The sequence below is a fragment of the Argopecten irradians genome, chromosome 15, assembly GCF_041381155.1.
Source record: "Argopecten irradians isolate NY chromosome 15, Ai_NY, whole genome shotgun sequence".
NCBI lineage: Eukaryota > Metazoa > Mollusca > Bivalvia > Pectinida > Pectinidae > Argopecten > Argopecten irradians.
The window spans coordinates 1,855,722-1,927,810 of NC_091148.1; the positions used below are offsets into that span (position 1 = coordinate 1,855,722).

The 72,089-nt window shown below is 36.2% G+C and overlaps 1 protein-coding gene and 1 pseudogene across 1 annotated transcript; one reads left to right on the forward strand and one right to left on the reverse strand.

The window, feature by feature from the left end:
- Window positions 1-17,239: 17,239 nt before the first annotated feature.
- LOC138309606 (ras-related protein Rab-38-like) lies at window positions 17,240-43,133 on the forward strand. Its single transcript, XM_069250830.1, has 8 exons — window positions 17,240-17,252; window positions 19,998-20,137; window positions 34,867-34,998; window positions 36,527-36,578; window positions 36,796-36,825; window positions 37,630-37,811; window positions 38,566-38,709; window positions 39,486-43,133. Exons 1-8 carry the CDS (start codon window positions 17,240-17,242, stop codon window positions 39,603-39,605), a joined length of 813 nt encoding a protein of 270 aa, XP_069106931.1. The 3' UTR covers window positions 39,606-43,133.
- Window positions 43,134-44,956: 1,823 nt separating this feature from the next.
- On the reverse strand, window positions 44,957-55,249 carry LOC138309187 (uncharacterized; annotated as a pseudogene).
- Between the last annotated feature and the right edge of the window lie 16,840 nt (window positions 55,250-72,089).

Here is a 72,089-nt window from a genome sequence, read left to right on the forward strand (position 1 = left end):
GTGTGTAATCAAAGCTCCCCATAAACACAGGTACACAATGTACACCAACGTGTATTTCAAAGCTTCCCCTAAACACGAGGTACACAATGTACAAACGTGTAGTAATCAAAAGCTCCCCCTAAACACAGGTTACAAAGTGTACCAAACGTGTAATCAAAGCTCCCCTAAACACAGGTACACAAATGTACCAACGAGTGTAATCAAAGACCTCCCCTAATCACAGGTACACAATGTACACAACGTGTAATCAAAGCTCCATCTAAACACCAGGTACACAATGTACCAACGTGTAATCAAAGCACCAACCCTAAACACAGGTACACAATGTACATGTTACCAAGTGTAATCAAAGCTCCCTAAAACAATGGTACACAATGTACCAACGACCATGTAATCAAAGCTATCCCTAAACACAGGTACACAATGTACAACGTGTAATCAAAGCTCCCCCTAAACACAGGTACACAATGTACCATACGTGTAATCAAAGCTCCTCCCCTAAACTAAGTACACAATGTACACAGACGTGTAATCAAAGATGCTCCCCTAAACACAGGTCACAGTCACAATGTACCAACGTGTAATCAAAGCTCCCCTAAACATAAGGTACACAATGTACCAACGTGTAATCTAAGCTCCCTATAAACAACAGGTACACAATGTTACCATGTGCGTGTAATCAAACCAGCTCTCCTAAACTAACAGGTACACTAATTGTACCAGTCGTGTAATCAAAAGCTCCCCTCTAAACACAGGTACACAATGTACCAACGTGTAATCAAAGCTCCCCTAAACACAAGGTTACACAATGTACAACGTGTAATCAAAGCTCCCCCTAAACACAGGTACACAATGTACCAAACGTGTAATCAAAGCTCACCATAAACACTCAGTTACACAACTGTACCAACGTTGTAATCAAAGCCCACAACCTCCCTAAACACAGGTACACAATGTACCAACGGTGTAACCTCAAAGCTCCCCTAAACACAGGTACACACATGTACTCTATAACGTGTAATCAAAAGCTCCCCATAAACACAGGTACCACAATTGTACCAACGTGTAATCAAGCTCCCCAGCCTAAACACAGATCTTTACACAATGTACCCAACGCTGTAATCAAGATCCCCTAAACACAGGTAGTCAACATGTATGCTACCAAGTGTAATCTCAATTGCTCCGCCTATGCAACACAGGTATCACAATTGTACCAACGTGTAAATTGCTAAAGTCTCCCCTAAAAACACAAGGTAGCACAATGTTACCTTCGTGTAAATCAAAGCCTCCCTAAACACAGGTACACAATGTACCAAACGTGTAATCAAAGCTCCCTAAACAGAGGTACACAAATGTAACAAACGGGTAATGCATAAAAGCTCCCCCTAAAACACAGGTACACAATGTATCCAATCGTGTAATCAAAGCTCCCCTAAACAAAGGTACACAATGTACAACAGTAGTAAGTCCAAAGCTCCCGCTAAACAACACAGGTACACAATGTAGCACAACGTGTAATCAGAGAAAGTACGAGCCCCTAAACACAGGTACACAATTGTACCAACGTGTAATCAAAGCACCCCTAAACACAGGTACATCACAAAGTACCAACGTGTAATGCAAAGCTCCCCCTCAACATCACAGGTACACAATGTTACAACGTGTAATCAAAGCTCCCATCTAAACACAGATTTGGGTTAACCCTATACAAAGGTAATCCAAAGCTTGTAACACAGCCAACGTGTAATCATAATGGACTAATCAAGCTCCCCTAAACACAGGGTACACAATGTAATAAGCGAACGTGTAATCAAAATCGCTCCCCTAACATCTCAGGTCACATAGACAATGTATACCAACGTGTAAACAAAGCTCCCCTAAACCACTACAGGTTACACATATGTCACCAACGTGTAATCAAAGCGTCCCCTAAACACAGGGTACACAATGTACCAACGTTGTATCAAACAAAGGTCGACCCATACAAACGTAACAGGTACACAATGTACCGGAAACGTGTAATCTCAAAGCTCTCCCTAAACACAGGTACACAATGTATCAACGTGTAATCTAAGCTCCCTACAAACACAGAGGTACAACAAAAAAATGTACAGAACGTGTAATCAAAAGCTCCCCTAAACACAGGTACATCCAATGTACACCAACGTGATGAATCAAAGCTCCCCTAATAACACACAGTGGTACAAACAATGTACAGCCAGACGAGGTAGATCAAAGCTCACCCTAAACACATGGTACATCACAATGGTACCAACCGTGTAATCAAAGCTTCCCCTAAACACTACACAGGTAACACACAATGGTACCAAACAAGTGCGATCAAATCAAAGCTCCGGCCCTAAACACAGGTACACAAGTGTACCAACGTGTAATCAAAGCCGTCCCCCTAAAACACAGGTACACACAATGTACAAACGTGTAATCCAAAGCTCCCCCTAAACACAGGTACGACAATGTAATACCTAGTTGCGTGTAAATCAAAGCTCCCCAAACACAGGTACACAATGTAACCAACGTGTAATCAACAGCTCCCCTACAAATTAAACACAGGTACATCAATTGTACCAACGTGTAATCAAGAGCGTCCCCCTAAACAAAGGTCACACAATGTACCAAATCGTGTACAGATCAAAGCTCCCCTAAAAACACAGAACACAATTTATAAGTCGAGAGTAATCGAGTAAGAACCCTCCCCTAAACACCAGTACATATATAACCAGATGTACCAACGTGTAATCAAAGCTCGCCATCCCTAAACATCAGGTACACAATGTACCAACGTGTAATCAAAGCTCCCCTAAAACACACAGGTTCACATTGGACAACGTGTAATACAAAGCTCCACCTTAAACACAGGTACATGACAATGTACAAACGTGTTATCGATAGCTCTTCCCTAAACACCATGTACACGAATTAACAAACGTGTATATCAAAGATCCACCCCCTAAACACAGGAACACAATGTACCAACGTCAAGCGAGTAAATCAAAAGCTCTTCCCTAAACCACAGGTACACAATGTACCAACGTGTAATCAAAGCGTCCCCTAACAGTCAAGGTGACATAATGTACCAACGTCGATATAATCAAAGTAGCTCCTCCAAAACACAGGTACACTAATGTACCAAACGTGTCAAGTCAAAGCTCCCCTAAAAACACAAGGTACAACACAATGTACACATACGTGTAATCAAAGCTCCCCTAAACACAGGTACACAATGTACCAACGTGTAATCAAAGCTCCCCTAAACAACAGGTACACAATGTACACAACGTGTAATCAAAGCTCCCCTAAACACAGGTACCCAATGTAACCAAAGTGTAATCAAAAGCCCCCCTAAACACAGGTACACAAATGTACCAACGTGTAATCAAAGCATCCACCCCTAAACAAAGGTACACAAATGTACCAACGTGTAATCAAAGCTCCCCTAAACAACAGAGGTAACACAATGTACCAAACGTGTAATCAAAGCTCCCCTAAACACAATGCGGTACACAATGTACCAACGTGTAATCACAAAGCTCCCCTAAACACAGGTACACAATGTACCTAACGTGTAATCAAAGCTCCCCTAACTAACAACACAGGTACACAATGTCCTAACGTTCTGTAAATCAAAGCTCCCCTAAACTCAGGTACACAAATGTACCAAAACGGTGTAAATCAATGGCTCCCCCTAAACACTAGGTACACAATTGTACTCAACGTCTGTAATCAAAGCTCCCTAAACCTCTGGTACCACAATGTACAAACGTGTAATCAAAAGCTCCCCTAAACAGAGGTACACAATGTACAAACGTGTAATCAAAGCTCCTAAAAACACCAGGCACACAGCTGCTACCAACGTGTAATCAATGCTCTAACCTAAACATGGGTACACAAATGTACGCATGTGTATTCAAGATGCTCCTAGACAAGGTACACAATGTACCAACGTGTCAAACAGAGCATCCCCACTTAAAAACACAGCGGTACACAATGTACAACGTGTAATCAAAGCTCCCCTAAGCATGGATTTATTTTGTGGAAGGATTCGATATACGTCCCTTCCCCTAAACACAGGTACACACAATGAACCCTAACTGTGTATAATCTAAAGCTCCCCTAAATCAAAAAGCGTAAACAATGTACAAAAGTGTAATCAAAGGCTCCCTAAACACAGGTACACTATATACATACGTGTAATCAAAGCTAACCCTAAACACCATGTACAAAATGTACAAAACTGTAATCAAAAGCTCCCTAAACACAGAGGCACAATGTAATCAAACAGCACTCCCTAAGCTCCCTACACAGGAACAACAAATGTACGCGAACCGTGTGAATCAAAAAAACAGCCCTAATCAAAAATCCTCTGGATCAATACAGTATACAATGAAGCATCTAGAACGCCAATATGCTCTCTGAAGCTATGGACGGAAACTCCGCGGTGGGTTTAGCCCAACTAGGCTGATCAGCGCAGGTACTAATTTCCGCAATTTCCGAAAGATTACACCGGAAATATCTCCCGATGGGATCGTAATTGCGCGCTTTGTTGCACCTCTGCGCACTGGAAACAAACCCGATTGGGTCTAGGGATTTAGGACCCGCCGGATTTTATATATGATTCCGTAAATAAATTAAATCAATTTATTTTTCTATTTTTATTGACGAATTTTTATTTCATATGTAGATTGTAAAAAAGCGAAAGTTTCTTCTACAATTCAGCTGCCAATCTTAGCTTCAATGGACTTGTGGTATCGAGATTGGTATAGTCAGATGTATTTACGACATTGACTAAATAAAGTTACATCTACTTTGCGTATTTTATTTATAGAAACATCAACCAGTAGTGCAAGCACTATTGTGACAGTCAAAAAAATCACACTGATAAATACAACAGAGGCATGATAGCAGGGAACCGAGGAAACCATGTTACGTTCCAATGTATAGGTTAAGATTTGACATTTAACGTCTCCCATATAACTAATTTTGATAGCGTGTGGCATGTGTTGATCAGGTGACCGGGTAAGACGGACGGGGCAATCTGTTCTTATAATCAAGACAGAGAACGTATACAACTGTAATAGGACCCGGTAGCACGGGTAAACTTCTGATCGAATTTGTTAGGTGTTCGTTGTCACATGATTGTCAGATAAAATGTCTTGTGCTAATTGTAGTCGACATGTGATATTGAGTGTCAACTTTAAATGTGACACATTTTCTTGAAAATCACGAATTTATTAGAAACTATCAACTTGAAGCAATTCGCTGACTCCATATCTATAACATCTCTGATCCCTGTCCCTTCCTGTATTATATTCCTATCACGATTTCAGACCTGGACGGCCATTATCTATATACAGTTTATGTTAATATGGTATATGCTGATGCAGAAACATGTCTGTATGGGCAGTACCAGTTCAATCGTCATATATACAAAATGTACATATTTGTTACATTTTGAGGTCACAATATAGGATGCTGATTTCTGTGTGTCTGCCTGGACTGATCCACAATATAGAAAGAATGCTCTCTTACCCCGCATATGAAATCTGTTATTTTACTGATGTAAGATTTTTCTTTATCACATAATCCGCCTGATATCTAGTGTAATATTTTTTCATATGTCACTAGTGTAATATGACCTGGAGCGATTTTCATTGGCTGGAAATTCATTGTCATATCATTCAGAAACAATAAGATGATGTCAGGAAAAATGACACGACGTCAGAATTACAAGGACGGCGGGTCAAAATGGCGGATTCCAATGGATTTTTGGAATACATTTTGACGTGAAGTTGTTTTGTTATGTAGGCATTTGTAGTCTATTTCGACTCGTTTAATAAAATCTCATATGAAATGAACACTCACACACGATCCTATACATCTCACCTTAGCTACACAATACCTGTGCAGATGCTCACATAGGGTAAGAATAATTCACCCCCTAAGGAGTCAGGCATTAGATCTCATTAACCTTTGGGAAAAGATTCTTAAGCTGCCATACACTCGGCAAAGCCCCATGTTTGACAACTTAAAGAATCTTACCATTCAGGTTAAGATTTTCCTCTCTGGAGGGTAAAAGGTTTTACATATAAAGGTACTGCAAATGTTCAGGTGAAATTCGTGAGGCTATGGCTGTACGTAGAAGGAGATCGTATCAATAATTAAAATCTGCTCCACATATATAGAGAATACATGGTTAATATCTTACAATACAAGGTTTATTTTGGTACGAGACTTAGGGAAGCCGAGATAACGATAAATCGAGATGTAAGATACTAACCGTGTATTCTGTTTATCCTGCAACCATTGTGGCATTCAAAACGAATGCAAATGGACAGTTATTTGCTTGGTTTTCGCTCGAAGCGAGCCGCTTCTTTGATGCGGAGGTAAAGATTCATTCACTTAACCGAATGAGAGTGCCGTGGGAAATAAATAAGCGCATTCACAAACAGCATTCATACTTCGATTCAGTGTGATATATTACTGAAACAATATGAAAATACTCAAAAAACAATAGATACCGGTTAAAAAGTTACCTTTACAAGACAATGAACCAAGAAAAAGGACGCCACCACCATACAAGCTTTTCGATATAGTAAAAATGACGTTATTCCAGTGAATGTCACATTTTAGCTGGACTAAATGTCGTTTCATTCACCGGAAGGTTCAAGTTCTGGGTCAAGTTTGAAAAAGTTCCATCAGATATGGAACAAATTCATGTTATCGTATTGACGGATAAAGCATTTCGTATTGATGGATAAAGCACAAGTTTATCCGGCAGTAGTTATCGGTCAGTATGTGGGACAGTTGCAGGATAAAAATCTATATTCAATTTACTACGTTATACTTTGTCAATTTGCACTAAATTAAACATATTTATGTGTAATTAACTAGGATCAGACCTATTGGGTGAAGTTTATGTGTTCTCCTACAAACTACATATAGCTACTCTAGCCCTCCTCCTCTGTAACCATGGTGATGAAATGGTTGGTTAAGATGTTTTACCACTAGCCCTCCACCTCTGTAACCATGGTGATGGAGTGGAGGTTGATCAAGATGTTTTACCACTAGCCCTCCACCTCTGTAACCATGGTGATGGAATGGTTGGTTAAGATGTTTTACCACTAGCCCTCCACCTCTGTAACCATGGTGATGGAGTGGTTGGTCAAGATGTTTTACCACTAGCCCTCCACCTCTGTAACCATGGTCGATGGAGTGGTTGGTCAAGATGTTTTCCACTAGCCTTCTCCTCTGTAAACCATGGTGAAGGAATGCCTTGATCAAGATGTTTTACACTAGCCCGCCACCCAATGTAAACATGGTGATGAAATGGTTGGTTAAGATGTTTTACACCACTAGCCCTCACACCTCTGTAACCATGAGTGATGGAGTGGTTGGTACTCAAGACTGTTTTTACTACTAGCCCTCCTCCTCTGTAACCATGGTGATGAGTGGTTGGTTTAAGGTGGTTATTATTACCACTAGCCCTTCTCTACCTCTGTAACCAATGTAGGTGATCGGTATGGTTTGAATCAAGATGTTTTTACCACTTGCCCTCCACAAATGTAAAGATGGTGATGAAATGGTGGTTTTACGCTGTTTTACCACTAGCCCTCCACCTTGGTATCCATGGTTGATGGAGTGGTTGGTCAAGATGTTTTCTTCACCACTAGCCCTCCTCCTCTGTAATACCATGGTGATGGTCAGTGGTTGGTTTAAAGATGTTTTACCACTAGCCCTCACAATTCTGTAACCATGGTGGATGGAATGGTTGATCAAGATGTTTTACCACTAGCCCTCCACCTTCCAATGTAAACATTGTGATGAAGGAAGTTGGTTAAGGTGGTTTACCACTAGGCCTCCACCTCTGTAACCATGGTGACTGTATGGTTGGTACTAAGATGTCATTTGCCCCACTAGCCCCTCCACCTCTGTAACCATGGTGATGGTATGATTGGTGGAAGGTGTTTTACCACTAGCCCTCCACCTCTGTAACCATGGTGATGGAGTAGTTACGTCAAGATGTTCACACCACTAAGCCCTCCACCTCTGTAACCATGGTGACAAGAGTAGTTTGGTCAAGATGTTTACCACTAGCCCTCCACCTCTGTAACCATGGTGATGGAATTGTTTTGGTCAAGATGTTTTATAAACACTAGCTCTCTCCAACTTCTATAAACCATATGTGATCGAGAAATGCGGTTGATCAAGATTGTTTTACACACTAGCCCTCCGCCAATAGTAAACATGGTGATGGAGTGGAAGGTGTTATAGGTGGTTTTACCACTAGCCCTCCACCTTTTGTAACCATGGTGAAATGAGTGGTTAGTCAAGATGTTTTACCACTAGCCCTCCACCTCTGTAACCATTGGTGATGTGAATGGTTGGTTAAAGATGTTTTAGACCCATAGACCCTCACTCACACTCTGTAACCATGGTGCTGATGAATGGTGTTGGTACTCAAGATGTTTTACCACTAGCCCTCCACACATCTGTATAAACATGGTGAACAGAAGTGGTTGGTATAAAAGATGCATTTTACCACTAAGCCCCTCAACACCTCTGTAAACCATGGTGACACGAAAATGGTTGGTTAAGATTTCATACCACTAGACCCCACCACCTGTTTGTAAACCATGGGTTACGGGGAGGTGGGTTAGGGGTCAAGTTTTTTACTACTAGTCACCCTCCTCCTCTCGTGGACCATGGTGATTGGAGGTGGTTGGTTAAGTGGTTTTACCACTAGCCCTCCACCTCTGTTAACCATGGTGACAAGGAGTGGTTGTTCAAGACTGTTTTACCAACTAGCCCTCCATCCTCTGTAACACATGGTGATGCGGAATGGTTGGGTTAAGATGTTTTACTACTTGCCACTCAGTCTCCACCTGCTGTAACCAATGGACGATGGAATGGTTGGTCAGACTGTAATTTCTTACCACTAGCTTCTCCACCTCTGTAACCATTAGGTGACATCGGACCTCTGTAATGGATTTGATTGGAAGATGATGTTTAACCACTAGTCCTCCACCTCTGTAACCTATGGTGATGGATGGTTGGTCATGTGTTTTATCAATGATGTAACCAAGGTGAGGATGGTTGTTCTAGATAGTTAGTTTTACCACTAGTCCTCCACCAATGTAACCATGGTGATGGAATGTATTATGGGTTAAGTTATGTTCATTAACATCACTAGTCCGCCACTCTGTATCCATGGTGATGAAATGTGACCAAGTGACTGTTTTTACCACTAGTCCTCCCAAACAATGTAACCTCTGGTGATGGATTATGGGCATGGTTAAGTTCGTTTTACCATTCAGTCCTCAAACTCTGTAACCCATGGTGTGATGAATGGTTGGTCAAGATGTGTTTATCACTAGCCCTCAACTCATGTAAACCACATGGTGACAGAATTAGTAGATGTCTAAAGATATATTTACCACTAACAAACTACTCACCCTTTGTAACCTCATGGAGATGAAATTGATTCTGGTCCAGGTTGTATTTATCCAATACGCCCATCCTCTTTGTATCCTTGGTGACCGAATGGTTGGGTAATTTTAACTATTAAGATGTTTTACCTCTAGACCCTCCATCTCTGGACTTAGAGATTGAAAGTTTGTTAAGGTGTTTTTTCCAGTAGCCCTCCACCTTTGTATCCATGGTGACGAAGATGGTTGGTTAATATTAATTATCAGCATGTTTTATCTCAAGCAAAACCATATCTGGAACATAGAGATTGATTAGTTGATTTCAAGGTGTTGTACCACTAGCTCTCCCCGCTCTCTGAACCATGGTGACGGTATGTGGTTGGTTAAGATGATGTTACCTACTTAAGTCTCCTTCACTTCTGTTACACATGGGTGGATGTGAGATGGATTGGTTCAAGATGTTTTACTACTGCACTCTCAAAGTCTGAAACCTATGGTGATTGTAAAGGTTGGTTAAGGTGTATTTAACACACTAGTCCCTCCACATTTTGTAAACAATGGTTAGGGTTTGAGTGTGGTTGGTCAAGATGTTATTGTTACTACTAGCCCTCCTCTCTGTAACCATGGATGATGGAATGTGCTTTTATGGGTCAAGATGTATTGACCTCCAACTATGGCTATAAACCTCTGTAACATGGTGATGGGAAGAATGGTGAAGAATTGTGTTTTACCAATTACGCCCTCCTTCTCTGTAACCTTGGTTGATGAGCCTGTGATGAGTTAAATATTTTTTAACCAAATTGCCCTTCCACGTCTGTATCACATGGTGAGCTGGAATGGGTTGATCAAGATGTGTTTTTACCACTAAGCCCTCTACCGCACCAATGTAACCATGGTGATGGAAATGGTTGGTCACAGATGTTTTACCACTAGCCCTCCACCATCTGTTAACCATGGTGATGGAGTGGATTTTGTTCATAGTTGTTTTAACTACTACTACCCTCATCCTCTGTAACCATGGTGTTGGAGTGGTTGGCTCAAGATGTTTTACCCACTTAGCCTCTCCACCTCTGTAACCATGGTGATGGATTGCGTTTTGATCAAGAGGTTTTTACCACTAAGCCGCTCTGCCAATGGTAAACACCATGGTGGTTGATGGAATGGTTTCGGTTAAGACTGTTTTACCTACTTGCACATCCACCTCGTGTAACCATGGTTGATGGAATGTTGGTCAAGATGTTTTACCGCTAGCCCAGCTCCTTCACTTCTGTTAACACATGGTGATGGAATGGTTGGTTCAGGATGTTTCTACCACTAGCCACTACCTCCAATGTAAACATAGGTGATTGGAATGGATGGTTCAAGATGTTTTACCACTAGCCCTCCACCAATGTAAACATAGTTGTGATGGTTTTTAGTTCGTTTCAAGGTGTTTTACCATAGCCCTCACCTCTGTATACCATGGTGATGGAGTGGGTTGACCAAGATGTTGATACATCACTTGACCTCCACCAATGTAATACTCATAGTGATGGAGTGGGTTGGTTCCCGGTGTTTTACCAACTAGCCCTCTACCTCTCGTAACCATTGGTGATGGAAAAGTGGTTTGGTTTTAAAGGGGTTTTACCAGGCTAGCATTCCTACCTCTGTTAACTACATGGTGATGGAATTCGTTGATTAGATTGTTTTACCACTACGCCCTCCAACTCTGTAACCATTGGTGACTGAGTGGTATTGTTCAAAGATATTTTCACCATGCTTAGCGTCTCCACCTCTGTAAACATTGTGTGATCGGATATGGTTGGTTAAAGATGTTTTATCGCTAAGCTCTTCCCCTTCTAAAACCATGGTGATGATGGAATGGTTGATCAAGATGTTTTAACTCACTAGCCCTCGCTCCAATGTTAAACATGGTGATGGAAGTGGGGAAGGTGTTTTTACCACTAGCCTAGGCCTCACTTCTGTATCCATGGTGATCAGAATTAGTTGGTCAAGAATGTTTTTACCACTAGCGCCCTCCACATCAATGTAACACTTGGTGATGGAGGAATGGTTGGTCAAGCGTGTTTTTATCACTAGCCATCCACCTCTGTAAACACGGTGAGATGGATATGGTTTGGTTAAGATTGTGTTTAACCACTAGACCCCTCCACCTTTGTAAACCATGGTGATGGAATAGGTATTTGGTTATGATGTGTTATCCCTTGCCCTAACACTCTGTAACCATGGTGATGGATGTATGGTTGGTCAGAGGTGTTTTACCACTAGCCCTCCACCTCTGTAACCATGGTGATGGATGGCGATGGTTGGTCAAGGTTGTTTTACTACTAGCCCTACCACCTCTTGTAACAATGGTGATGAAAATGTGTTGGTCAAAGATGTTTTACCACTAGCCCTCACTTCTCTGTAAACCATGGTGATGGAATGGTTGCTTTAAGATTGTTTTTATCACTAGCCCTCCACCTCTGTAACCATGGGTGATGGAGTGGTTGGTCAAAGGTTGATTTTACCACTAGCCCTCCTCTACTGTAACCATGGTGATGGAAATGCAGTTGGTTGGTTTTACACAGACCTACTCCTTTGTTACCGCATGGTGCATAAGATGTTTGGTTAAAGTGTTTTATCACTAGCCCTCCTCCTCTGTAACCATGGTGATATGAATGGTTGGTCAAGGATGTTTATCACTTTGCCCTCCCTCCTCTGTAACCATGGTGATGGAATGGTTGGTCAAGATGTTTTACCACTAGCCCTCCACCTCTGTAACCATGGTGATGGAATGGTTGGTTAAGATGTTTTACCACTAGCCCTCCACCTCTGTAACCATGGTGATGGAATGGTTGGTCAAGATTGTTTTACCACTAGCCCTCCACCTTTGTGTAACCATGGGTGATAGAAATGTTTGGTTAAGATGTTTTTACCACTAGCCCTCCCACCCTCTGTAACCATGGTGTCAGAATGGTATGTTTGGTTAATATAAGATGTTTTACCACTAAGCCCTCAATCGCTCCTTTGTAACCATGGTGACCGAATGGTTGGTTAATTATAATTTAAGATGTTTTACCACTAGCCTCCATCATCTCTGGACCATGGAGATTTGAATAGTTGGTTAATGGTGTTTTACCATCTAGCCGCCCCTCACCTCTTTAACCATGGTGACGGAGTGGTTTGGTTAAGGTGTTTTACCACTAGTCCTCCACTTCTCTGTAAACCATGGTGATGGAATGGTTGGTTAAGATGTTTTACCACTCTCCATCTCTGTAACCATGGTGATGGAATGGTTGGTTAAGCTGTTTTACAACTAGCTCTCCACCTCTGTAACCATGGTGATGGAATGGTTGGTCAAAATGTTTTACCACTAGCCCTCCTCCTCTGTAACCATGGTGATGGAGTGGTTGGTTAAGGTGTTTTACCACTAGCCCTCCACCTCTGTAACCATGGTGATGGAATGGTTGGTCAAGATGTATGACCCACTAGTCACTCCACCTCTGTAAACATGGTGATGGGAATGGAATGGTTAAGATGCCACTCCATCCACCCTCTGTAACCATGGTGATGGAATGGTTGCTCAAGATGTTTTATCACTAGCCCTCCAACAGTACTGTAACCATGGTGATGGAGTGATTGGTCAAGGTGTTTTACCACTATCCTGTTCAACCGTTTCATACGGCCATATGAAATAGCTAGATGGTATGACACCTGTATTGTACAACACAGGTAATGATGACCTTATGATCAACAATGTGACCATATATATGATTGGCTTGGTAGACAGAAACATCAAATCAGAGCTCTACTTGACCAATCTTATATAATAGAAACGAAAAGTTTTGTGTATACATTAATAAATACTAGTTATACAATAAATAGAGGTTCCCCAACAAGTGACTATACTGTTTATCATGTTATCATTTTCAAATTTAGCGAGTGTCTTTTGAAAATTTGAAAATTAACTAGAGAGAGTTTAAATGAATATGATAAACAACAGTCACTAATGTTGGGGAACTTATTTATCCCATACCCTTAACTCTATATTTATACTGTACATGTGGTGACCATTTTCTCGTCTCCATTCAGAGAAATTTACCATGATACAATGTGTTTTGATATCTTTTCGCCATAAAATATAGTGCCTAAATAGATAGCCAAAATTCTATTGTTTAATACTCTGAATAAGTAACTACCTGTTAAACTGTAAATACAATATTTGAAAGAAAATTCGCTATGGAAAGTAGCCCAAAAAGAGCCAATCGGAATCAAGAGATCTTGGAGTTGACCAATCAGAGTTGCTGTAGGTGTTTACACATTGGAGTGTGTAAACATAAACGATAACCAACTGCTATGGGATTTATCACATGGTTTTTCTATAGTGAAATATGCATTATAGTTATGGGATAAATATAATCTTACACTCATGGCTAGCTCTACAAAGTATGAAATTCATTAAACTTGTCAAATAATTTGATATGCCACAAACCTTTATTATTGAACCTGTTTGATAAATCTAATTCTATGTACTGTATACATACCGTATTCGACCCAATAAGCGCCCAGGGCGCTTAAAAATTGATAAAAATGAAAAGGTGCTAATCAGTCAAAATTATTGCAAATTTATACCGTTTTATGTAGTTTTGGTCCTTATTTATGCCTGGGCAATTGAAATTGAGGCCTAAAAAAGGGGGAGGGGAGGGGCGCTTATAGGGACATTTGCGCTTATTGGGTCGAATACGATAATAGCTACTGATGTAAGATTTTCCATTTCTGACATTCTTCCACTTGTTGGTAAGTTTTCTTTTCTGTTGACTGATCTTTGTAGTTTGTACATTATTTTGTTGTTAAAATGATATAAAATTTGTTCAAAATATTAATGGATTGTGACTATGCCTGCGTAGGTTTTCACAGAGACTTGTTTTGACAATTGGTAATTATTTTTGTTCGAGCTCCCTTTATGTGACAATCTTTATATTTAAGATGTCAAATAACTTGTTTTCTCAAAAATATAAAAATAATTTTCCTTCGCAAATCCCTTTAAACAGTACAACTTTCTGAAAAATACTCAGAGAAAGTTGAAATAGACATATTTGTAGTTGAATCAGGCAGGTTCAATCATCTGCTACCCACAGCCCAGTTTTCATGCAACATTCCTTAAAAGGGCCACTACCTTTCGAAAACGGGCTTCTAATTTTTAAAATAGGAATGTAAAACGAGATCAATAACAGTTATTCTATACGTTTACTACTCACACATTTATCATCACCTTCTGCAGAACATGTTTTAATTTAGAATAAATAAATTGTTCACTTTTTCATAAAAGTTGGGATCTTCACGTGCGCGCAGAAGGGCAATTAACAGCGAAATGAATCTCCGTCTGTTATCGAAGATCATCAGACAGGAAAGAAATTGTGCATATGTGTAATTTTGCTCCGCGAAAGGTAGTGGGCCTTTTAAAGGCCCAATATCCGTATCTTTCTTATTTTTTTTCATGATTTAGAAGAATGTTGCAAAAAATCTTGTTGCAAATCATGCAGAGACAGGACTAAATCGAAGTCAAGATCACTGATTATGATTCAGAATATTTTGATAAAACTCAAATAAATATTAAACATCGCTAGGTCAAACAAGCTGAAGTCAGCCGACATTGTAACAAAAAGCAGCATTGCAAAAGTTAAGAAAAAAATCTAAGTTAAGGGAGTTATCAATTTTAAGAAATGTTCATGAAACTGGGCCTAGATACCTAAATTGTTTCCCGCTATAGTGTTCTGAAGTTCTTGGATTCAAACTCTGGTCTGACCGCTGTGTTTTCTCCAGTTTCACATCAAAATATATATATAGCGAACTGTCCCTAGCTTTCAGTTATGTCAGATACAATTGTAACGATGTAAAAACTTGAACCCGATTCCTACGTGTCTACGTATGAATCACACATGGATTGTCTATACAGGTCTATCAATTACACAGTCAAATTAACGACACTGCATATTTATAGGCCAAACACATCCATGTTTGTAAATAAATTTACTTGATTCTGCACGTAGGTATATACATAAAGCCCACATAATTTTCAATTGAAACTTTTCCTTTTGAAAATGGATGAGTGACTTTTAAACTGGTCTTCAATACCAGGGTGTGTAGGTAGACTATATACACTCCAGCACATCAACACTGTCACATGCTGGCTGAGGCAGTTTGTAGTTATCACTGGAGAAAAATCATATGACATATTTGGGACATATTTGATAGTCTATGTTTTTGAGATTCGGGATTGAATCTCACGTGTCTGAATGGATACTGTCTTATGACAAACTTAACGTCAGTAGGTGCCCCATTAAGTAGAACATAAATTCTGAAGAGTGGATATACCTGGACGTAGAATACGCTGCATGGAGACATGGTCAGAAAGGGATTATATTTATCTCATTGTTTCATGGTCATTAAGGGATTATTTTAATTTATCTCATTTTTTCATAGTCAGCAAGTGATTATCTTAATTTAATTATCTCATTGTTTCATGATCCGTAAGCTTTTTTTAAGGGATTATATTTATCTCATTGTTCCAAGAAAGTTTTTATATCATTACATGTGCGCATGAGCATGGTATTCATATAATCTAAAATATAATCTAAAATTTTGCTGTGTTGAAGAGTTTTTTCCCAATAAGTTACTTGATAAATGGATATATACATGTAATTATTTTGAATTGAATTTAATTTTTTTTTTTCTCTCTAAAATTCAACATTGCATTAATTATAAAACAACATCCCACAGAGTTCTAACTTTGACCAAATGTGTGAACCATGCATGTCTGAGGATGGGACTCCTACAGTACAAACCTGTACATGTGAATTCTGTAGTGGACCATAAATTCACTTGAATGTACTAGTATTGTATTGCTGTAACTTTTGAAGATCCGTATACTAGTTAACACAGTGTGATTCAGACTCCAGATTTGTACAGGGTGTAATTCAGACTCCAGATTTGTACAGATTCAGACTCCAGATTTGTACAGAGTGTGATTCAGACTCCAGATTTGTACAGGGTGTAATTCAGACTCCAGATTTGTACAGGGTGTAATTCAGACTCCAGATTTGTACAGAGTGTGATTCAGACTCCAGATTTGTACAGGGTGTAATTCAGACTCCAGATTTGTACAGAGTGTGATTCAGACTCCAGATTTGTACAAGGTGTAATTCAGACTCCAGATTTGTACAGGGTGTAATTCAGACTCCAGATTTGTACAGAGTGTGATTCAGACTCCAGATTTGTACACGGTGTAATTCAGACTCCAGATTTGTACAGAGTGTGATTCAGACTCCAGATTTGTACAAGGTGTAATTCAGACTCCAGATTTGTACAGAGTGTGATTCAGACTCCAGATTTGTACAGGGTGTAATTCAGACTCCAGATTTGTACAGAGTGTGATTCAGACTCCAGATATGACAAGGTTGTAATTCACCGAATGCCAGATTTGTAACAGATTTGAAATTCAGACTCCAGATTTGTACAGGGTGTAATTCAGACTCCCAGATTTGTACACGGTGTAGATTTCAGTCACAGATTTGTACCAGACGTGTAATCATACTCCAGGATTTGTACACAGATTCAGACTCCCAGATTTTGTACAGAGTGTGATTCAGACTCTAGAGATTCAGTACACGGTGTGATTCAGACCCTCTAGAGACCTATCGGACGGTGTGATTCACTCGACTCGGACATGCTCTGTTAGATCCAGCCGTCATCACCGACTCTGACGTGAAGGACGTACGGGACACTGCCATTGTAAGTGATAAATAGAATCTTACATGGGTCTAGCAAGTAAACAGGTATATCTCTAACTTTGTGTACCAATTTGGCTGAGCAGTATGAGGCTTGCCGAACAGATTCCCTGTCTGTCTGACAGACTCATCTTTAATTATTTTTCCCATAAACAGAACAAAAATAATGACTTTCCGTTGTAAAGGAGCATTCACTACATGTATTTTATTGATAACAGCCTACAAACAATTAGTCCGCGGTTACCACAATTAGTCCGGGGTTACCACAATTAGTCCAGGGTTACCACAATTAGTCCGGAGTTACCACAATTAGTCCAGGGTTACCACAATTAGTCTGGGGTTACCACAATTAGTCCAAGGTTACCACAATTAGTCCGGGGTTACCACAATTAGTCCGGGGTTACCACAATTAGTCCTGGGTTACCACAATTACTCCGGGGTTACCACAATTACTCCGGGGTTACCAAGCCTATGTTTGTCCTTTATTGTCATCTGACCTGAAGGGTCATGGTCTGACCTATAGTCACCGTCTTACCTATAGTCACCGTGCTTCCTCTATCTTCGTTTGCCGTTGGATATTCCTTGTAAAATTTATGGGTTTGACATCGGAAATTAGATATTCCCTGTAAACTTTATAGATTTATCCTTAGAAGTTATATTACTCTGAAATTTTATAGATTTGACGTTAGAAGTTTGATATTCCTTGTAAACTTCATATATTTGACATCATTGACATCAGAAGTTTGATATTCCTTGTAAACTTTATAGATTTGACATTAGCAGTTAGATATTTATTGTCCACTTTATATATTTGACAGTAGAAGTTAGATATTCCTTGTAAACTTTATAGATTTAACAGTAGAAGTTAGATATCCCTTGTAAACTTTATAGATTTGACATCAGAAGTTTGATATTCCTTGTAAACTTTATAGATTTGACATTAGAAGTTAGATATTCCTTGTAAACTTTATAGATTTGACAGTAGAAGTTAGATATTCCTTGTAAACTTTATAGATTTGACAGTAGAAGTTAGATATCCCTTGTAAACTCTATAGATTTGACATCAGAAGTTTGATATTCCTTGTAAACTTTATAGATTTGACAGTAGAAGTTAGATATTCCTTGTAAACTTTATAGATTTAACAGTAGAAGTTAGATATCCCTTGTAAACTTTATAGATTTGACATCAGAAGTTAGATATTCCTTGTAAACTTTATAGATTTGACATCAGAAGTTAGATATACATTGTACACTTTATATATTTGACAGTAGAAGTTAGATATTCCTTGTAAACTTTATAGATTTGACAGTAGAAGTTAGATATTCCTTGTAAACTTTATAGATTTGACAGTAGAAGTTAGATATTCCTTGTAAACTTTATAGATTTGACAGTAGAAGTTTGATATTCCTTGTAAACTTTATAGATTTGACATTAGAAGTTTGATATTCCTTGTAAACTTTATAGATTTGACAGTAGAAGTTTGATATTCCTTGTAAACTTTATAGATTTGACATTAGAAGTTAGATATTCCTTGTAAACTTTATAGATTTGACAGTAGAAGTTAGATATTCCTTGTAAACTTTATAGATTTGACATTAGAAGTTTAGATATTCAATGTTAAACTTTATAGATTTTGACATTAGAATTATGATAACAATCAAATATTCTTTGTAAACTTTATTCCTAGTAAACTTTATAGATTTGACAGCAGAAGTTTTATATATTCCTTGTAAACTTTATTTATTGATTTGACATGTGACAGAAGTTATGTATATTCCTTGTAAACTTATTTATAGATTTGACATGTGACAGAAGTTTTATATTCCTTGTAAACTTTATTTATAGATTTGACATGTGACAGAAGTTTTATATATTCCTTGTAAACTTTATTTATAGAATTGACATGTGACAGATAGTGGACAGAAGTTTTATATTCCTTGTAAACTTTTATTTATAGATTTGGGACATTGTGACAGAAGTTTTATACATTCCTTGTAAACTTTTATTTATAAATTTGGCATGTGACAGAAGTTTTATATATTCCATGTAAACTTTATTTATAAAATTGACATGTGGCAGAAGTTTTATATTCCTTGTAAAATTTATTTATAGATTTGACATGTGACAGAAGTTATATATATTCCTTGTAAACTTTATTTATAGATTTGACATGTGACAGAAGTTATATATTCCTTGTAAACTTTATTTATAGATTTGACATGTGACAGAAGTTTTATATATTCCTTGTAAACTTTATTTATAGAATTGACATGTGACAGAAGTTTTATATTCCTTGTAAACTTTATTTATAGATTTGACATGTGACAGAAGTTTTATATTCCTTGTAAACTTTATTTATAGATTTGACATGTGACAGAAGTTATAAATATTCCTTGTAAACTTTATTTATAGATTTGACACATGACAGAAGTTGTATATATTCCTCAGTAACTTATTTTCTAACAGGAAACGTACACCCTAGCAGCTTAAGCTTAATTTAGTCATATGATAATTTGTCAACACACTAAGTACTGTCAAGCCTACCTTGTCACCCCTTTAAATGAAAGTGGACAGACCCATAATGTAGGAAAAGAAAAGTCCATTTGAAATATAGGGTTATTCAATGATTAATTACTTTATACTTTTTATCGTTTATTAACCACATTATGATCACTTGATAAACAATTTTACATTTTTGAGCTTACAGATAAGATTTAACAATGACTTCTCTGTATCATCACATAGGAATCTTTATTTCAAATTTTTTTATCTAAACTTAATAAGATATCGTAAGTAAAAGGAAGATGGAAAACATTCTGCATTGTTCTCTTCGTGAAGTTTGTAGCTCTGACTTTAGAACCTTTGGAGACAGTTCATCTGAGTTTGAGGAGATTGAATTTCAGGACGACAGAAAACCAGCAGTGGTTTGTATATGTGTATTTGTTGTTGTTTACAGATGGTTTGTATATATGTTTGTTGTTGCTTACGGAATGGTTTGTATATGTGTATTTGTACTTGTTGTTGTTTACGGATGTAGGATGGTTTGTATATATGTTGTTGTATTTACAGATGGTATTGTATATATGTGTTGTGTTGTTGTTTACAGAAGGTTTGTATATGTGTGTTTGTTGTTGTTTACGGGGACGGTTTGTATATTGTGTATTTGTTGTTGTTTACGGATGGTTTGTATAGTTATGTATGTTGTTTTGTTGTGTACGGATGGTTTGTATAAGTGTATTTGTTGTTGTTTACAGATGGTTTGTATAATGTGTATTTTGTTTTTGTTAATGGACAGGTTTGAATATGTGTGTTTGTTTGTTTACATATGGTGTATTTCTGTTTGTTGTTGTTTACAGATGGTTTTGTATACATATGTGATTTGTTGTTGTTTACTGGATGGTTTTATGTGTGTTGTTATTTGTTGTTTACGGAATGGTTTGTATATGTGTATTTGTTGTTGCTGTACAGATGGTTTGTATATGTGTATTTGTTGTTGTTTACGGATGGTTTGTATATGTGTATTTGTTGTTGTTTACGGATGGTTTGTATATGTGTATTTGTTGTTGTTTACGGATGGTTTGTATATGTGTATTTGTTGTTGTTTACGGATGGTTTGTATATGTGTATTTGTTGTTGTTTACAAATGGTTTGTATATGTGTTTGTTGTTGTTTACGGATGGTTTGTATATGTGTGTTTGTTGTTGTTTACGGATGGTTTGTATATGTGTATTTGTTGTTGTTTACAGATGGATTGTTTGAGTATGTGTTTGTTGTATTACGGATGTGTTTATATGTGTTGTTGTAGTTTAACGGATGGATTGTAATGTTAATTTTGTTGTTGTTTACGGATGGGTTTGTATATGTCAGATTGTTGTTTGTTTACGATGGTTTGTGTATGTGTATATTGTTTGTTGTTTTACGGATGTTTGTATATGTGTATGTTTGTTGTTGTTTACGGATGGTTTGTATATGTGTAGTTTGTTGTTGTTTACGGATGGTTGTGTATGTGTATTTGTTGTTGTTTACGGATGGTTTGTATATGTGTGTTTGTTGTTGTTTACGGATGGTTTGTATATGTGTTTTTGTTTGTTGTTTACGGATGGTTTGTATATGTGTATTTGTTGTTGTTTTCGGATACGTTTGGATATGTTTGTTTGTTTAATTATGTTATTTTTTATTTGTTTATATTTGTGTATGTTGTTGTTTACGGATGGTTTGTATATGTGTTTGTATATGTGTATTTGTTGTTGTTTACGGATGGTTTGTATATGTGTGTTTTGTTGTTGTTTTTACGGATGGTTTGTATAATGTGTATTTGTTTGTTTACGGATGGTTTGTATATGAAAAATGTAGGGGCTATTTGTTGTTGTTTACAGATGGTTTGTATATGTGTGTTTGTTGTTGTTTACGGATGATCATCATTTTTGTAATAGTGTAGCCCATGTGTTTGTTGTTGTTTACCGTCCACCATGGTTTGTATATGTTGTATTTGTTGTTGTTTTAACGGATTGGTTGTGTATGGTTGTATTTGTTGTTGTTTACGGATGGATTTATCATTGATAGCGTATATGTTGTTGGCTTGTGATAATTGTTACGATCAGTCATTGATGGTATATGTTGTATTGGTGTAATATTACGATCAGTCATTGATGGTATATGTTGTGTTTGTAATATTACGGATCCATTTGGTTTGTATTTGTAATATAGTAATCAGTCATTGTTTTATGGTTGGTTTTGTAATGGTTGCGATCAATGTGTCTTTTATGGTTGTTTATCGATATATGGTTGTGGTTATTGTATATATCACGTCAGATTTCAGTCATTGATGGTATTTGTTTGGTTGTAATTCTTTAATATTCACGATGTAGTGGTCATTGATTGTACAGATGGTTGTACATGGATGGTATATGAATGTATGTCATTAATATAGCGATAGGGTATTGACCTGGGTATGGTTTGTTTTTGTAATATTACGATCAGTCATTGATGGTATGGGTTGTATTTTGTAATTATAAACGTACTCAGTCATTGATGGTTTATGGTTGTATTTGTAAATATTACGATCAGTCTTTGATGGTTATTATGGTTGTGTTTGTAATATTAGCCCGATCAAGTCTCATTGATGGGTATATGGTTGTATTTCGATAATATTAGCGATCAGTCTTTGATGGTATATGGTTGTATATTGGTTTTAATTACGATCAGTCATTGATGGTAATATGGTTGTATTTGTAATTATTACGATCAGTCATTGATGGTAGATGGTTGTATTTGTAATATTACGATCAGTCATTGATGGTATATGGTTGTTGTATTTGTAAATATACGATCAGTCATTGATGGTATATGGTTGTATTTGTAAATATTAGCGATCAGTCATTGATGCTATATGGTTGTGTAATATGGACATGGTATATATGGTATTTGTAATATTACGTTCAGTCATTGATGGTATATGGTTGTGTTGTAATATTAATATGGTTACGATCAGTCATTGATGGTATAGGGTTGTATTTGGAATATTACGATCAGTCATTGATGGTATATGGTTGTGTTTTGTAATATTACGATCAGTCATTGATGGTATATGGTTGTTGTTAATTTGTATGGTTATATTACGATCAGTCATTGATGGTATTGGTTGTGTTTGTAATTTAGCGATCTAGTCATTGATGGTCAATATGGTTTGTATTTTGTAAATTTCGATCGATCAAGTCATTGATGGTATATGGTTGTGTGTTGTAATATTACGATCAGTCATGATGGTATATGGTTGTGTTTGTAATATTACGGATCAGTCATTGATGGTATATGGTTGTATTTGTAATATTACGATCAGTCATTGATGGTATTATGTTTGTATTTGTAATATTACGATCAGTCATTGATGGTATATGGTTGTGTTTTGTAATATTACGATCAGTCATTGTTGTATATGGTTGGTAATATAACGATCAGTCATTGATGGTATATGATTGTGTTTGTAATATTACGATCAGTCATTGATGGTATATGGTTGTGTTTGTAATATTACGATCAGTCATTGATGGTATATGGTTGTGTTTGTAATATTACGATCAGTCATTTTTGATGGTATATGGGGTTGCGTTTGTAGGTTGTTATTGGTAATATTACGATCAGTCATTGATGGTATATGGTTGTGTTTGTAATATTACGATCAGTCATTGATGGTATATGGTTGTGTTTGTAATATTTTCGATCAGTTTGTATAGTTGTGTTTTGTAATATTACGATCAGTCATTGATGGTATATGTGTTGTGTAATTATTACGTCAGTCATTGAATGGTATTATGGTTGTGTTTGTAATATTACGATCAGTCATTGATGGTTATGGTTGTGTTTGTATCAAGGTTGTATTTTGTATATTACGATCAGTCATTGATGGTATATGGTTGTGTTTGTAATATAACGATCAGTCATTGATGGTATATGGCTGTGTTTGTAATATTACGATCAGTCATTGATGGTATATGGTTGTGTTTGTAATATTACGATCAGTCATTGATGGTATATGGTTGTTGTTTGTAATATTACGATCAGTCATTGATGGTATATGGTTGTATTTGTAATATTACGATCAGTCATTGATGGTATATGGTTGTGTTTTGTAATATTACGATCAGTCATTGATGGTATATGGTTGTGTTTGTAATATTACGATCAGTCATTGATGGTATATGGTTGTGTTTGTAATATTACGATCAGTCATTGATGGTATATGGTTGTGTTTGTAATATTACGATCAGTCATTGATGGTATATGGTTGTGTTTGTAATATTACGATCAGTCATTGATGGTATATGGTTGTGTTTGTAATATTACGATCAGTCATTGATGGTATATGGTTGTGTTTGTAATATAGCGATCAGTCATTGATGGTATATGGTTGTGTTTGTAATATTACGATCAGTCATTGATGGTATATGGTTGTATTTGTAATATTACGATCAGTCATTGATGGTATATGGTTGTGTTTGTAATATTACGATCAGTCATTGATGGTATATGGTTGTGTTTGTAATATTACGATCAGTCATTGATGGTATATGGTTGTATTTGTAATATTACGATCAGTCATTGATGGGTTTTGGTTTGTGGTTTGTAATATTACGATCAGTCATTGATGGTATATGGTTGTGTTTGTAATATTACGATCAGTCATTGATGGTATATGGTTGTGTTTGTAATATTACGATCAGTCATTGATGGTATATGGTTGTGTTTGTAATATTACGATCAGTCATTGATGGTATATGGTTGTGTTTGTAATATTACGATCAGTCATTGATGGTATATGGTTGTATTTGTAATATAACGATCAGTCATTGATGGTATATGGTTGTATTTGTAATATTACGATCAGTCATTGATGGTATATGGTTGTATTTGTAATATTACAATCACAGTCATTGATGGTATATGGTTGTGTTTGTAATATTACGATCAGTCATTGATGGTATATGGTTGTGTTTGTAATATTACGATCAGTCATTGATGGTATATGGTTGTGTTTGTAATATTAGCGATCAGTCATTTGATGGTATATGGTTGTGTTTGTAATATAACGATCAGTCATTGATGGTATATATGGTTGTGTTTGTAATATTACGATCAGTCATTGATGGTATATATTGATGGTATATGGTTTGTTGTATTTGTAATATTACGATCAGTCATTGATGGTATATGGTTGTGTTTGTAATTATTACGATCAGTCATTGATGGTATATGGTTGTGTTTGTAATATTACGATCAGTCATTGATGGTATATGGTTGTGTTTGTAATATTACGATCAGTCATTGATGGTATATGGTTGTGTTTGTAATATTTACGATCAGTCATTGATGGTATATGGTTGTGTTTGTAATATTACGATCAGTCATTGATGGTATATGGTTGTTGTTTGTAATATTACGATCAGTCATTGATGGTATATGGTTGTGTTTGTAATATTACGATCAGTCATTGATGGTATATGGTTGTGTTTTGTAATATTATTACGATCAGTCATTGATGGTATATGGTTGTATTTGTAATATTACGATCAGTCATTGATGGTATATGGTTGTGTTTGTAATATTACGATCAGTCATTGATGGTATATGGTTGTGTTTGTAATATTACGATCAGTCATTGATGGTATATGGTTGTGTTTGTAATATTACGATCAGTCATTGATGGTATATGGTTTGTGTTTGTAATATTACGATCAGTCATTGATGGTATATGGTTGTGTTTGTAATATTACGATCAGTCATTGATGGTATATGGTTGTATTTGTAATATTACGATCAGTCATTGATGGAATATAGTTGTGTTTGTAATATAGCGATCAGTCATTGATGGTATATGGTTGTGTTTGTAATATTACGATCAGTCATTGATGGTATATGGTTGTGTTTGTAATATATTACGATCAGTCATTGATGGTATATGGTTGTGTTTGTAATATTACGATCAGTCATTGATGGTATATGGTTGTGTTTGTAATATATACGATCAGTCATTGATGGTATATGGTTGTGTTTGTAATATTACGATCAGTCATTGATGGTATATGGTTGTGTTTGTAATATTACGATCAGTCATTGATGGTATATGGTTGTATTTGTAATATTACGATCAGTCATTGATGGTATATGGTTGTGTTTGTAATATTAACGATCAGTCATTGATGGTATATGGTTGTGTTTGTAATATTTACGATCAGTCATTGATGGTATATGGTTGTGTTTGTAATATTACGATCAGTCATTGATGGTATATGGTTGTGTTTGTAATATTACGATCAGTCATTGATGGTATATGGTTGTGTTTGTAATATTACGATCAGTCATTGATGGTATATGGTTGTGTTTGTAATATTACGATCAGTCATTGATGGTATATGGTTGTATTTGTAATATACGATCAGTCATTGATGGTATATGGTTGTGTTTGTAATATTACGATCAGTCATTGATGGTATATGGTTGTGTTTGTAATATTACGATCAGTCATTGATGGTTATATGGTTGTGTTTGTAATATTACGATCAGTCATTGATGGTATATGGTTGTGTTTGTAATATTACGATCAGTCATTGATGGTATATGGTTGTGTTTGTAATATTACGATCAGTCATTGATGGTATATGGTTGTGTTTGTAATATTACGATCAGTCATTGATGGTATATGGTTGTGTTTGTAATATTACGATCAGTCATTGATGGTATATGGTTGTATTTGTAATATTACAATCAGTCGTAATTATCAGTCATTGATGGTATATGGTTGTGTTTGTAATATTACGATCAGTCATTGATGGTATATGGTTGTGTTTGTAATATTACGATCAGTCATTGATGGTATATGGTTGTGTTTGTAATATTACGATCAGTCATTGATGGTATATGGTTGTGTTTGTAATATTACGATCAGTCATTGATGGTATATGGTTGTGTTTGTTAATATTACGATCAGTCATTGATGGTATATGGTTGTGTTTGTAAATATTACGATCAGTCATTGATGGTATATGGTTGTATTTGTAATATTACGATCAGTCATTGATGGTATATGGTTGTGTTTGTAATATTACGATCAGTCATTGATGGTATATGGTTGTGTTTGTAATATTACGATCAGTCATTGATGGTATATGGTTGTATTTGTAATATTACGATCAGTCATTGATGGTATATGGTTGTGTTTGTAATATTACGATCAGTCATTGATGGTATATGGTTGTATTTGTAATATTACGATCAGTCATTGATGGTATATGGTTGTGTTTGTAATATTAGCGATCAGTCATTGATGGTATATGGTTGTGTTTGTAATATATACGATCAGTCATTGATGGTATATGGTTGTATTTGTTAATATTACGATCAGTCATTGATGGTATATGGTTGTATTTGTAATATTACGATCAGTCATTGATGGTATATGGTTGTGTTTGTAATATTACGATCAGTCATTGTTTGGTATATGGTTGTGTTTGTAATATTAGCGATCAGTCATTGATGGTATATGGTTGTGTTTGTAATATTACGATCAGTCATTGATGGTATATGGTTGTATTTGTAATATTACGATCAGTCATTGATGGTATATGGTTGTTTTTGTAATATTACGATCAGTCATTGATGGTATATGGTTGTATTTGTAATATTACGATCAGTCATTGATGGTATATGGTTGTGTTTGTAATATTACGATCAGTCATTGATGGTATATGGTTGTGTTTGTAATATTAGCGATCAGTCATTGATGGTATATGGTTGTGTTTGTAATATTACGATCAGTCATTGATGGTATATGGTTGTGTTTGTAATATTACGATCAGTCATTCATGGTATATGGTTGTGTTTTGATTACGATCAGTCATTGATGGTATATGGTTGTATTTGTAATATTACGATCAGTCATTGATGGTATATGGTTGGTTGTATTTGTAATATTACGATCAGTCATTGATGGTATATGGTTGTGTTTGTAATATTACGATCAGTCATTGATGGTATATGGTTGTATTTGTAATATTACGATCAGTCATTGATGGTATATGGTTGTATTTGTTAATATTTACGATCAGTCATTGATGGTATATGGTTGTATTTGTAATATTACGATCAGTCATTGATGGTATATGGTTGTATTTGTAATATATACGATCAGTCATTGATGGTATATGGTTGTGTTTGTAATATTACGATCAGTCATTGATGGTATATGGTTGTGTTTGTAATATTACGATCAGTCATTGATGGTATATATGTTTGTAATATTTGTATTTGTAATATTTTGATATACGATCAGTCATTGATGGTATATGGTTGTGTTTGTAATATTACGATCAGTCATTGATGGTATATGGTTGTATTTGTAATATTACGATCAGTCATTGATGGTATATGGTTGTGTTTGTAATATTACGATCAGTCATTGATGGTATATGGTTGTGTTTGTAATATAACGATCAGTCATTGATGGTATATGGTTGTGTTTGTAATATTACGATCAGTCATTGATGGTATATGGTTGTGTTTGTAATATTACGATCAGTCATTGATGGTATATGGTTGTGTTTGTAATATTACGATCAGTCATTGATGGTATATGGTTGTATTTGTAATATTACGATCAGTCATTGATGGTATATGGTTGTATTTGTAATATTACGATCAGTCATTGATGGTATATGGTTGTGTTTGTAATATTACGATCAGTCATTGATGGTATATGGTTGTGTTTTGTAATATTACGATCAGTCATTGATGGTATATGGTTGTATTTGTAATATAACGATCAGTCATTGATGGTATATGGTTGTGTTTGTAATATAGCGATCAGTCATTGATGGTATATGGTTGTGTTTGTAATATTACGATCAGTCATTGATGTATATGGTTGTGTTTGTATATAGCGATCAGTCATTGATGGTATATGGTTGTGTTTGTAATATTACGATCAGTCATTTTGGTAATGGTTGTGTTTGTAATAACGATCAGTCATTGATGGTATATGGTTGTGTTTGTAATATTTACGATCAGTCATTGATGGTATATGGTTGTGTTTGTAATATTAGCGATCAGTCATTGATGGTATATGGTTGTGTTTGTAATATTACGATCAGTCATTGATGGTATATGGTTGTGTTTGTAATATTACGATCAGTCATTGATGGTATATGGTTGTGTTTGTAATATAGCGATCAGTCATTGATGGTATATGGTTGTGTTTGTAATATTACGATCAGTCATTGATGGTATATGGTTGTGTTTGTAATATTACGATCAGTCATTGATGGTATATGGTTGTATTTGTAATATTACGATCAGTCATTGATGGTATATGGTTGTGTTTGTAATATTACGATCAGTCATTGATGGTATATGGTTGTGTTTTGTAATATAGCGATCAGTCATTGATTGGTATATGGTTGTGTTTGTAATATTAGCGATCAGTCATGATGGTATATGGTTATGTTTTGTAATATTACGATCAGTCATGTTGGTATATGGTTGTGTTTGTAATATTACGATCAGTCATTGATGGTATATGGTTGTGTTTGTAATATTACGATCAGTCATTGATGGTATATGGTTGTGTTTGTAATATTACGATCAGTCATTGATGGTATATGGTTGTGTTTGTAATATATTACGATCAGTCATTGATGGTATATGGTTGTGTATTTTGGTAATAATATACGATCAGTCATTGATGGTATATGGTTGTGTTTGTAATATTACGATCAGTCATTGATGGTATATGGTTGTGTTTGTAATATTAGCGATCAGTCATTGATGGTATATGGTTGTATTTGTAATATTACGATCAGTCATTGATGGTATATGGTTGTGTTTGTAATATTACGATCAGTCATTGATGGTATATGGTTGTGTTTGTAATATTACGATCAGTCATTGATGGTATATGGTTGTATTTGTATTACGATCAGTCATTGATGGTATATGGTTGTGTTTGTAATATTACGATCAGTCATTGATGGTATATGGTTGTGTTTGTAATATTACGATCAGTCATTGATGGTATATGGTTGTATTTGTAATATAGCGATCAGTCATTGATGGTATATGGTTGTATTTGTAATATTACGATCAGTCATTGATGGTATATGGTTGTGTTTGTAATATTACGATCAGTCATTGATGGTATATGGTTGTGTTTGTAATATTACGATCAGTCATTGATGGTATATGGTTGTGTTTGTAATATTACGATCAGTCATTGATGGTATATGGTTGTGTTTGTAATATAGCGATCAGTCATTGATGGTATATGGTTGTGTTTGTAATATTACGATCAGTCATTGATGGTATATGGTTGTGTTTGTAATATTACGATCAGTCATTGATGGTATATGGTTGTGTTTGTAATATTACGATCAGTCATTGATGGTATATGGTTGTGTTTGTAATATTACGATCAGTCATTGATGGTATATGGTTGTGTTTGTAATATTACGATCAGTCATTGATGGTATATGGTTGTATTTGTAATATTACGATCAGTCATTGATGGTATATGGTTGTGTTTGTAATATTACGATCAGTCATTGATGGTATATGGTTGTGTTTGTAATATTACGATCAGTCATTGATGGTATATGGTTGTGTTTGTAATATTACGATCAGTCATTGATGGTATATGGTTGTGTTTGTAATATTACGATCAGTCATTGATGGTATATGGTTGTGTTTGTAATATTACGATCAGTCATTGATGGTATATGGTTGTGTTTGTAATATAACGATCAGTCATTGATGGTATATGGTTGTGTTTGTAATATTACGATCAGTCATTGATGGTATATGGTTGTGTTTGTAATATTACGATCAGTCATTGATGGTATATGGTTGTGTTTGTAATATAGCGATCAGTCATTGATGGTATATGGTTGTATTTGTAATATTACGATCAGTCATTGATGGTATATGGTTGTGTTTGTAATATTACGATCAGTCATTGATGGTATATGGTTGTATTTGTAATATTACGATCAGTCATTGATGGTATATGGTTGTGTTTGTAATATTACGATCAGTCATTGATGGTATATGGTTGTATTTGTAATATTACGATCAGTCATTGATGGTATATGGTTGTGTTTGTAATATTACGATCAGTCATTGATGGTATATGGTTGTGTTTGTAATATTACGATCAGTCATTGATGGTATATGGTTGTGTTTGTAATATTACGATCAGTCATTGGGTTGGTATATGGTTGGTGTAATATACGATCAGTCATTGATGGTATATGGTTGTGTTTGTATATATTACGATCAGTCATTTGGTATATGGTTGTGTTTGTAATATTACGATCAGTCATTGATGGTATATGGTTGTGTTTGTAATATTACGATCAGTCATTGATGGTATATGGTTGAATTTGTAATATAGCGATCAGTCATTGATGTATATGGTTGTGTTTGTACGATCATTGATGGGTTGTGTTTGTAACTATAGCGATGGTCATTGATGGTATATGATTGTGTTTGTAATATAGCGATCGGTCATTGATGGTGTATTTGTAATATATTACGATCAGTCATTGATGGTATATGGTTTGTATTTGTAATATTACGATCAGTCATTGATGGTATATGGTTGTGTTTGTAATATTACGTCATTGTCATTGATGGTATAATATGGTTGTGTTTGTAATATTACGATCAGTCATTGATGGTATATGGTTGTGTTTGTAATATTACGATCAGTCATTGATGGTATATGGTTGTGTTTGTAATATTACGATCAGTCATTGATGGTATATGGTTGTGTTTGTAATATTACGATCAGTCATTGATGGTATATGGTTGTGTTTGTAATATTACGATCAGTCATTGATGGTATATGGTTGTGTTTGTAATATTACGATCAGTCATTGATGGTATATGGTTGTGTTTGTAATATTACGATCAGTCATGATGGTATATGGTTGTGTTTGTAATATTACGATCAGTCATTGATGGTATATGGTTGTGTTTGTAATATTACGATCAGTCATTGATGGTATATGGTTGTGTATTTGTAATATTACGATCAGTCATTGATGGTATATGGTTGTGTTTGTAATATTTACGATCAGTCATTGATGGTATATGGTTTGTGTTTGTAATATTACGATCAGTCATTGATGGTATATGGTTGTGTTTGTATATATTACGATCAGTCATTGATGGTATATGGTTGTGTTTGTAATATAACGATCAGTCATTGATGGTATATGGTTTGTAATGATTAGAAATAGTGTATTGGGGTATTTTACAAGGTGACGGTGGGTCAATAAAATACAGTTATAAATTTACATATGCCCTGCTTATACTAGCACAACGGGGAGGGGAGTTCTGCTTTCAAATAAGCGTGAACGTCAATTGAAGTATGAATACAAAACGTGCCAAGTGCATGTTTACGGGGACTACATCTAAGTTCACTGCCTCGATAAGATTCTTGCGTTAAAAAAAAATGTGAAAATAATTAAAAAATAAGTTGATCGGATTTAAAATAACAATAAAGAGTTTTTATTAGATCGCAACTTAAATATGTATTTAGACATCCAAACAAAACAAGTGTTCTTCAAGCGATAGTAACGGGTAATAAACTAAATGCAAAATGAAACGTCTGTTCGGGGTCTACAAGCCGGGAGGCTTTCACTCAGGAATGTTTCGGGTAATCCGTCATAGTTGTACGTGTTTACGTCACTCATCTCACCTTAAAAGGAGGGGGTGGGGGGGGGGGGGGGGGGGGGGGGGGGGGAAAAGAAAAAAAAACTAAAATATACCATGAACAACTGATTTGTCGGTTGACTTATTATTTCTGGGAGTCGGTCTAAGGCGGAAAAATAGGACAATCTAGGCTTAACAGGATCATATACACAGGTTTCAAGAAAAAAAAAACTCAATACAGGTAGGCCGCCTATCACAGAAAACAGTATTCGGTCATCTTTAGATTGTGCACCTGATTCGTTGGCCATTACAAAAGATGGATGTGAGTGGAATATAAGTGGCCATACACACACGCAAAACACTTATCTATCCCTCCGTAGAAAGGGGGGGGGTGGAATATAAAATAAAAGTCTTTGACTGAGATAGAAATTATGAAGTTTGGAATTTTGGGGGGTTAGTCGCGTTCTTTAGACATCGATACATACATGAGGGGGGGGGGGGTGGGGGGGGGGGGGGGGGGGGGGGGGGTGGGGGGGGAGGGGGGAAAAAAAAAAAAAAAAAAAAACAAAAAAAAAGAAAAGGGGGGGATGTTTGGGGGGGGGGGGGGGGGGGGTTTTTGGGGTTTTATTATTATTATTTTTGTTTTTTGGAAAAAAATATGGTTTTTTTAAATGAAAGATTGAAAATATGGGATGGACAACACATTCAGGGCAGCTTCAACGGTCATACCATCAATTAGGCATCTATCACAGTCACTTTCCTCGGTTGAAAAAATCAAAATATGTGGCGGGCTGCGGCTTCACTTCGGAACCCCCGTACTGCATCACTACCTCGAGCAAACGATACACATTATCCGCGTGGTAGTCTTCCGTCTTGGTTAATCTCAATTTGTATTTCGAACTGGATCATTATTAACCATACTATTAATCCAAATTGAAGAAAATAATATTAATGTTAGAAAATACTTGAAAAGTGTTCAATGTTGTACATGCTCAAACCACAAGAAATGGGGAACTGCACGGCTATAACATTCAACCAATTCGGCAACTATATCCTTCGGTCACTCCTGGACTACCGTATGCTTTAGCCGCAATTTTTTTCCTTAGCAACCATCCACGTTTATAAATTGTACGTTAAAGGTTGATTTTCATTTATGTTAAAAAAGCTATAGATAGTAACGAGTTGTTTATGATTACGTTAAAAGGTGGTATGAACGCAATGGTAATACATGACATATTCTACACCTGAAGCGCTATACGCGCTACAGATAGAATAAGTCTGAATCCCATTGTCGTTCATACCACCTTTTAACTCAATCAATAACACGTTAAGTCTCTATGGGATCTGTCTCAAATTTCATTTGTATGTTCCCATAGGGAGTTTGTTACGCATATTGCATTTTGTTTTCCCATTGGGAAGTTTGGAAAAAAATTGTCAACAAGATAACCACCAGGCAGCCATCTTGGATTTTTGGTGGTTAAAGTTTGTTATCGCTATTTCTCATATTTCATATCTTGGTTCCCCTTGGGCCGTAATTGTGAATATTGCATTTTCGACATATGTATTATATGTATGTAACGCAAATAATATATCTGTAGTATCTGACTGTGACTTTTGTACGTTGCATAGTAGATAAGGAATATATAACTGGCTTACACATATATAAAGATGAGAAATAGACTTTTGCAACAAAATACTTTGTTCCAATAGCATTAATGGCCACCATTTGTAGCTCTGAAGACGGCACCACCGTCTAGATCTGTCTAGAAGTCTTTTGAGCTACAATATATAATGCAGCTAAAATGACCCCGAATAAAACATTATTCAAACCAATCAATGAAAAAAAAAATGCGCAAATTTCTCATCGACACTTACTCCCGGGAAGCATTATTAGTGAGAAACAGTTGTATTCAACATAATTAATTTTCATTTAGAATGTTCTAATTGGAGTAAACTTGGTCATGTGGTATTGGATATTTAATATTTCATCGAAATTTTCCCTAAGGGAAATAGCCCTTGGAAGCTCCGCTCGTGACCGAAAGTTGATGTCGTCACGATTCGTCTGCAATGTGAATCAACAATTGCAATACTGTTTCTTATGTTTTTACAACAAGATACTACAATTAAAAATCAAACCAACAACAATACTTATTAAATTAGTACAGTGACTGTGGTAGTAAGACATTTTAGTGGGCACACTTTTACTTTGTGAGAGATGGGAAGTATACAGTGATAATATATTTCACTTTTCACACGTTTGTAGGAGTTAGGTTGATAAAGTTTTCATAAATTAAACATTTATCATAAGGGAAAATATCATTTCATAAAGTTCGTGGGAAAATTACCTCGAATATAATAAAATAAAATCTACTACAAAGACAACATGATGTAAGCCTGATTTAAAATGGCATAGTATTAAACATGACTTTGACATATGTTGTTTCCCTTGCAGGCTGGAGCCACAGAGAACGCGAAAAAAGAACATCTGTACAAGATATTGGTGATTGGTGAACTGGGGACAGGAAAGACAAGTATCATCAAACGATACGTCCATCAGTTCTTCTCACAGCACTACAGAGCTACGGTACGCTTTATATATATCCTCGGGTCCAAAATACGAAGTCAATCAGTTTATATCATCTGCAGTAAAACATGGAAATAACGAACTTCTTGGGACCGTCCAAACTAATTTTTAGCTCACCTGGCCCGAAATTTGGCCACAAACATCCTTGGGGGAAGGGGAACAGAACTTGTATAAATTTTGGTTTCTGATCCCTCGGGGGCAGGAGGGGCGGGGCCCAATAGAGAAATTAGAGGTAAATATTCAAATTCCTTCAGAAAAGAAACAATGAACTGTGTCCAGAACATTTAATTGGCATTACAAACCAGGTGAGCGATACAGGCCCTCTGGGCCTCTTGTTTATAAACAAAGTCCAGGTTACACATATTATAAATATCATTAATTGGATAATGAAAATTACTACGTTTTTACATGATTTTGAGTTTATAATGGCTTTATCTGCAATGTCGACTGGTAAACTTAAGGTTCATGTAAAGGCTTTGAACCAGTGATATTTTGCTTGCCTATAACTCATTACTGTGCTGCAATTGAACAAAACTAACTTCATTAATTGTTCGGATGTACCCTGGGCTGACTGTCAGTCTTACTGTGGATATGTAATTTGTGAAGCTGCTTGTAAATTTCAGTAAAATGAGAAAAAATGTATATTTCTGGAGAAGACATAGAAACTCGTGTGAATTGCATTGATGGCACCAATTAAGCATGCTATCGTGTTCAGTAGTGACTATGCCAGGTACTCCAACAGTTTGTTTGGCAAAATCGGACCAGCGAATAGCGCAGGAGCCTATTGTTGTAAATGCAAATGGCTGCCTTAAATGGCGGATCACAAATATAGCATATAAGAAGACATTTTAATTGATACAAGTGCTCTTATATACACGCTATAAGGTACTCTGAATATGACAAGAAGACTATTTACAAAAAAAAATAGTTAAAATGTGGACTTTGAGGCTCATTCCGGAAATTTGCATTTTTCGCCCCCAAACAGATCGGTTAAACTATTTTTTCGTGAAGAGAAGTCTTCTTGTCATGTTCAGAGTACCTTATGGTGTCTATAAGAACAATTGTATCAATTGAGATGGCTTCTTATATGCGATATTTGTGATCCGCCATTTATAGCAGCCATTTGCATTTATTACAATAGGCTCCTTCGCTCTTTGCTGGTCCGATTTTGCCAACAAACTGTTGGAGTACCTGCATATTCACAACTGAACACGATGGACATGATTATTTGCTTCCATCAATGCAATTCACACGAGTTCTATGTCTTCTCCAGAAATATATATTTTTTTCTCTTATTTTACTGAATTTTAACAAGCTGCTTCACAAATCACATTTCAACAGTAAGACTGACAGTTAGCCAGGTATAAACCAACAATTAATGAAATTAGTTCTGTTCAATTGCAGCACAGTAATGAGTTTTAGGCTTGCAAAATATCACTGGTTAAAGCCTTTACATGAACCTTAAAGTAGAAATTCTGTAGTTTTTTTCCGAATTTCATTTGCATGAATTCCCTCAACGCTATTTCAGATAGGAGTCGACTTCGCTTTAAAAGTACTGAATTGGGACGCAGAGACGATTCGTCCGACTTTATGGGACATCGCTGGAACTAAGATTTCACTTAAGTAGAATTCTGTAGTTTTTTTCGATTTCATTGCATGAATTCCCCTCAACGCTATTTCAAATAGGAGTCGACTTTCGCTTTAAAAGTACAGAATTGGGACGCAGAGACCCATCGTCCGACTACAGCTATGGGACATAAGTGCACAATATAAATACATTTTATTGTTTTCTGTAAGTCGTCCGACTACAGTTATGGGACATCGCTGGTAAGTGGACAATATAAATACATTTTATTGTTTTCTGTAAGTCGTCCGACTACAGTTACGGGACATCGCTGGTAAGTTTACAATATAAATACATTTTATTGTTTTCTGTAAGTCGTCCGACTACAGTTATGGGACATCGCTGGTAAGTTTACAATATAAGTACATTATACCATCATCTAGATACCGTGTCTTCTGTAGGCCAGTAGTTTAACTAAATGCAGTAAAGGTGTGTAGAGAAAGATTACGTAGAGAAACAGAGAGAACGGAAATGCCAACGTTAACAATCGTAATAATAAGCAAGAAAATCAATAACATAGGTCTTATTGTAGACGTACAAAAATGTAGCACGAAAAACTACGTACATTAACGCATTCATTTTTAAACTGTAGCACGAAAAACCTACATTAACGCATACATTCATTTTTAAACTGTAGCACGAAAAACCTGCATTAAAAGCATTTATTTTTTTTAAACTGTAGCACGAAAAACCTGCATTATTTTTAAATGTAAGCATTTATTTTTTTAAACTGTAGCACGAAAAACCTACATTAAAGCATTCATTTTTAAACTGTAGCACGAAAAACCTACATTAACGCATTCATTTTAAACTGTAGCACGAAAAACCTACATTAACGCATTTATTTTTAAACTGTAGCACGAAAAACTACAAACCTACATTAAAAGCATTTATTTTTTTTAAACTGTAGCACGAGATTTGTTGAGCAGGTATGGTACATTCCCACATGAATTGATACAGTGACCATCTCCTTTGTGGGCATAAATGGTAATCCCTGTTGTTTTTAGGTCAGGAGCGATTTGGGAACATGACGAGAGTGTATTACCGAGAGGCTGTCGGCTGTATAATAGTGTTCGATGTCACACGAGCGTCCACATTCGATGCTGTCACCAAATGGAAAGGGGATTTAGACAGCAAGGTTCAGTTAGCAGACGGAAGCCCAGTGCCATGTGTCTTACTAGCTAACAAGGTAATACATTTTATATATAAGTTACAATGTACCGTTCAGATGTGTTACAAAGTGTAGATAGGGGTTTTTAGGTCCCTTTTGAATCGGTCGACATTTGCAGATCAAGGTCAAAAAGGCATATAATGATCAACTAGTAGGTGCATCTGTTATAAATGTTAATGGTCACAAGTTTTAATTGGTGCAGTTTATGTATGTTTTTTTGTATATTGAGACAAATGCCATTCATTCTAGTTAAAGTAACTCAATTGCATAAGGTAAGGTGATCAGATTAATTCTGTAAAAATTTGAGTACAGTACTGCAAGGTGATCAGATTAATTCTGTAAAACTTTGAGTACAGTACTGTAAGGTGATCAGATTAATTCTGTAAAACTTTGAGTACAGTACTGTAAGGTGATCAGATTAATTCTGTAAAACTTTGAGAACAGTACTGTAAGGTGATCAAATTAATTCTGTAAAACTGTTGAGTACAGTACTGTAAGGTGATCAAATTAATTCTGTAAAACTTTGAGTACAGTACTGTAAGGTGATCAAATTAATTCTGTAAAACTTTGAGTACAGTACTGTAAGTTGATCAGATTAATTCTGTAAAACTTTGAGTACAGTACTGTAACGTGATCAGATTAATTATGTAACACTGCACCAGAGTAGTGGTTTTGTAGACCTACAACACCAGATTACTATACATGGTCAACACTTACTGTGCGTTCCATTCTCAGAGTATGATGATGTGTGCATGTCATTATGGGTTTGTAGTGTGACCAGGCGAAGGAAGGGTTAGTGAATAACTCAGCTCACATGGACGAGTTCTGTCGGGACAAGGGCTTTGTGGGATGGTTTGAGACGTCGGCTAAAGAAAACATTAACATCGACGAATCAACAAGGTTCTTAGTAAATAAGGTAGGCACGTGTCTAATTAACCTGCATTCTAATTGTAATGTGAACATGTATTTGGGATGAATTTTTTTTAAAGTTTTGTTTTCAAATTCAATTAGGATGATACAAAAGCATCTAAACATGCATCTTCGATATTCTAGGGGTTACTTTCACTGTCGTTATATCCACTCCTGGATTACATGTTACAGCGCAAATATTTAAGCACTTCAGGAGAAAAGACATGAAAAATCATAAGCCTACAAAGTCTTCATTTGACAATTCTGTAGAGAGCTAGCCCCAACTTCAAAGCCTTACAGTGTACTGTTTTATTGGATTATATTAATGTATATCATAGAACCATATTACCTGTTTCGTCTGTTGTCGCACATGTATACAGAGCCAGCAGGTTCACTATGACATAGTCCAGGGGTGGATATAACGACAGTGATAGTAACCTCTGGAATATCGAGGATGTTTAACACGTGAAACATTTTTGTGTTGCAGTAAGCAAAGTTCAAATATTAGGTTTCTGACTTAGCCTTTTTCTTTCATTGCTTTGAAATTTTCAAAAAAAAAATTGTCAGGAACGAACGTCTACTTAATCAAGCTATTTACATGAATCAACGATGATTTGTAGGTCATCAGTTGGATAATAGAGCGGACCAAACAAATTACATTTCAGTCTTATAAAAGTACAGAAAAAATAGCAACTGATGACCAAGTCCGGTCAACTGAAAATTCCTGGTGTTATTCTCCTTTTAGCAGATTCAATGTTAATGTGGACCTATTTCACTTTACAGATTCTACAGAATGATCAAAACTTACGAGGCGAGGACGAAAACGACCGCGATAAAATTGATTTAGGAGAAGAAGATCGGTTCAGGAAATCGAAGAAAAGTGAAGGCGGTTGTTGTTCTTAGCAATACACAACAAAAACAATCATGTTAATTTATATACTAGCAACATATTTGTTATTATATATGTAAGTGTGATGAAATGTGAAGACAAATGTGTATCTCATACTTGAATGATATACGACAGTGTTTATAATTTTTTAAATAATAGACTATAGTGTGAGTGAGATGGCGTGCGGAATAGATTACCGGGTAGGTGATGTGTCTGAAATGTTGTGTTGTAAGGGAGGTAACTGTCATTACATTAGTATGATGATTTTAAATGTCAATACACAGTCTATACCAATGTTATGACAAAGTATTTATCGTTGCGAACTTTATGATTTTAAGACTTAAATGTTGGTTTCGGATACATAAACTATCCTAGATAAACTGGACTTTGTGGACTTAGTTACTATTGTCAATAGATCAAGTGATTATATAGCTACCAGTATGGTCTTATACATAAGATATAGGCTATGTAACCATCTTCAAATCAAATTTCATTGCGGCGGGGAAAATACAACTTCGATATACATTATGTATATTTGGGCTTCCATTCCATTAAGAAGTATTAAAGTAGTTCAAGGTATAATGTGTTCAATGATGCATCGCAAAATAGTTGATGTAGTTGTATTATGTTTTAAATTAATTGATAAAATCTTTTTTTTTAAATCAATGTATTCTATTGTATTATCTGCTTTAGTGTTCTTTAAAGATGCTCCATCGCTGACAAATGGTATTTTTTCACTATCCAAAAAAAAGGAGCAGATGACTTAGTTTTTTTCTTCAGTTACAAAATTTTCTTACTTTATTCCATTTCCACCAAGTTTGAGCTTCTAATTTTACTTAAAGACAAAAATATTGAAAATGATAAATTGCATCTCGAAAAATTCCTTGCCACCATGTCCTATATGGAATGAAGCATCGATTGCGCATGCACCAAAAGGAAATAAATTATTTCATATTATTTTTTGTGTTAATTAGACATACATGTACATATATACGGGATTAAACGCCAATTATTGTTAAATTGATGAATATCTTTTTCGCTCCGTCTGCGGTGGGGCATCTATATTACTCCCCGTTTGTTAATATACAAACTACATTGTATGTTATACATAAGGCCAAAAAATATGTGTCTGTTTAGGATTATATTGGCAAAAAAAAATAGGGTCGGTAGGTCGGGAGCAATATTTTTTTTTAGTGTCTTTCACTCTAAAATAATGGCCGGAACCGAGTCTGAGATAAAAAACCCCGACTTTTAATATTTTCTTTCGTAGAAAAGTGGAAAAATTTAAAATAGGGTCGGGGGTAAAAAATTAGGGTCGGTCGGGTAACCCTAAACAGACTTTTTTTGGCCAAATATTAGTGTCACATGCTTCAGTCTCAGTGTACATAACAAGATAAGAAAATCCGCTCCAGATGTTAATACCATTTGTAAATATAGTAACAATTCAGCTCTACCAATGACCATAGGATGATTTAAAACAGCTATTGATTGATACAGCTGTTCTTAAAACGCCATGTTTGTAAACACGTTTTGATTTTGTCGGCTCGCTTCGATTCGTTTTACATATGGGACCCACTTAAGTTATTTAGTCTGTATGGCGTACAAAAGTGTTTACCGGTATTTTTCAAATTCTTCATAATCACCAAAACCTTAAGACAGGCCGTGACGCTACCCAAAATGGAACACTTTTAAAATACGGAATGTGACAGAATGTTCAGTTTACAATCTAAGATAACAACAAATTACCTGAACAAAAAATAAGGTGCTGAATAATAAAAACTGACAATTTTTATTTGTCATTTTTCTTGTTGCTTGTTACATGTATTCTTAACAAAAATATAATGAAATTGTGAACAAAGCCGGAAACGACGTCGTGCGACAACCCTAAAAACACCGTATATTTTTTAAAAAATGGGATATTTTTGACAGGAATGTGATTTAAAGATGGTCCAGCGCTGAAAAATGGTATTTTTTTCACTATCAAAAACAGGAGCAGACGATTTAGTATTTTTCTTAAGTTACAAAAGTTACTAACTTTACACCATTACCACCTTTGAAATTTTGACCTTCCAATTTTACTTCAAGTTAGAAATATGAAAAATAATTAAATAAACATCCCGAAAAAAATACGTGGCACTATATCCTATATAAAATGAAGTACTGATTGTGCATGCACCAAAGACAAAGTTATTTTATATTATTTTCTATATTAATTAGACATATATACACATGATTAAACACCAATTGTTGCGCAAATGATGAATATCATTTATGATCTGTCGGCGGTGGAATATCTTTAAATAAACTAACAAATGTAACTTTCCTTAAATGAATTGAGTTGTTATGCTGTAAGTATTAATTTTATATTCTTATACATGTTTATAATACCCAGTCTATTGTTCTAAGCTATAGCGGTACTTCGTTTGTCACATTTTAGTTTTAACTTGATTTTGAAAAAGATATATTTGTGCATCGATAAAATAACGTCTAACTTCCGAGGTGTAAATCGCTGAAGCATATATACAATACATGTGTTGGTGTCGTAATTACGACATAGATGAGATCTCCCTCCGCCTGGATGTAGTGTTGGTGAGACAACGTAAGTATGACTTGTTTGTCTGTAAAGTAATAGACTGGTAGCTATATAGCACTGTGACGTTTAGGAGTTGTTATCCATAAGCCTAGTAATAAATTTGTTGTGTATATTTGAACCTCGAAGAGTGATGATTTATCGGTACTACGTACCATGGTCCCGCAAACTCCGAGGTTACCTGATTTGACAGTATTTGTATCCAGTGATTTTGTATATCAGTTTTATTTAGGCTTACTCTATACTCTGTATATAACACCCAGTAATCAGTGTAGGATATGTATGTTATATATATAGGAGTATTCATTTCTTGGTTACAAAACGCGACACACCTCGAACACGAATTCCAGTTTTACGTAAACGTATAATTATTTGTCACGATTGTCAAAATAAGCCTTTCATGTATTCACAAATGTGCTGGAAGTCATGCGAGATATTTGTACGTGGAAATAAAATAGTTTATTCTATTTATGTTACAGTGTACCACATATTAAGGTCGTATATGCATTACGTACTTACATTTATTTTGACAGCTGGTTTAAAAATTTGTTGTCGATTCCTCCGATATGTGTAAAGCTCCTGTTTACTGCTATCACCCACATATGTATACCTGACAGAGTCATCTTCAGTTCCTATCGCCAATATCGTTACATATTGTCAGGGACATTGATAATGGTGCAATAGAGTGGTTTAAACAAAACTCACTTATTTCATTTTATGTGAAAAATGTGATATTACTAATACCATTTTAGAATATTCAGATATCTGATTATCAACTTGTTTTTCTGCGATGTCTGAGTTGTACATGTAGGTGTCAATGTTAGTGTACATTTGCTAGTGTCTTTTTTACATAATAAATTGCAAATAATATATTTTCAAAGAAATTCAAAAATATCAAAATTGCTTGATTGTTTCTGATTTCCATAATAAATGTTTTGTACATATACAGACAGTTGTCTTGTGTTACTCTATCACCAACCTCAGGCTCTAGCACAGGGATCTGGAAGCCATCTTCTTACTGACGGCACTTTGTATAGTTGTATAGTGATATTTTGAAAGCAAAATTATCGCTCTTTCCCGTGGTAGTAACAGTTTCGGGCCAGGTGAGCTAAAAAATGTCAACTCACTGTGAACTCTCTTTCGCTTGCGATATTACCAACTTTTACAATCAAAGTTAAAATGGTGAAGGATTAACACCTGTCTCGATTTTTACAGATGTTTTGTTCCTTTTTTAATCTGCTAACGTATTTTGAAATACAAAATGCGAAATTTAGCTGCTTAATTAAGTTTAAGTATATTGGTTATTAATGTCCAGGTAAATCCGTGACGTAGGCCTAAAATTGGTCTGATTTGCTAAGGAGATTAAAAGATTAACAAAGTCATCATGTACACGTGGTCACAGATCTAGGTCACCTTCTTTATGTCCTGACCGAAATCGGAGTGGTGGCATCAAGTTTGAAAAGTAGAGAAAAGATCCATCTGTAAATTGTCAGGCATAGATCAATCTTCGGTGGGCGCCAAGATCCCTATGGGATGTCCTGATTTTTTATTCATAGTTTAAAGATGCTCCATCGCTGACAATTGGTATTTTTTCACTATCAAAAACAGGAGCAGACGATTTTGTATTTTTCTTCAGTTACAAAAGTTACTTACTTTACACCATTACCTCCATTAAAAGTTTGAGCTTCTAATTTTACTTCAAGTTGAAAATGCAAAAAATAATTAATTGCATCCCGAAAAAAATCCGTGGCACTTTATCCTATATGGAATAAATTACTGATTGTGCATGCACCAAAGGCAAAATAAATTATCTTATATCATTTTTTTGTGTTAATTAGACATATATATACAATATTAAATACCAATTATTGTTCTAATGATGAATGCCATTTATGCTCTGTCGGCGGTGAAGCATCTTTAATTTGATTTGAATAGACTTTTACACTGCCTTTTATTTCTCTTTTGGAATCTGGAATGTCCATTATAATAACACAAATATCATAAAATTTCATAAAATTATCAAATGTGCTGGAATGCCTTTACATTGATTTTTGGGGTAAATATTACGAAGGCGATTATATATGGCAAAACAAGAGTTTCATTTTAATCAAGTGTATTCAACAATTAAAATGATTGGGCAGCATCTTAGGGAATCCTCACATAAAGTTGAATATTAAGACCGTATATATTCAACATAATTAAAGCATTGTTCGGTTACATTTAATCGGCGGCAGAAAAAAAAAGAATATGAATATTTATCTGCCACCAAGATTGCATTCATATCTCTAATAAATACAATATAAAAACATTTTAGTTGTTAAATTTACATTTAGTTTTCTATCTAAAGTAAATCATTTAGATGCGAGTGAAAATTTGAAATTTCTCGCTTCAACTATTAACCTAAACAACCAAGGATATTGTGGTAAAATTAGGCTTGAAATAAAAATACCTACCGATAAAAGTCCTATAAAAAGACAACGTAAACTCGCTATTTTTCAATAAATTTTCAGTTTCCTGTTAATAATCCAGACATTTAAGAAATTGGTTTTATTGATTCATAACCAAATTGTTTCATTCAACAACAATGTCAATTTCCCCCGCGCGGACTAATAACTTAATGTCAGTAAACAGGCTGCCATTCATATTTATAAGAATTACTACACCAAGTGTAGGTTGCATCGTTACAGTTATGGGAGTTTCTGTGGCAAAAGGTAAATATCTAGTTTTGTCAAGCTGGATTAAGTGAGTCAAAATCTCTTATAACATTGTGAACATTTTTATTATTAAATTTATACAGTATATACATATATGGCAATGAAGAACAAAAACATCCCGTCAACACCTAAGCCTACTGAAATGTCTCTATTGAGCGGCGTAAAGTCGCTAGAATATGAGTATTTACGAAGGCCGAGTCGTCCATCAATGTTCGTAAAGTCGCTAGAATATCGAGTATTTACGAAGGCCGAGTCGTCCATCAATGTTCGATAAGTCGTAACAATATAGAGTATTTACGATGGCTGAGTCGTCCATCAATGTTCGAAAAGTCGTTAGAATATAGAGTATTTACGATGGCCGAGTCGTCCATCAATGTTCGAAAAGTCGTTAGAATATAGAGTATTTACGATGGCCGAGTCGTCCATCAATGTTCGATAAGTCGTTAGAATATAGAGTATTTACGATGGCCGAGTCGTCCATCAATGTTCGATAAGTCGCTAGAATATCGAGTATTTACGAAGGCCGAGTCGTCCATCAATGTTCGATAAGTCGCTAGAATATAGAGTATTTACGATGGCCGAGTCGTCTCGTTACTTTACTACCTTTATCTCTCAGTAGCCAGTCCACGGTTGTGGTGCTCGGGTAGATCGCTGACACGTTTCAGGTTCTTACTTTCCTTCAATTCATCCTCTGCGTCCATTAACATTTCTCGATGACTCTCACAGCTCCAGTCTAGCTTCAGTTCATGGATTGTTCGTCTAATTTCAAGGAGTTGGTGAGCTAAGGATTCATCCTGGTCTTTGAGCTGACGCTGTGACATAAATTAGGATGGTTTACTCCAAATAAAGTAATTTATACTGTATTGAAAGGAAAATCTTGGTAACGGCACACCATAATTTATTTTCGAGTGCAACGTCAAAATTTTCATAGAAGACACCGCATTTTGTTATCTTCCGCATAAATAACACAATATACCGAAAAACTAATAGCATAAATTGTATCGAAACAAGTGAAAAAATACTTTGAACACAGGTAGAAAGCTAGGACGTGTACCTACCAACTCGTCTCTGATCCAGTCCATGGCTAAGTTGATGGCCGTTACTCTCTCCTTGGTGAACACATCCGTCTTTTTACCAACACTGATCTCCGGTTTTATTACTATCGGTTTGCGGTTTGCCCTTGAAGTCCAAGTTCTCCTCTCGCCACTGACTGTAACTATTCCTCCCTCGTATTCAGGCCAAGTCTGGCGGCTTCGTCGCCTTCACCAGAAACATCTCATTCTTCCGTTTGTTCTTAAAAACATTAAACATAAGTCATAGTAATGTTTCTATTGTATACATGTACCCAGGGTTACATAAACGTGTGACTGTTGTATACATGTACCCAGGGTTACATAAACGTATTTCTGCTTTACACATGTACCAGGGTTACATGGAACTGTGCGTCTGCTGTATACATGTACCCAGGGTTACATAACTTACGTGTGTCTGCTGTATACATGTACCCAGGGTTACATAAACGTATTTCTGCTGTACACATGTACCCAGGGGTTACATGAACGTGCGTCTGCTGTATACATGTACCCAGGGTTACATAAACGTGTGTCTGCTGTATACATGAACCAGGGTTACATGAACGTGCGTCTGCTGTATACATGTACCCAGGGCTACATAAACGTGTGTCTGCTGTTATACATTGTTACCCAGGGTTACATAAACGTGTGTCTGCTGTACAACATGTACCAAGGGTTACATGAACGTGTGTCCTGCTGTACACATGTACCAGGGTATACATGTACGCCAGGGTTACATGTACGTGTGTCTGCTGTATACATGGTACCAGGGTTACATGAACGTGTGTCTGCTGTATACATGTACCCAGGGTTACATAAACGTGTGTCTGCTGTATACATGTACCCAGGGTTACATAAACGTGCGTTCTGCTGTATACATGTACCCAGGGTTACATAAACGTGCGTCTGCTGTATACATGTTCCAAGGGTTAATATGATGAACGTGTGTCTGCTGTATACATGTACCCCAGGGTTACATGTAAATGTGTGTCTGCTGTATACATGTACCCAGGGTTACATGAACGTGTTGTCTGCTGTATAACATGTACCCAGGGTTACATAAAACGTGTGTCTGCTGTATACATGTTCCCAGGGTTACATAAACGTGTGTCTGCTGTATACATATACCCAGGGTTACATATACGTGTGTCTGCTCTATACAATGTAACCCAGGGATTACATAAACGTGTGACTGTTTGTATACATTGTACCCAGGATTACATAAACGTGCGTCTGCTGTATTACATGTACCCAGGGTTACATGAAACGTGTTTGTCTGCCTGTATATCATGTACCCAGGGGTTACATAAACGTGTGTCCTGCTGTATACATGTACCCAGGGTTACATGAACGTGTGTCTGCTGTAAACATGTACCCAGGGTTACATAAACGTGTGTCTGCTGTATACATGTACCAGGTTACATAAACGTGATACGGTGTCTGCTGTATACATGTACCCAGGGTTTACATGAACGTGTGTCTGCTGTATACATGTACCCAGGGTTACATAAACGCTCGGCATGGTGGTGTGTCTGCTGTATACATGTACCAGTGGTTACATAAACGTGTGTCTGCTGTATACATGTACCCAGGGTTATTACATGAACGGTGTGTCTGCTTGTATACATGTACCCAGGGTTACATACCAACGTGTTGGTCTTTGCTGTATACATGTACCCAGGGTTTCATAAACGTGTGTCTGACTGTAATACATGTACCCAGGGTTACATGAACGTGTTGTCTGCTGTATACATGTACCCCAGGAGGGTTACATAAACGTGTGTCTGCATGTCATACAATAGTACCCAGGGTTACATGAAACGTGTTGATCTGCTGTATACATGTACCCAGGGTTAATCATAAACGTGTGTGTCTCGACTGAGTAATACTTGTTACCCAGGGTTACATAAACGTGTGTCTGCTGTATAAAACAGCTTGTAACACAGGGTTACATATACGTGCGTCTGCTGAATACATGTCCACAGGGTTACATAAACGTGCGTCTTGCTGTATACCTGTTCCAAGGGTTATATGAACGTGTTATCTGTGTATACATGTGACCAGGGTTACATGAACGTCGTGTCCTACTGTATACATGTATACAGGGGTTACCATTGAACGTGTGTTTCTGCTGTATACAAGTTCCCAGGGTGACATATAAACGGTGTCTGCTGTATATACATGTACCCAGGGTTACATAAACAGACAGTGTCTGCTGTATACATGTACACACAGGGTGATACATATACGTGTGGTCTGATCCTGTATACACTGTACCACAGGTATACATTACATAAACGTGTAGTCTTGCTGTATACATGTACCCAGGGTTACATAAACGTGTGTCTGCTATATACATGTACCCAGGTGTTACATAAACGTTGGTTGTCTGCTGTATACATGTTCCCCAGTTACCAAGGCGTTATATATATGAACCCAGGGTTACATGTGTGTCTAGAATGTATACATGTACCCAGGGTTTACAATAAACCAGCTGGATACATGTACCCAGGGGTTACATGAACGTGTGTCTGCGCTGTATAAAACAAATGTACCCAGGTGACATAAAGTCTGCTGTATACACATGTACCCCATTGGTTTACATGAACGTGTGTCTGCTGTATTACATGTACCCAGGGTTAACATAACGTTGTGTCCGCTTCTATACCTGTACCCAGTTACATAAACGTTGACCTGCGTATACATGTTTACCCAGGTTACATAAACGTGTGTCTGCTCTATACATGTACCCAGGGTTACATATACGAGTGACTGCTGTAATACATGTACCCAGGGTTAACATGAACGAGTGACAGCTGTTGTATACATGTACCCAGGTAACAGGAACGTGTGTCTGGTATACATGTACCCACGTTACATGAACGTGAACATCTGTATACCCCAGGTTTACATGAACGTGTGTCTGCTGTATACATGTACCCAGGGTTTACAGGAACGTGCGTCTGCTGTATACATGTACCCAGGGTTACATAAACTTGCGTCATGCTGTAAACATGTTACCCAGGTAACATAAACGTGAGTCTGCTGTATACATGTACCCAGGGTTACATAAAACGTGCGTCTGCTGTATACATGACCCGAACTGGGGGTTACATAAACGTGCGTCTGCCTGTAGTACATGTACCAAGGGTTACCATAAACGTGTGTCCTGCTGTACACATGTTACCCAGGGTTACTTAAGCGTCTGCGCTATGCTGTATACATGTACCCAGGGTTCGTGAACGTGTCTCTGTATACATGTACCCTGGTTACATAAGTGCCGTCTGCTTGTTATACAGTGTACCCAGGGTTACATGATAAACTGTGACGTCTGCTGGTATACATGTACCCAGGGTACCCAGGGAGTTACATGTATAACAATCCCCAGTCTGGTTACATGAGACCCAGTGTGTCTGCTGTAACATGTACATAAACGTGCTGTATGATGCCAGTACCAGGGTTACATGAATCGTGTGGTCTGTTGTTATACATGTACCAGGGTAAAACTGTATACATGTACCCAGGGTTACATATACGTGTGTCTGCTGTATACATGTACCCAAGGGTGTACAGGGTATACATATTACCAGGGTTACATAAACGTGTGTTGTCTGCTGTACACATGTACCCAGGGTTACATGTAAAACGTGTGTCTGCTGTATTACATGTACCCAGGGTTACATAAACGTGTGTCTGCTGTATACATGTACCCAGGGTTGACATAAACGTGTGATCCTGCTGTAGTACATGTACCCAAGGGTTACATAAACGTGTGTCTGCTGTATACATGTACCCAGGGTTACATAAACGTGTGTCTGCTGTATACATGTACCCAGGGTTACATGAACGTGTGTCTGCTGTATACATGTACCCAGGGTTACATAAACGTGTGTCTGCTGTATACATGTACCCAGGGTTACATGAACGTGTGTCTGCTGTATACATGTACCCAGGGTTACATGAACGTCCAACGTGTCTGTGTCTGCTGTATACATGTACCCAGGGTTACATAAACGTGTGTCTGACTTACGTGCTATATACATGTACCCCAGGGTTACATGAACGTGTGTCTGCTGTATACATGTACCCAGGGTTACATAAACGTGTGTCTGCTGTATACATGTACCCAGGGTTACATAAACGTGTGTCTGCTGTATACATGTTACCCAGGGTTACATAAACGTGTGTCTGCTGTATACATGTACCCAGGGTTACATAAACGTGTGACTGCTGTATACATGTACCCAGGGTTACATAAACGTGTGACTGTTGTATACATGTACCCAGGGTTACATGAACGTGTGTCTGCTGTATGTACCCAGGGTTACATAAACGTGTCTGCTGTATACATGTACCCAGGGTTACATGAACGTGTGACTGTTGTATACATGTACCCAGGGTTAACATAAACGTGTGTCTGCTGTATACATGTAACCCAGGGTTACATAAACGTGTGTTGCTGTATACATGTACCCAGGGTTACATAAACGTGTGTCTGCTGTATACATGTACCCAGGGTTACATAAACGTGTGACTGTTGTATACATGTACCCAGGGTTACATAAACGTGTGTCTGCTGTATACATGTACCCAGGGTTACATAAACGTGTGTCTGCTGTATACATGTACCCAGGGTTACATAAACGTGTGTCTGCTGTATACATGTACCCAGGGTTACATGAACGTGTGTCTGCTGTATACATGTACCCAGGGTTACATAAACGTGTGTCTGCTGTATACATGTACCCAGGGTTACATGAACGTGTGTCTGCTGTACACATGTACCCAGGGTTACATAAACGTATTTCTGCTGTACACATGTACCCAGGGTTACATAAACGTGTGTCTGCTGTATACATGTACCCAGGGTTACATAAACGTGTGTCTGCTGTATACATGTACCCAGGGTTACATAAACGTGTGTCTGCTGTATACATGTACCCAGGGTTACATAAACGTGTGTCTGCTGTATACATGTACCCAGGGTTACATAAACGTGTGTCTGCTGTATACATGTACCCAGGGTTACATAAACGTGTGTCTGCTGTATACATGTACCCAGGTTACATAAACGTGTGTCTGCTGTATACATGTACCCAGGGTTACATAAACGTGTGACTGCTGTATACATGTACCCAGGGTTACATAAACGTGTGTCTGCTGTATACATGTACCCAGGGTTACATAAACGTGTGTCTGCTGTATACATGTACCCAGGGTTACATAAACGTGTGACTGTTGTATACATGTACCCAGGGTTACATAAACGTGTGGTCTGCTGTATACATGTACCCAGGGTTACATAAACGTGTGTCTGCTGTATACATGTACCCAGGGTTACATAAAGTGTGCTGCTTATGTGACTGCTTGTGCTGTGTTACATGTACCCAGGGTTACATAAAACGTGTGTCTGCTGTATACATGTACCCAGGGTTACATAAACGTGTGACTGCTGTATACATGTACCCAGGGTTACATAAACGTGTGTCTGCTGTATACATGTACCCAGGGTTACATAAACGTGTGACTGCTGTATACATGTACCCAGGGTTACATAAACGTGTGTCTGCTGTATACATGTACCCAGGGTTACATAAACGTGTGTCTGCTGTATACATGTACCCAGGGTTACATAAACGTGTGTCTGCTGTATACATGTACCCAGGGTTACATAAACGTGTGTCTGCTGTATACATGTACCCAGGGTTACATAAACGTGTGTCTGCTGTATACATGTACCCAGGGTTACATAAACGTGTGTCTGCTGTATACATGTACCCAGGGTTACATGAACGTGTGTCTGCTGTATACATGTACCCAGGGTTACATAAACGTGTGTCTGCTGTATACATGTACCCAGGGTTACATAAACGTGTGTCTGCTGTATACATGTACCCAGGGTTACATAAACGTGTGTCTGCTGTATACATGTACCCAGGGTTACATAAACGTGTGACTGCTGTATACATGTACCCAGGGTTACATAAACGTGTGTCTGCTGTATACATGTACCCAGGGTTACATAAACGTGTGCTGTGTATACATGTACCCAGGGTTACATAAACGTGTGACTGCTGTATACATGTACCCAGGGTTACATAAACGTGTGACTGCTGTATACATGTACCCAGGGTTACATAAACGTGTGTCTGCTGTATACATGTACCCAGGGTTACATAAACGTGTGTCTGCTGTATACATGTACCCAGGGTTACATAAACGTGTGTCTGCTGTATACATGTACCCAGGGTTACATAAACGTGTGACTGCTGTATACATGTACCCAGGGTTACATAAACGTGTGACTGCTGTATACATGTACCCAGGGTTACATAAACGTGTGACTGCTGTATACATGTACCCAGGGTTACATAAACGTGTCTGCTGTATACTTACCCAGGGTGAACTGCTGTATACATGTACCCAGGGTTACATAAACGTGTGTCTGCTGTATAATGTACCCAGGGTTACATGTAACGGAACATGCTCCGACAACCAGATTGGCGAAAATGTGGTTTATTGTTGTATGGATTATATATTCACCGACTTTAGCCAAAGTAGATATTAGCCACCTGTGGGATGGATGACAGCCCGTTCGGGACCCTCGAGATGGATGACAGCCCGTTCGGAACCCGCGAGATGGATGACAGCCCGTTCGGGACATCCCGGATCCCCCCTTCCCCCCGGATTGACGACAGCCCGTTCGGGAGCCCCGTGCATTTTACATTTCTACGTGGTTTATTATCCAGTACCATCGCTTTGTCATCTTATTGCCGTGATAATTGGAGAAATCAATAGTATTTTTTATATATTAATCGTGTAACATTTGAATTCTCACTCGAAGTCTTACAAAATTACTCTATATTTCGCAAAAGAAAGGATTACGGAAGTGAATATTGCCCAACTGATGGTGACGGTCTTGGGCTAATAGAAATACATATGTAGTAACACAGATACATTTTTATTTGTAATTATTATTAGATTTTTTGATAATTACCTGGAAATATTTGAGCTGATCTCCAAACGGCGATGCTGAATGTCTTTCATTCCTCTCGTCTGTTATGTCCGGTGTTAACATGGACTCTCGGTCACCAAGTAATCCGAGAGAGATGGAAGAGATCTCCGACAGTTCCGATATCCGCCGTTCATCCAAATAAGGCTTGAGGTGACAAGATGCCGGGTCCGAGTCGGCTGTCATGTATGATGCTTGCGATGATGCGCTTGATGCAGTGATGGGTGACAGCGAACGTTCTTCAAAAATAGGAGAGGCTGGCCGGGACAGAGAAATCAGGGACGACCGCCTCGATGTTTCACAGGACCCGAATGACGGCCTTCTTGGAATGTAAGATAAGCGCCGGAGGAGATTCACGTCACCGGGGTCTGTTTCATCCTTGGGGGTATTTTTTTCCGACGACACATCGGGAGATGGGCTGTTATGGAATACAATAACGTTTGTAATTAAAACATTTGATGGCAGAGATTCCCTCTGTACAGTAAGACTGGAATTATTTACGATGTGGAAATGTTGGCCTATTCCTCCAATCAACACGAGTATGTCTATGCTCGACCACATGAACGATTGTAAGATACGTATACATTTAAAATGATCTCTGGGTTTCAGCAAAATCTTGGAAATACCTGCATACAATTACCTATAGTCTTAAGTCAAACAGCAGGCACGTCTACATATATAGTTTAAAGATGCTCCACCGCTGGAAAATGGTAATTTTTCACTATCAAAAACAGGAGCAGACGATTTAGTATTTTTCTTCAGTTACAAAAGTTACTTACTTTACACCATTACCACCATTGAAAAGTTTGAGCTTCTAATTTTACTTCAAGTTAAAAATATGAAAAATAATTAATTGCATCCCGAAAAAATTCCATGGCACTATATCCTTTATGGAATGAAGTACAACTTGCGCACGCATTTAAGGCAAAATAAATTATTTTATATGTTGGTTTTTTTACATTTTTGTGTAAACTAGACATATATATACACGATAAAATACCAATTATTGTTCAAATGATGAATATCATTTATGCTCTGTCGGCGGTGGAGCATCTTTCAGCTTAGAATTGATCATATACCAACATAGCTTTTATATCCTGTAATCCACTTAATACTTCATTCAAACATTTAACGTACAACAACAGCTGCTCATCATACAGAGGTCAAAATCGGTGTTTAAATTGTTATGATTGATATGGTCGTTAAGATAGATCTCCTATCCATACCTTGCAGATTGAGGCCTCAGTAGGAAGTCGGCAACGCACAGAGAGGACAGTGAAGTTATAGAACAGCATGACACTTTGCGCATGTCGTACCTGTCATTGTCTGCCATGTCCATCAATTCACAGTCAGACGATGGCGACACGGACCGTGACCACAATGGCCCCTCTATTAAGCACTCCTCGTCTGAATCATCGCAGCTTCCTACCTGAAATACAGGACGGTCCAGGTCATCCGTTAGGTCCGCGTCTAGTGCTTCATTAATAAACGGGCTGTTTGGTAACGTTTGATTGTCTTCCAAAACTGTATGTTCATCAAAACGATTTTTATTTTGAAGATTTTCTGTATATTGCACGTCAGACATTGGGAAGTCATTGTAACTATCACTAGATGACGAGGCTGAGTGGTACAACTCGTTTTTGCTGTCATCGCTACTGGTGTCTGTGAATGTACCTCCTTCACGACCATCACTGTCGCAAAATGAATCGATCACTATCCTGACAGTTGCCAGTTGTTGACTTTGTGGCACATTCAGAAGCTGTTCTGTGTCTCGTGCTAGGTGTCCTTCTGTCCGGAATTGACACGAGTTCGTTATTTCTTTGTGTTCATTTATATTATTGCAATTGTTAGGATTCCTAGGTGAATACGATTCTTGTCTTAATGATTGCCTGACAGCACTGAACGTCTGATCACAGTAACACGTGTTGCAGTTCACATCTTGTAGTTCTTCCTTGTTACACCTTTCTTCCTCCTCCGCGACATCCACCAGATGTTGACACGCCTCACAAACAGACGTCCCTTGATCCTCCCGACACACACATATCTCATTATCACACGAATCGTCTGACACTGCTATCTCGACATCGGCTTCTGAGGTTTTAGATGTCTTGATATTCGCATCCTCCTCAGTCGCATTATCTCGATATCCATCAATATATGTCGAATCATCTTCTCCTGGTGTCGTGAACGGCATCGTGCCGACGGCGCTGTTATTGTTCACAATGTACCGTGTAAGCTGTTCAGTGTGAGTATCAAACCAACCTCCTGAATCGTGTAGGAGAGACCTAACTGACGTCATTTCCTGTTTTTAATCGTCGTCACAGGTAAATCTGTAAAGAACAAAATCACCTACTATAACACTTTAATACTAATATCGTCGATACACATATGTATGAATATGGATAATAACGTATTACAGCTTTAACCGAGCATTTTCAACATATGGTAAAATGCGCCCAGCAAAATCAATATTACGCAACCGAAATTGGAATCAGCTTAATTATCTAACATTTCAAATTGACAAACAAACAAATATATTAGTTCTCGGCTCAAGAACATTTCCCATACATTGTTAACGGTAATAAGGGTGTGGGTAGGGTCCATGGAGTCGTGTTGGGTTGGATTTCGGAATTAATATTTTGGGTAATGTTACATGTTCGGGATTTTGAGAGTGAGAGTGAAGTCAGGGTTTGAAGGAGGGGTCGACATAGGGTGCTTAAAGAAATAGTTTGGGGTTTATGCTCCGTATAACCATGTAGGCGGAGAAAAGAATTAAGGAAAGGACATCCCAGGTGGTTTAGATTGTAGTGGGAGGTACCGGGAGTGGGGGTGGGTTACGACGGTAATTTAATGGGAGGTACCGGGGGGGACGCCGTAAGGCAGTCAATAACTTTCATTTACACAATATATAACCTTTAGGTAGCTGTTATAGATATGTTATTGACCCGCTTATAAATGTTTCTTTAAATAGAAGCAAATGTTATTATTATTATTAACCTCCGAGAAGTTGATTCCTAGTTCCTAATTCCTTGTTCCATTACTTATTCGATTCCCTGATTACTTATTCGATTCCCTGATTACTTATTCGAATTCTAGCGACTAATTAACATCGCAAATGGTTCAAAATGACTTATTATACATCGCAATGATGTATTTGACCTTTTAATTCCTCATTAAGGGCCCATTACTTATTATTATCACGGTGAAGCGAAGCATTTCCTTTCTACATAAGGATGAATGATACAACACAAATTACAAAAAACTCTCACCAATTTCTTGTTCTCATCAAGTTTGTGTTCTCACCAAGTTTAACCCTCCAAGTTTATGTTCTCACCAAGTTTATGTTCTCACCACGTTTGTGTTCTCATCAAGTTTATGTTCTCACCACGTTTGTGTTCTCATCAAGTCTATGTTCTCACCAAGTTTATGTTCTCACCAAGTTTAACCCTCCAAGTTCATGTTCTCACCAAGTTTATGATCTCACCAAGTTTGTGTTCTCACCAAGTTTAACCCTCCAAGTTTATGTTCTCACTAAGTTTAACCCTCCAAGTTTATGTTCTCACCAAGTTTAACCCTCCAAGTTCATGTTCTCACCAAGTTTATGATCTCACCAAGTTTGTGTTCTCACCAAGTTTAACCCTCCAAGTTTATGTTCTTACCAAGTTTATGTTATTACCAAGTTTATGATCTCACCAAGTTTGTGTTCTCACCAAGTTTAACCCTCCAAGTTCATGTTCTCACCAAGTTTATGTTCTCACCAAGTTTATGTTCTCACCAAGTTTAAATCCTCCAAGTTCATGTTCTCACCAAGTTTATGTTCTCACCAAGTTCATGTTCTCACCAAGTTTAACCCTCCAAGTTTATGTTCTCACCAAGTTTATGATCTCACCAAGTTCATGTTCTCACCAAGTTCATGTTCTCACCAAGTTTATGATCTCACCAAGTTTGTGTTCTCACCAAGTTTAACCCTCCAAGTTCATGTTCTCACCAAGTTTAACCCTCCAAGTTTATGTTCTCACCAAGTTTATGTTCTCACCAAGTTTATGTTCTCACCAAGTTTAACCCTCCAAGTTTATGTTCTCACCAAGTTTAACCCTCCAAGTTCATGTTCTCACCAAGTTTAACCCTCCAAGTTTATGTTCTCACCAAGTTTATGTTCTCACCAAGTTTAACCCTCCAAGTTCATGTTCTCACCAAGTTTATGTTCTCACCAAGTTTAACCCTCCAAGTTTATGTTCTCACCAAGTTTAACCCTCCAAGTTTATGTTCTCACCAAGTTTAACCCTCCAAGTTTATGTTCTCACCACGTTTGTGTTCTCATCAAGTCTATGTTCTCACCAAGTTTAACCCTCCAAGTTCATGTTCTCACCAAGTTTAACCCTCCAAGTTTATGTTCTCACCACGTTTGTGTTCTCATCAAGTCTATGTTCTCACCAAGTTTATGTTCTCATCAAGTTTAACCCTCCAAGTTTATGTTCTCACCAAGTTTAACCCTCCAAGTTTATGATCTCACTAAGTTTATGTTCTCACTAAGTTTATGTTCTCACCAAGTTCATGTTCTCACCAAGTTTATGATCTCACCAAGTTTGTGTTCTCACCAAGTTTATGATCTCACCAAGTTTATGTTCTCACCAAGTTTATGATCTCACCAAGTTTATGATCTCACCAAGTTCATGTTCTCACTAAGTTTATGTTCTCACTAAGTTTATGTTCTCACCAAGGTAGTGTTCTCACCAAGTTTAACCCTCCAAGTTCATGTTCTCACCAAGTTTATGATCTCACCAAGTTTGTGTTCTCACCAAGTTTATGATCTCACCAAGTTCATGTTCTCACCAAGTTTATGATCTCACCAAGTTTATGATCTCACCAAGTTCATGTTCTCACTAAGTTTATGTTCTCACTAAGTTTATGTTCTCACCAAGGTAGTGTTCTCACCAAGTTTAACCCTCCAAGTTCATGTTCTCACCAAGTTTATGATCTCACCAAGTTTGTGATCTCACCAAATTTGTGTTCTCATCAAGTTTATGCCCTCACCAAGTTAAACTCGTCAAGTTTATATTCCCAACAAGTTTAACTGGCCAGGTTTATGATGAAGACACAAATGTGATTTGAACAAATATACGTACCCGGCCTACTATAACTTTCGGCCGGGAACGAATTTCGAATATATGTGTCGTTGTGGATCATTGCCTCAGAAAGTCACTTGGGCACAATTTTCTGTACTTTTATTTGTATGTTTTCAACTATGTTAAGCGGATACATGCATTTATATACGTGTATCACTTTTTTCCCACAACAAACATAACAACCTCTCTTAATATCTATCGTACCGCTCACAAGACGTCAAATTCACAATTTGTAGATCTGCCGTCTAATTTTCCTTGTGAAAAATAAATCCCCTGTGTGAATTTTATATTTTATACATTTAAGTTTTATTACCTAGTAGGTAAGTGATATTAAACAAGTACGTTAAAATAGATACAGATGTTTTAAGAATTGTTGCACAAATATTTCTTTGCTCCATTTACAGGAATAGGTACCAATTGTAGCTCTAAAAACGACATGATCTGTCTGAAGTCTTTTGAGCTACAATATTGCAGCTAAGATGTGATTTGTGTGGTAGTGAGTGTGTAGTAGTATTAGCAGGACGTCAGAGGAATGTTTACGTCTCATGCAAGGGAAATCGAAGACAACTTTGGAAATTAAAGTGACAATTCAGTCTAAGAGTACATTAAAACTCGCACATATTTCGGCAATAAACTAGTTCTAATGGAAATTAGATAAGTTGATTTTACTGCGATATGTCAGAAAAGCCCACTATAGTCAAATGTATGTGAAAAGTTCAATCGCCATTTCACATAGCCTTGTATGCCGAACCCTGACCCTTGCCTGTGTTGTAAAGATTTTTTTTGTCTAGAAATACTCAAATCACACTTACAGTTGTGTTAACATTATTAGATGCATGTTCTTGTCTAAAAATAATTTCATCAGTAGCTCCGCGGTGATGTATTGCATTTGTTTAACGTACGTTACTTTGACTCGGGTATGGGTACAGCGTACATGTTGTACCTTCTTAATCGTATTGATCAACGATTTGGAATTTCAATGGTATTAATCAAAATACTTAACAATGTTGTGGAATCTGTCACTATGTCTTGTCAAATGTTTCATAAGGAATGTAGAACAATTTATTTATGTCTTATTTTGCTTCGTGGTTATGTAACAGAATTAGCCTCACTTAATTGTCCCTTTAAATTACATCTGTCAAATTAACGTTAAAATTAGGTGATTTTGAATTTTTGTTTAACGACAAAATAAGTTACATCAAGCATAGCAAGTATTATGAATAAATTAATAGCTTAGCCCTAATATCGAAAAATATATTCATTTTGACTTAAAAATGGTTTTGTCCTGTATATTATGAAACTCTTCATAGAAAGGAAAATCTTAGGAGTGTAACTGTTTCAAAGGTATATACAGTTCTATAAAATATTTAAATAGCTCGTTAGAATTTCAGGTGTCCTTCTGCGCCATATGTTAAGGATACTTATAACCAAGAAACAATTTACCTGTTGATTATTCCTCGATAGTGGACTGTCCAAGGGTTCGTTTTCACACTGTCTAATACCGTCTAATCGCCTACATTAGTGTGGCTACTATTAACCCTAATACCCATTTGTGCTATTAACACTAATATCTTTGTGTACTGAACACAATCTTACTACAATAGTAGCACCCCGTGATTAACATGACAGAGTGCAGTTAGCTGTTTGGGGACCTTGATTTTCAAGTGGATAAAGTGTCTCCATATTGACCGATCGCCAGGTTTAATGTGGCCACACCTCAGGCGCGTAAACGCACTATTCCTTTGCCGGTAGGTATCGATTGTGACATTATTATTTTGTGAGCGAAATTCACTGCTTTTTTTTGAAAGGTATGACGTTATGCTCGCAAACACATGACGTCACAATCAATACCTACCCACAAGAGTAGATAATTCTGCAATGTGCAATTTGGGAATTCAATGTGTAAACATCGTAGTATAAACAAAAGAAAATGCAATGTCACGTGCGCCGGTTCCTTTGACAGCTGGCGATCCGTCAGTTTCACTTGCCATCAAACTGTAGCGGGATCAGACTGGGTCGATCATCGGTGACCAGTTAGCTAATTCGGTAGAGCACTCGGCTACTAGTGTTCGGAGGGTTCCGGGTTCGAATGCCGGCATGGCAGCTACATTTGCTCCTCTCCTGTTACAGAATTGGCGCCCAACTAAATAACCCACGGTGGTTGTTTTTGGAAGGGTCTAGTATGTCTTCGAGGGCGAAGACTTCGAGAAAGGAGGGAGGAGTGTAGCGGGATTGGACTAGGTCGATCATCTGTGACCAGGTAGCTCAGTCGGTAGAGCACTCGGCTAGTGTTCGGAGGATCCCAGGTTCGATTTCTGGTCTGGCAGCTACATTTTCTCCTCTCCTATTACAAAACTCAAGGCAATAATAACTATAGGGTTTTGAGGCGGTACGGTTTCGTATGCTCGTAATCAAACAGTTTATGTAACATGCATATAAGGTGTCCTGATACGACAAAGCTTAAAATTATGTAGGGATTTGATTACGTACTTAATGCCAGGATGTAGTATCCAATCACTGTCCTCCGATCGATGTAGTATCCAATTACTATCCTCCGATCGATGTAGTATCCAATCACTGTCCTCCGATCGATGTAGTATCCAATCACTGCCCTGTGATCGATGTAGTATCCAATCACTGTCCTCCGATCGATGTAGTATCCAATCACTGTCCTCCGATCGATGTAGTATCCAATCACTGTCCTCCGATCGATGTAGTAGCTGGTGGCGGCCTCGTCCGGGAAACGTCTCTACCACACCAATGACAAATATAAATAGTAAAGTGTTTTTACAGCAAGGGATTCAATTTACGTATTGTTAAAGCCTTTATGAAATCCTAATTTCCTGTACTTGTTCATGCTACATTTAACTTGATATATACTTCAGGTACGCATTAACGGATTAAAGCACGCATGGCTGGACGACTAAAAGGTTACGTGTGATCTGGACAAATCACCAGTTCACTCTGGTGTCAGCAGGCTCAGAATGATTCAAAGTCAGTTAGGTCGAAATACAAAGAAGAAGAAGAAGAAGAAGAAAATGGAGAAGAAGAAGAAGAAGAAGAAGAAGAAGAAGAAGAAGAAGAAGAAGAAGAAGAAGAGAAGAAAGAAAAGAAGAAGGAAGAAGAAGAAAAGAAGAAGAAGAAGAAGAAGAAGAAGAAGAAGAAAAGAAAAAAGAAGAAGAAGAAGAAGAAGAAGAAGAAGAAGAAGAAGAAGAAGAAGAAGAAGAAGAAGAAGAAGAAGAAAAGAAGAAGAAGAAGAAGAAGAAGAAGAAGAAGAAGAAGAAGAAGAAGAGAAAGAAGAAGAAGAAGAAGAAGAAGAAGAAGAAGAAGAAGAAGAAGAAGAAGAAAGAAGAAGAAGAAGAAGAAGAAGAAGAAGAAGAAGAAGAAGAAGAAGAGAAGAAGAAGAAGAAAGAAGAAGAAGAAGAAAGAAGAAGAAGAAGAAGAAGAAGAAGAAGAAGAAGAAGAAGAAGAAGAAGAAGAAGAAGAAGAAGAAAGAAGAAGAAGAAGAAGAAGAAGAAGAAGAAGAAGAAGAAAGAAGAAGAAGAAGAAGAAGAAGAAGAAAAGAAGAAGAAGAAGAAGAAGAAGAAAAAGAAAAAGAAGAAGAAGAAGAAGAAGAAGAAGAAGAAGAAAAAGAAAAAGAAGAAGAAGAAGAAGAAGAAGAAAAAGAAGAAGAAGAAAGAAGAAGAAGAAGAAGAAAGAAGAAGAAGGAAAAGAAGAAGAAAAAGGAAGAAGGGAAGAAGAAGAAGAAGACTATTGGCGCTTATAAAAACACATTATTTATCAAAATATATTTAAGTTTCCGTTACTTTAACATTAATTCCAAACCAACTACGTATATATATTATATAAAATGTTTAGACTAGCAATTCGATCCTGTTTCGATGTGCATTACCTTTATCATTAATCATACCTTTGTAACTATATATAATGTGCTTTTCTCTGGCTAATATGGCTTTAGCTGGATAATCCCGGATTATAGCTCGTTACTGACTTATCTACAGTTAACGGATTAAAACACAACTCAACGACACCTTTAATATTAATTCAATAGTTAGCACTGTTTAATTAACACACTTACTATACACGATATAATGGTAATTAGATATCGACCTGTTCCTGGTCCACTTTTTATAGGATTTTGATCAAACATTTAATATGTATGCTTATGATTTATCTATTAGCACCGACATTTATTATATACATTCGTTAACATGCAAAACCTGTATTTCTATCTTTGTGTATTACTTAACAAACGAACCTCACAAAGTTTTCACTTTGAAAAAAAAAATCCAACATTACGCAATAATCCATTCACGACGTCGCAATCAATTCTTATCTGAAACGGGACATAAGTATGTACCAAGATATTATACGATATGATGTAGGCGCCGTGGTCTTTGTGCCAGACGCACGGTCTGTTCTGAACATGGACAAATTTTGATGTGATGGTCTGGTGTACGACCATTCCAATTGTTCCATAGAAAAAAAAATCAACAAATTAAAAACTTGAAGAAAAAATCATCTCAATTCAATTCTTTTATTTCCTTGAACCTAACGGTTCATCAGAAAAAGTGCATAAATATATACATAGCCTTTCTCTCCTTCTCAGCTTTTTTTGTGTTATAAAGAATTTGCCATTATATTTCATCAAAATTCCTAAGTAATTAAAGCTATCAACATTTTCTATAGCGGAACCATTGAAATACCATTTCTCAGAGTCTTCCAGTTTACCTCCATTTCTGAAAACCAAAACTTTAGTTTTTTTTAACATTTACTATTAACTTCCATTAGTTAGTATAAAGTAATAAAGAATTTAACATTTTCTGTAAGCCTTCTGCAGATTCAGCTAGTAATAATGTATCGTCTGCATACATTGATAGAAATAAATTAAACATGTAGCTCTACTGAAGGACAATTATCGGTTAAAACATGTTTTTTTTTACAATCGTTTACATAGAGTGAAAATACAGTCGGGAATGTGATTTCGCCTTGAAACAAATTAAACCGATATCACATGAAAGATCAGACATTGAATTGTTTAATTTCACACAAAATTTCACATCATCATATATAAAGCTCGTAAAATATTCAACATTTTCCCTTCCACGCCTTCATTGATAAGCTTATACCATAAATTGTGTCTGTTAACGAAATCAAACGCCTTTTTATAATCTATAAAGCAACAATAAAGTTTTTGTTTCTTTCTCAATATTCTTCTAATTAATGTCTGTAAAGCAAAATAGGTAGTAGACACTTTTTTCCTGAAACCAAATTGTGCATCACGGATTTTTTAATATTTTGAATCAAATCCCATCAGACGATTATTCAAAACAGCCGTGAATATCTTTGAAAGACAACTTATTTGAGTAATACCCCGATAATTATTGGTATCGTTGATGATTCCTTTTTTAAATATAGGTATAATATTACCAATGGACCAAATTAAAGGGTATTTACCAAATTTAAATATAATATCAAAGAGTACAACAAGATATGGCATTAGAATTTCTTTTCTTTTCATAAAAAAATCATTCAACAACTTGTCGTGACCACATGCTTTATCAGAGCTTGATATCTTAAAGGGACAATTCAGTGAGGCTAATTCGTTACATAACCACGAAGCAAAATATGACATAAATGTATTGTTCTACATTCCTTATGAAACATATGATAAGAAATAGTGACAAATTCCACAACATTGTTAAGTATTTTTATTAATACCATTGAAATTCCAAATCGTTGATCAATACGATTAAGCAGGTACAAAATGTACGCTGTACCCTTACCCGAGTCAAAGTCATGCATGTTAAACAAATGCAATACATAATCACTGAGAAGTTGATGAAATTATTTTTAGACAAGAACATACATCTGATAATGTTTACACAACTGTAAGAACGTTTTGAGTAGTTCTAGAATAAAAATTCTTTAATACACAGACAAGGGCCAGGGTTCGGCATACAAGGCTATGTGTAATGGTGGTGGAACATTTCACATACATTTGGCTACAGTAGGCTTTTCTGACATATCACAGTTAAACCAACTAATCTAATTGCCATTAGAAGTGGTTTGTTTCCGAAATATGTGCAAGTTTTAATGTACTCTTAGACCGAATTATCCCTTTAATAACATTCTCAACTTCTTCTTCAGAAATACCACCATCCAGCTCATGAAACATATCAGATGGTATATTGGTATCATTATTACTCAAGAATTCTTTCACGTCATCGTTTACTTTACATTTGGTAGATGCTAAATATCTAAAACTGGTGGAAAAATCATGTTCATTTAAAGTAAACTTAGTACAATTTCTTTTATTTTTTTGAAAAGTTTAATAAAATGTTTTGGGTTTGATTTCCTCAAAAAGTTCAGCATATTACCTCGCTGAGTTTTATAATTCCGTTTCGATTTCAGTTCCATATTCTTATACCTACGTTTTTTTTAAATAATGATATGTCATGGTTTCTCTCATTCTTACATTTGTTAAATTCTGACAATGCTTTTTTATAATCTATATACAAAGATTTACATGTATCGGTAAACCATGGCTTATCCTCTCTTATTGTATATTTTTTACTTTGAGTACCTTCTGAATATACAACAGTATACTTATTTAAAGGTAATAACAAGTCTTTCAGTGTATTGGTAAACTTTTCAACACAATAATCTATGCCAGTCTGGCTAAAGTCATTACAAGTGCAGCAATTCAACAACAGTGGTCTAGAAACCATAAAGCACATCCTTGAACACACTTGATATTTACTAGCGCCATGGTTTACCTGGGAGGGCTGAAATTGGTTGCGAGTTCCTAGTTCACTCGGGTCTGGTTCCTAGTTCCGTTTAACGGAACTCGGGTCTGGTTCCTTGTTCCGTTTAAGTTAAACGGAACTCGGGTCTGGTTCCTAATTCCGTTTTAAACGGAACTAGGAACTGGCAACTAACATCAGCCCTCCGTTTAGCTGTCGGTTAATCTGCTCTGTGTTTGGTGAGATTTTAACATGATTTCCCTTGTTAAACCAGGACAAGTGTACTCAATAGTCGGATTAACACCATGTAATTCTAAATCTTTGTTTTCGTCTGAGGGGAATGGTGATTGAATAAAATGGCATTAATAATCCTAATGTTTATAGATCAATTATACATACACACGACAAGTTGTCTGATAAGTATGAATATTCGCAAAATTGACAAAACCAGTGTTTTAATAATTATAATACCAAACTGTCAACCCTTTTGCTTAGAACAGCTGTATATGTAACCCCTACAACTTATGTTATGAAGATGAAAATACATTGATTTTCACAATTTTATCAGATTCAACACGACACAGAAAAATTTTTAATGGCTAACTTAAAATTTTGCCGTTTGAAAAAACCGTTACTGTGTCTAAAACTTTCATAAAAGAGGGTCAATGATTTTTGTCCCGATATAAAATTTGTTAATTTTCAGCATTTTTTGCTTAAAATTATTTAAAGTAACTTTTATCTTCACTAAAATGTAAAAAAAAATAAACCCAATAGGTTATGATTCCGACTTTAAATGCTTATCGCTTTCATCTCAGTGAACCTAAAAAGATTTAGAGAAACAATTAACTTCATATAGCTAAATTACTTGCTGCATCGTTAAGTTAAGTTTAAATATTGATGTTATAAATTGTGAAATTTTATCTTTCTTCAAAGTGTAAGAAATGCACCTTTTTAAAATGGCCGCCAAATTGGTATTTTCTTGAAATTTGTGTATAAAAAATTGTACAAGCAATTTTATGTCTGATTTTTTTTTACATATTTTCTACATGGCAACTTGAGACAACTAGTTTGTAAAAATCCAGATCAGATCCTATATTATATTATTGTTAGTTTTTTAACATACTTAAACAATACACAGGGATTGACAATTATCGTTCCCTGATGGTATACTGCAATAATGGAAACATTAATTATTGTATACCATCATTGTAAACACTTCTAAAACATACATAGGTTTTTTTCCCTGAAATATAATTGTATAAGCTGTTTTGCTTTCTAAAAGAGTTTGTACAGTTCTTTTGAATTTCTTTTCATGTGTTTTTTTCACAAGACTGATGACAATTAGAATGCCCATGCACTTAAGATAGTGAGACTCTCTGCGAAAGCGCGAGGTTTAGCAAAACTGGCCATAATAGACCAGCATGGTCCTATGAGGTCGACCGGTATTGTAATAATCGGAAAATGGCTGATTTTGCAGAAATTTTCAAAAAACGCTTGGTTTGTAAATTTAGAAATGTCATTTTGTTACCGAAATATTATGATGAAGTGTTTTTTTTAATTTATTGAGCTAAAATCTCACTGTATAAACAAAATCCATCTAATTTAGATGAGATTAACACGCTATGCAATCTATTGTTCGGATTATTTATTCTAATGACGAACTTCATATGTATACCACTCACTAAATACGTACAACGTCTAGTGCTAAATACACTCACATGGATTATCAAGGACAATTTCCTTATGTGCAAAACCTGTTATAAATCAGTCACCTGTAAAGCGAAACGTTTCCGTCAAGGAAACTCAATACACCTACCTATGTATAGATTACAGATTGAAGCATGTCGAACATATCGTAAAAACTTGCTTTAATAGCCGTAAAAATAGCAACATTGACATAAAGTGCTTGAGTTGTGGTCAACCAAAACATGAACAGTTGTCATTAAATAATAAATAATTATTTCTAAGTGACGGTGTGTACTGTATATCTATCAACATGTCCATTATGTAACGGTGTGTACTGTATTCATTATGTAATAGTGTATACTGTATATCTATAAACATGTCCATGATGTAACGGTGTGTACTGTATATCTATAAACATGTCCATGATGTAACGGTGTATACTGTATATCTATAAACATGTCCATGATGTAACGGTGTATACTGTATATCTATCAACATGTCCATTATATAACGGTGTATACTGTATATCTATAAACATGTCCATGATCTAACGGTGTATACTGTATATCTATAAACATGTCCGTGGTGTAACGGTGTATATTTTATATCTATCAACAAGTCCATGATACAACGGTGTATACTATATATCTATCAACATGTCCATGATGTAACGGTGTGTACTGTATATCTACCAACATGTCCATTATGCAACGGTGTATACTGTATATCTATCAATATGTCCATTATGTAACGGTGTATACTGTATATCTATATAAACATGTCCATGATGTAACGGTGTATACTGTATATCTATCAACAAGTCCTTATATGATGTCCATGATGTAACGGTGTATACTGTATATCTATAAACATGTCCATGATGTAACGGTGTATACTGTATATCTATAAACATGTCCATGATGTAACGGTGTATACTGTATATCTATCAACATGTCCATGATGTAACGGTGTATACTGTATATCTATAAACATGTCCATGATGTAACGGTGTATACTGTATATCTATAAACATGTCCATGATGTAACGGTGTATACTGTATATCTATCAACATGTCCATGATGTAACGGTGTATACTGTATATCTATAAACATGTCCATGATGTAACGGTGTATACTGTATATCTATCAACATGTCCATGATGTAACGGTGTATACTGTATATCTATCAACATGTCCATGATGTAACGGTGTATACTGTATATCTATAAACATGTCCATGATGTAACGGTGTATACTGTATATCTATAAACATGTCCATGATGTAACGGTGTATACTGTATATCTATAAACATGTCCATGATGTAACGGTGTATACTGTATATCTATCAACATGTCCATGATGTAACGGTGTGTGTACTGTATATCTACCAACATGTCCATTATGTAACGGTGTGTACTGTATATCTACCACAACATGTCCATTATGTAACGGTGATATACTGTATATCTATAAACATGTCCATGATGTAACGGTGTATACTGTATATCTATAAACATGTCCATGATGTAACGGTGTATACTGTATATCTATCAACATGTCCATGATGTAACGGTGTATACTGTATATCTATAAACATGTCCATGATGTAACGGTGTATACTGTATATCTATAAACATGTCCATGATGTAACGGTGTATACTGTATATCTATAAACATGTCCATGATGTAACGGTGTATACTGTATATCTATAAACATGTCCGTGGTGTAACGATGTATATACTGTATAGCTATCAACATGTCCATGATGTAACAGTGTATACTGTATATTTATCAACATGTCCATTATGTAACAGTGTGTACTGTATATCTATAAACATGTCCATGATGTAACGGTGTGTACTGTATATCTATCAACAAGTCCATGATGTAACGGTGTATACTGTATATCTATCAACATGTCCATTATATAACGGTGTATACTGTATATCTATAAACATGTCCATGATATAACGGTGTATACTGTATATCTATCAACATGTCCATGATGTAACGGTGTATACTGTATATCTATAAACATGTCCATGATGTAACGGTGTATACTGTATATCTATAAACATGTCCATGATGTAACGGTGTATACTGTATATCTATCAACATGTCCATGATGTAACGGTGTATACTGTATATCTATAAACATGTCCGTGGTGTAACGGTGTATACTGTATATCTATAAACATGTCCATGATGTAACAGTGTATACTGTATATCTATCAACATGTCCATTATGTAACGGTTTGTACTGTATATCTATAAACATGTCCATGATGTAACGGTGTATACTATATATCTATCAACATGTCCATGATGTAACGGTGTATACTGTATTTCTATCAACATGTCCATGATATAACGGTGTATACTGTATATCTATAAACATGTCCATTATGTACGGTGTATACTGTATATCTATCAACATGTCCATGATGTAACGGTGTATACTGTATATCTATCAACATGTCCATGATGTAACGGTGTATACTGTATATCTATAAACATGTCCATGATGTAACGGTGTATACTGTATATCTATCAACATGTCCATGATGTAACGGTGTATACTGTATTTCTATCAACATGTCCATGATGTAACGGTGTATACTGTATATCTATCAACATGTCCATTTATGTAACGGTTTTGTACTGTATATCTATAAACATGTCCATGATGTAACGGTGTATACTATATATCTATCAACGTGTCCATGGTGTAACGGTGTATACTGTATTTCTATCAACATGTCCATGATATAACGGTGTATACTGTATATCTATAAACATGTCCATTATGTAACCGTGTATACTGTATATCTATCAACATGTCCATGATGTAACGGTGTATACTGTATATCTATCAACATGTCCATGATGTAACGGTGTATACTGTATATCTATAAACATGTCCATGATGTAACGGTGTATACTGTATATCTATCAACATGTCCATGATGTAACGGTGTATACTGTATATCTATCAACATGTCCATGATATAACGGTGTATACTGTATATCTATAAACATGTCCATTATGTAACGGTGTATACTGTATATCTATAAACATGTCCATGATGTAACGGTGTATACTGTATATCTATCAACATGTCCATGATGTAACGGTGTATACTGTATATCTATCAACATGTCCATGATGTAACGGTGTATACTGTATATCTATAAACATGTCCATGATGTAACGGTGTATACTGTATATCTATCAACATGTCCATGATGTAACGGTGTATACTGTATATCTATCAACATGTCCATGATGTAACGGTGTATACTGTATATCTATAAACATGTCCATGTTGTAACGGTGTATACTGTATATCTATAAACATGTCCATGATGTAACGGTGTATACTGTATATCTATAAACATGTCCATGATGTAACGGTGTATACTGTATATCTATAAACATGTCCATGATGTAACGGTGTATACTGTATATCTATCAACATGTCCATGATGTAACGGTGTATACTGTATATTTATCAACATGTCCATTATGTAACAGTGTTGTACTGTATATCTATAAACATGTCCATGATGTAATGGTGTGTACTGTATATCTATAAACAAGTCCATGATGTAACGGTGTATACTGTATATCTATCAACATGTCCATTATATAACGGTGTATACTGTATATCTATAAACATGTCCATGATATAACGGTGTATATACTGTATATCTATCAACATGTCCATGATGTAACGGTGTATACTGACATATCTATCAACAAGTCCATGATGTAACGGTGTATACTGTATATCTATAAACATGTCCATGATGTAACGGTGTTTTGTATACTGTATATCTATAAACATGTCCATGATGTAACGGTGTATACTGTATATCTATAAACATGTCCGTGGTGTAACGGTGTATACTGTATATCTATAAAACATGTCCATGATGTAACATGTAATATACTGTATAATCTATCAACATGGTCCATTATGTAAACGGTTTGTACTGTATATCTATAAACATGTCCATGATGTAACGGTGTATACTATATATCTATCAACATGTCCATGATGTAACGGTGGTATACTGTATTTCTATCAACATGTCCATGATATAACGGTGTATACTGTATATCTATAAACATGTCCATTATGTTACGGTGTATACTGTATATCTATCAACATGTCCATGATGTAACGGTGTATACTGTATATCTATCAACATGTCCATGATTGTAACGGTGTATACTGTATATCTATATACATGTCCCAATGATGTAACGGGTGTATATGTATATCTATCAACCATGTCCATGATGTAACGGTGTATACTGTACTTCTATCAACATGTCCATGATGTAACGGTGTATACTGTATATCTATCAACATGTCCATTTATGTAACGGTGTTGTACTGTATCTAATCTATAAAACATGTCCATTGATGTAACGGTGTATACTATTATATCTATCAACGTGTCCATGATGTAACGGTGTATACTGTATTTCTATCAACATGTCCATGATATAACGGTGTATACTGTATATCTATAAACATGTCCATTATGTAAAACGTGTATACTGTGTATCTATCAACATGTCCATGATGTAACGGTGTATACTGTTTATCTATAAACATGTCCATGATGTAACGGTGTATACTGTATATCTATCAACATGTCCATGATGTAACGGTGTTATACTGTATATATATCAACATGTCCATGGATGTAAACGGTGTATACCGTATATCTAATAAACATGTCCATGATGTAACGGTGTATACTGTATATCTATCAACATGTCCATGATGTAACGGTGAATACTGTATTTCTATCAACATGTCCATGATGTAACGGTGTAATACTGTATAATTTATCAACATGTCCATGATGTAACGGTGTATACTGTATATCTATAAACATGTCCTTGATGTAACGGTGTATACTGTATATCTATCAACATGTCCATGATGTAACGGTGTATACTGTATATCTATCAACATGTCCATGATGTAACGGTGTATACTGTATATCTATCAACATGTCCATGATGTAACGGTTTATACTGTATATCTATCAAATAGTCCATGATGTAACGGTGTATACTGTATTTCTATCAACATGTCCATTATGTAATGGTATATACTGTATATATATCAACATGTCCATGATGTAACGGTGTATACTGTATATCATTGGATAAACATGGGAGTCAATATGAAAAAAGTACTTCTTTCAAAGGGTCTACAGTAATGTCTTATCGCATCAACAAACGACTCTTGAAATTATAAGACCCACCACGTAAACGTTGTTTTCATTAGAACTATAATATATGAATTTACATAAGAACTATGATTTTTGACTTTACATTATTACAATAATATATTAACTTTACATAAGAACTGTAATATATGACTTTACATTATAACTTTAATATATGACTTTACATTAGAACTATAATATATGACTTTACATTAGAGCTATATTATAAGACTTTACATTAGAACTGTAATAGATGACTTTACATTAGAACTATAATATAAAAACTTTACATAAGA

Coding starts and splice junctions, on each gene's coding strand:
- LOC138309606 (XM_069250830.1), top strand. Junction 36,579..36,795: donor TTGGGACGCAGAGACGATTC/GTCCGACTTTAT, acceptor GTTTTCTGTAAG/TCGTCCGACTACAGTTATGG. Junction 37,812..38,565: donor GTGTCTTACTAGCTAACAAG/GTAATACATTTT, acceptor ATGGGTTTGTAG/TGTGACCAGGCGAAGGAAGG.